General features: G+C 34.9%; 1 protein-coding gene across 1 annotated transcript; it reads left to right on the forward strand.

Annotated features, from left to right (window-relative positions):
* Positions 1-4954: 4954 nt before the first annotated feature.
* RNPC3 (RNA binding region (RNP1, RRM) containing 3) lies at positions 4955-32739 on the forward strand (the record flags this gene model as incomplete). The annotated part of the gene is made up of 14 exons (XM_080692962.1): positions 4955-5306; positions 5509-5556; positions 11372-11490; positions 12815-12898; positions 13747-13858; positions 14568-14636; positions 15870-16012; positions 20109-20234; positions 22959-23110; positions 27253-27414; positions 28553-28647; positions 28744-28802; positions 32043-32175; positions 32680-32739. The coding sequence occupies exons 1-14, from the start codon at positions 5115-5117 to the stop codon at positions 32737-32739; spliced, it is 1554 nt and encodes a 517-aa protein (XP_080549088.1). The 5' UTR covers positions 4955-5114.
* Positions 32740-72089: the final 39350 nt, after the last annotated feature.

The following is a 72089-nucleotide window of genomic DNA, read 5'->3' on the forward strand; positions in this document are numbered from 1 at the left end:
TTTTTTCCTAAGTTATAAATTATGCATTCATTTTTGGAGTGATCATCTTCTAGGAGCGAGATTCTATTCTCCATGTGGTCTAATCAACTGTTTATAGTTTGAATTGATGCCTTTAGTTCAATGATTGCATCCTTTACTTCTTTTAGACTCCCTCTGAATTCTTTTCGAAGGTCCTGCATTATTTCTACAGTTATATTCCTGATTTCATCTTCTGGAGATCTCTGAATTTCTGTGATATCAGGTTCTGATATTGTGGGATTGTGGGCATTCATTGCTCCATTGTTGTTCCTCTTTCCCATGATTTCAGAAGTTTGTGCTTTCTCTGGGTTCTTCCCTGAGTCATCATGACTTCACTTAGGGTGTTCTGGATCTTGAGTTTGGCATAATCTCAGCCGCCACTACTCCTTTACTGGGTTGTATTGCAAAGTCTCAGGCCCAGGGAGTTAATCGAGGCTGCGCGAGACTCTGGGGGTGCGGGGCTGGGCGTTTTACCATGAGAAGCTGAGACTAGGTTGTGGTATTTCTGCCACCGCTACTCCTTCACTGGGTTGGACTGCAAAATCTCAGACCCAGGAAGATTATCAAAGCTGCGCAAGTTCCTTGGGGTGCAGTGCTGGGATTTCTCCTTTATGGGCCGCAATTTCACTTACAGTTGTTGTGAACGCTGATCTTAAGCTGTCCCGGGTGTGCTGAACTCACAGCCACTGCTGGCAATATGGTGCCACTGCCATGCCTTTGGCTATGAGGCTGGCATATTTCTTTTCTGATTTTGACCTCCATCCTGAGTCCCTGGAGGGCGTGATGAGCTTGGCCACTGGGAGTTGTAGACATTCTTTGCACAGACAGAACTGCTGAATTACACCTGAATGACCCACAACTGCTCACTTCAGCTCCTTGTTTACGTTTCTTCTCTGGGGCCTGTTGCTGTGAGGCAAGATGGTGCCAGCGCGTATCCACATCTGCAATGTGGGCTGGTTTTTTTCTGGTCTTTTGTTGTTCTTCTAGTCTTCTTTTTCTTTGTCCCTGTATATACAGTTTTTATTTCTCTGCTTATAGTGTTTTCTGGCTATGAAAAGTGCTGATTTTGTGGCAATAGAGATCGAGTATTAGCAGGACTTGTAAACAGTGTTTATTTTTTTGGTTGCCATCTTCCCAGAAGTCGACAAAGCAATTTTGAGCAATAAGAATATCAGAGGCATTATAATTCCCATCTTCAAATTATAATTCAAAACTATTTTAACAAAAACTGCATGGATATGGCATAAAAACAAAAACATGGACCACTGGAACTGACTAGAAAACACAAAAACAAACCACCACATATACAGCCCTCCATTTTATTTTTGTTGTTGTTGTTTTTGTTTTTTGTGTGTGGTATGCAGAGAGTTGAATCCAGTGGCATGCTACCTTCAAGCTATACGTACAGTCCTATTTTTTCTTCTTTATTTTGAAACAGGGTCTCACTAAGTTGCAGAGGACCTCACTAAGTAGCTGAGGCTGGCCAAGAAACTGGATCCTCCTGTCTTAGCTGGCCAAGAACCTGGATCCTTCTGTCTCAGCCTCCCATGTACTGGGATTACAAGCCCAGCTTCGGCCATCTGTTTTTTTGACAAAAACATCAAAAAGATACACTGGAGCAGGGCGTGGTGTTGCACCCTTGTAATCCTCATTCTTGGGAGGCTGAGAGAGGTGGATTGCACACAGATTTGAAGCCACCCTTAGCTACATAGTAAGGCTCTCAGCAACTAAGACCCTGTTTTCAAATAAAATTTAAACTAGGTCTGGGAGTATAGACTGGAGGTAGAAAGCCCCTGGGTTCCACCCCCAAGTACCACCAAAACCAAAAATACACTGGAGGGAAAAAAAGCCCTTTTAACAAAGCTCTAGGAAAAATGAAAATCCATAGGTAAAAAAATGCAACTAGATCCCTTTCCCCTTGTACTAAACCAACTCAGAGTGTATAGAAGATCTAGGATTAGACCAGAAGCTGTAGAGTACAATTTTCAAACCCTGGCTTTGCCATGAGCAGGAACATGTCTGTCTTGAGAATGAATGGGAGAAAGAACAGAGAAACTTTGAGAGGGAAGTGGGGGACACACTGTCATTTGCTCAGCCCACTTGTAAGTCAGCACTAAAAGCTGTGTTTTCCTGGAAAGTAACTGACATATAGACCAGCAAATCACCAAAGCAGGCAGCTGGACCCACTCTTTGTAGATAGGGCCCTAGCAAAGAGGTTTATCTGCTGGGGTGAACGACCTCAAGTGGCTGGAAGCAGGTACTAAAACGGAATAATAAGTGCTCAGCCAGAAAGAACACTGCTGCTATCATGAAACTAATATGGTATAAATTTTTCATGGCCTTTAAAAATCACCAAAGTATCTTATGTATTTAGTTGCCAACAACAGCCAAGAGAGAATTCCTTCTTTTTCCAGATAATCTTGAAGCAGAAAGAGAAGGAGTTGAAGAAACAAGGAATCAAAGATTGTGCTGCCCACCAAACTAAACATACCCTGAGTTCAGAGAAGCATTTAGGCCTACAAGTGAAATTAGTAGTTGAGATTGGACTGAAAGTAAATTTAAAGTAGTGAATTGTTTTAAAAATGAAAATAAATAGGGAAACTAAAGGATATGGGATAAGACAAGGATCCATTAAAGTAGGTAAAAGAAAGGTTTTTTTTGGTTTTGTTTTTATAATTGATTTGTTGTTGTTGTTGTTAGCTCCATGAGGTTCAACAAATTCAGCCAGTCAGTAAATTAGTTACATATAGATACTTTAATTTCTATAAGATATAGTGGGAAAGAATTTTTTGCTGAACAAAAAACACATGTACGTTTTTATTTGAATTAAGAGCTACTTTTCCAATACTTGTGATACAAATTTGCTCTCACATGCACACCACATAAAATATTTGGGCTATATAAAATATTTTTCAGTCTGATAGGTGGAAACTAATATTTTCTTGTGGAATGATGGTTCATTCCTCTTACTACTAATGAGTTTAATCATCTCATTTTCTAAATTAAATTTAGAATTTGCTTTTGGAAATTTATCTGCTTATATTCTTTATCCTTTACATATTTTCCCAATTAGTTTTTAAATCAAATGTTTTGTTGCCATTAAATTTTTAGACACCTTAGCATTTATCTGTATTTTTTTACATATTATAAGAAAGGGCAGTCTATTTTTGTAATCCTATAGAAATAGATCTTTGACAACACCATTTATTGGCTAAAGAGTTTTCTTTGAAAATCAGAATGAAATAAAGACCAACAGTTTTAAGACCCAAGTTGACATATTAAGGCATCTTGGGCTTAGTACCTGGAAATGGCTAAGAATTTGTAAAATTTGCTTGAGATATGAACAATAAAGGAGATTTAATTCTGTAAAACTTAAAGCAATTAAGTGGGAAGAAAAATTCTGTTATGTTCCTATCTCATCCAGTTTTGATACCTTTATTATGATAGATAAGGATCATTCAACCCTACTTGGTTGGTCTATGTAGTAATGCCCAACTTTAGGAAACAGGAGTGAACATAAAGGTCTATCTTTTCATGCATTAATTCATTGAGGAGATATTTATAGTGTCTACTATATGCTGAACATTTACTAAACTTAAGGGATACAGGGAGGGTGTGAGAATGACTGGCTGTGATATCTATCACTGCATTGATTGCCAGGGTCCACTTGACTGATCTCTACCTACCAAATGTTTTAGGGGATTTTCTCTCTAACCAGTGTTCTATGAGAACATTGTATGCTGTATTGTTTACTGTTACATCTCTCACACTTACCCAAGTAGTAAATAGAAACAGTAAAGGCACCCTGGTTTTCTTCACTGTAGCAGCTGCACCTCCAGTTAGGGATAAATTTCTGACCCTATTGACATAAAATCTGCCTCAATGCATTCAGAATCTAGATTGATTAAGTAGATTAGAGTGCAGACCTTAGGTCAGAACACCAGGGATCAAAGCCTATCTCTTCCATTAACTAGCTGTGTGTCTTAATCTTTTTTTATATCAGTGTCCTGAAGTATGAAATGGAAAGAAGAGCACCTATATATATGAGAAGAGTGTGTCTGTGTGTGTGTGTGCTGTTTATTTATTAGGGTATCTCTTCCTACAGGCTGCCAATTCTGAGAAATGTAGACAGGCAGGGGCCTATAAGGCTGCTATATTCCTTCTGACTCAAGAAAACCAAACAGTCTCTACTTTTTATCCTTTACCCTGAGGAGTTCTGTCTACATGGATCCTACTGAGCTGGCTGCAAACCTTAGTGTGTGTGTGTGTTACTGGAGATTGAGCCCAGAGGCATTCTATCTCTGAGCTACATTCCCAGTCCTATCATTCCTTTTTTTTAAACCCCCCCCCCCAGGGTCTAAGTTGCTGAGAGGGTGTAGCAAAATTGCTGAACCCATGGGCATCCTACCTCCAATATACACCCCCAGCCCTATTTTTATTCTTTTTATTTTGAAACACGGTCTCACTGAGTTGCAAAGGGCCTCGTAAGTAGCTGAGGCTGTCCGCGAACCGCAATCCTAAGGTCTCAGCGTCGCAAAGGCTGCGATAACAAGCCTGCACCAGGAGCACCGCCTCCCTCCCCTGCCCTCCCGCAGCCCCGCCACTCCGCAGGGCGGGGGGGGGGGCGGAGCCCGGAGCGCAGCCGCCCAGCGCAGGCTTCCCGCACATGCGCAGTAGTGAGTGCTTCCGCCTCGTGAAAACAGCCTCTTTTCCTTCGGTCCTTTGGCTGCGGTTCCTGACTCCTTCTTTAATTACGACTTCGTTTTTTTTTTTTTAACCTTCGCACAACTCCGGGCCAATTTCCTATTTTTTAATACCTTCGGTGGCTTTTTTGAAGTTGAATCACTTCGCTTTACCTACTCGGCCGCAACCCCGCTGTACGTCCGTGGGAAGAATTACCGCCCAAGTGCCTCTGGTCTCGCGAGAATAAGACCTACTCTCGCGGTACTTCCCTGCTTTCCAGACTCCTTAGCGCGAGGCAGGAAAAAAAAAAAAAAAAAGGTATACTCATTTAGCTCAGCTTCTGCGGGTGCCGCAGCTTCGAGTGAGGCTTCAGAAGCCCTGGGGTTCTTTCTGTTACTTTTTCTCCAAGGAAAATGGCGGCCCCGGAGCAGGCGCTGCCGCTCTCGAGAGGATGCCCGAGTAGCTCTTCGCACTCCCCACCCCGGGGCGACCGGACCCTGCTGGTGAGGCACCTGCCCTCCGAGCTGACGGCCGAGGAGAAGGAGGACTTGCTCAAGTACTTCGGGGCGCAGTCCGTGCGCGTGCTGTCAGACAAGGGGCGGCTGGTAGGTGTGCGGGGAGCTTCCCACGCTCTTCTCCTTTGCATCGGACTCTCTTATTTAAAAATTTTTTATTAGTGCATTGTGGTCGTACATCTTGATGGAGTACACGATGGTAGAGGCATACATGCACAGCATCACCCAATTAGATTCTTTTTTTGAGCCCCTGAAATTGTATTGGAAGTAATTTGTATCTTAACTCTTTCAGAAACATACAGCTTTTGCTACTTTCCCTAATGAAAAAGCGGCTATAAAGGTATGACCTTTTTCTTTGCTGTTACCATTTTTAAAAATTATCTAATATTGGGAGATAATGCTAAGCTAGTTTTTAAGAGCAAAAGCGTTTGTATTTTGAGTTTGCGCAGTAGGCTGCATTTGGTTTGTCGTTTGGCAGAGCTTGCCCAATGCTAAGATATTGGGAAATAGGAATTGTAGAGTACTTTAAAACAAATTAAGATTCACTGCATATATAATTAGAAATAAATTCCAAGCCAGGCATGGTGTTGCGTACGTGTAATACCAGTATTCTGAAGGTTGAGACAGGAGATCACAGGTTCAAGATCAGCTTCAGCAATTTAGTGTAGCTGGAAGGTAGAATGCCTCTGGATTCAATCTCCAGTAGCACACACAAAAGAAAAAAAAAGTTCTAAAGGATATAAGATGGATAACTATCTTCTGTAAATGTTACAAGACAAAATGTTTAAGTATTAGAAAGGAATCACTGGCAAAGGAGGTGACCTTTCAACTAGACCTCTAATAATTACTTAAGTTTAAAAGAAAAACAAGGGAAAATGGACCTTGCAAGTTTAGAGAACACTAAGTTAAGATATAGGACCTAGAGAGTTTTAATTGTTGCAGGACCTAATAGTTGGGATAGAAATAGGACTTAAGAATTAAGTCTAAATTTGAATGGAAGAGAGGTATCAAATTTTGTTTACTAGGTGTTTTAAACGCATTTGATACTTTTGAGCTACCTAAAAATATGATCAGATGTATGAAAAGTATCTAAGAGAATTTATATCGTGTATTAGGTGTGGAGAAATATTAGAGCTAAGAAGACCAAATGGAAAGCCTTTTTTAAGGCCAAAGCAACAATAAGTATCTGAAGAAGGCAGTAAGAATGTAAAAGGTGAAGTACATAAACCCTCAGAGATTTGAGTGTGTAGGTCTTGTGACATAGTTATTTAGGGAGGATTATAGCGGAGGATTTTTGAACTGATAATGCTTGCATAAGGAATTGAAGTAGAAAGCAATATGTTTGCAAAGTATGCCATGAATTTATGTTTTCTGTTAACTTTGAGGAGTCATTGGGCTACTTCGATGGTAGTATTTAGTAAGCATTTAAAAACATGTATCAAGACCTGAGGCAAAGTCAGAAATGGAGAGCGTTTTCAACCATCTGAACAGATGATGGTCCCCCGGAAGATGATCCAGGAGAAAAACTGGGAGGGAGCAGCTAAATAAGCAAGAGAACTAGAAAATAAATTTTATAGATGGAAAGAATTTTAAGAAGATGAAATCCAAAATCCAGGCAGGCGTGGTGGCACATGGTTGTAATCTCAGCATTTGAGAGGCTGAGACAGGAGTATCACAGGTTCAAGGCCAGCCCCATCTACTTAGTGAGGCCCTCCACCACTTGTGGGACTCTGTTTCAACATAAAGACTTAAAAATAGGTCTAGGGGTATAGCTTGGAGGTAGAATGCCCCTGGGTTCCAACCCCAGTATTGGAAAAAAAAATAAAAAAGAACATGAAATCCTGTGATGACACATATTGAGGAATGAATGCAGTCTACTAAGGAGTTTTTAGCACGCAGCAGTGGAAATGATTAAAATTCTCATAAATGAAAGTAGAGGGGTACCTTAACTTCTATTATAGGTTGAGCATCCTCAGTCTGAAATCAAAATCTGAAATTTTGAACTCCAACATGTTTCCTCAAGTGGAAAATTTCACATCTAACGTTGAGTAACATGCCACAGTTGAGATTTGCAGGCACATAAAAATATTATAATATAAATATAAATAATATAGTACAAAATTAATTCCAGGCTATGTGCATGTGGTATATAAGAAACTTAAATGAGTTATCTAAAATCATATTATGTATATACATATATTTCAAAATACAAAAATATCTAAAGTATAAATTCTAGTCCCAGGCATTTCAGATAAGTATCAACCTGTATATCCACACAGTCGTCAGCAGTTTTCTGAGAATGATTTCAAATGGTATATATTAATAGGGGATGATAGAACAGGTAGAGTTCATGAATAAAGTTGTTAAGTAAAATGTGATAAAACCTTAGATTTTATGAAAATCAATAGTATACATATTCATATATACAGAGAAAAAAGTACAGCAGAACCATTCAAATTGTTCAAAAATGTCTGAGTGTGATTATAGAAGGTGCTTATGTATTTTTGTAATGTATAGGGAATATTATTTTCAGAAAAAGTATTTTTCAAAAATATGGCCTAAGTTATAAATAAAATATAGTACTGAAAAACCATAATTTTAGGATCAACATGAACTTGGAAGTCAAGTATAGGGCCAGTCATTGTCTTTGGAAATATTTATAGTGAAGGGAGAGGTGAGAGGTTAATGGCAGCTAGTGAGGCTTTAAGATTTTAACCTTATTGGCAACAAATAAAGTAAGATACCAAAGCAAGAAATGTTCATGAATAGAGTAGGAAGAAATGTCTGTGAATGGAGTATGTAACTTAGAGAGGAGGATTAGTTAACATTTACAATAAGAAACCGTACTTTTTAAAAAAAGAAAATGTGTGATGTTCATTATGAGAGAAAGTTGGATTATAAAAGGCTTTGACATATTTAAGCCTGGGGTCATATTTCAGCCTGGGTAACCTCCATTTTAGATGAGGGTTCACTGATAATAAAGAGATCTAGAATTAAGGCCTGGAAAATTATTGAAACATTTTTGAACTTGATTTGTATGATGAAGTTAGAAGGCAAACGAGGTTGCTTAATATGTTAGAATGAAATCATAGTCTCAGTTAAGGCCTTTAGGTCCATTTGTTAAAAAAATATTAAGTGGGCCAGGCGTGGTGGCACATGCTTGTAATCCCAGCATTTGGGAGGCAAAGCCTGGAGGATCCTGTTTCACACCTCAGCTACTTAGTGAGGCCCTCTGCAACTCAGTGAGACCCTATTTCAAAATAAAGACTAAAAATTTGGGCAGGGGATGTAGCTTGGAGACCAAATGCCCCTGGGTTCCATCTCCAGACCGGCAAAAAAAAAAAAAAAATTAAGTGTTTCATGCTGTTTTAGGTCTTGAGCTCTACCACTTAAAAAGTAAAATACACTCATTGGCACTCATTCTCAAAGGGGAAGATAGACATAAATAATGAATTTAATTGCTTAGTATATATGTGTGTGTGTATCATCTCTTAGGAGATGATACATGTTCTTGTTTAAAAAAAGTAAGAGCAGTAGATTAGGAGTGCCAGGTGGGGAGGGGCCAGGTTGCTGTTAAGGGGATTAGTTTCATATTTTAGCAATGATTTGAAGGGAATATTTGACACAAGTGCATTTCAGTCAGAAGGACAGCTGGAACAGAAAGGCCCTAGGGTATGAACATGCCTGATATATTCAAAGAAAGCACTGTGACTGGAACAGACAAAGTGAAGGAGATCATTGGATTTGATGTCAGGGAAGTAATACTGATCTTACCATGTAGGTTATAGTAAGGATTTTAGGTTTTACTCTGAGAAAAATGGGGAGCTACTAGACCATTTTGAGTAAGGTAGTGACATGATCTGACTTTTATTTAAAAGGATCACTTTGAAGCCGGGGAGGGGCGTGGTGGCACACCCTTGTAATCCCAGTATGAGGCTGAGACAGAAGGATAGCAGGTTTGAATCCAGCTTCCCATCTTAGGCTCTCAGCAACTTAGACGCCGTTTCCAAATAATAAAATAAAAAGGGCTGGAGGTGTATCTCAGAGGTAGAATGCACCTAAGTTCATTCCCCAGTACCACAAAAAAAAAATAAATTAATTAAAGGGTAACTTTGGTTATTAATGTTGAGAATAGACTAAAGAAGATGAAGAAAAAAAATGAGAGAATCTAATAAAATATTACAGCCGGGCGTGGTGGCGCACACTTATGTAATCCCTGCGCTTGGGAGGCAGAGACAGGAGGATCACTCAGTTTCGAAGCCAGCCTCGCTGGCTTAAGAGACCCTGTTTCCAAATAAAAAATAGGTCTGGGAGTGTAGCCCGGAGGTAGAAGGGTTTCCAGGAACCCCGGTACCACCAAAATATATATATTGTGATAATTTAGTCCATAGATTATTATTGGTTAAAGCCTAAAGCAGTAGTAGTTTTGGGAGTAGTAAGTAGTGATTAAATTCTGGGTATATTTTGGAGGTTGAAGTGAACAAGATTTCTTGATGACTTGGGTATGAAATGTGAAAAAGATGTTAAGGATGAGTCCAGTAATTTTTATCTAATTGACTGGAAGAATGAAATTATTATTGACTGAAAGAGAGCAGGCTCGAGATAAAGCACATTTAGGTTTAAGGGAAAGATAAGTCGTTCAGTTTCTGAAGTGTTGAATTTGAGATGCTTGACACCTGAAAGGAAGTATCACTTGGATTTGTATTTTGACTTTAGTACAGAGGTCTGGGCTTAAGTTATAAACTCCGGAATCATTAGCATAGAGGTATTTAAATTTAATACTAAACTAGACCACCAGGAAAATGTGCTTAAATAGAAAGATCAAGAATAGAGCTCTGGAGCATTCCAACATTCAGTGTAAAAAAGCACAAGCCAAAGTGATTGAGAATTAATAACTGTGAGCTGCTGGGTGTGGTGGTGAAAGCTTGTAAATCCCGCGCTTGGGAGGTGTAGACAGGAGGATCCTATCCCGCAGGTCCGAAGCCAGCCTCACTGGCTTTAAGAGACCCTGTTTCCAGATAAAAATATAAAAAATAGGTCTGGGAGTGTAGCTTGGAGGTAGAAGGGTTCCATCCCCAGTACCATCAAAAATAAATAAAAAATAGCAGTAAGCTAAGGAAGAATTAAAAGAATGATGGTTATAAAATAAGGAAGCAACCTGTATCAAGGAGGGAATGATCAATTACGTTAAATGTAGTATAGTGAATACTGAGTTGACCATTGGCTTAGCAATATAAAATTTGTAGTTTATAAGAGTCATTGACTTAAGTCATAAAACTAACTGGAATGAATTTAAGACTGAATAGGAAAAAAGGAATTATAGACAAAGGGTTTAGATAACTGCAAAAGTAAGAATGGGTAGTGGTAAGTAGGATCATAGAAGAATATTAGGATGAGAGAAAGAGGATCGTGTTTTTATTTTTACTGTGGTCCAGTAGAGGAGAGAAAATAATGTAGGTAAGAGCACCCCTTTGTACATGTCCAGAGAGTAGCAAAGGACAGATGAGTAGATGAAAGAGGATATGATTTAATATGCAAGACAAACAACTGGATTTAGATTTAAAAATGCATACTTAATTTGCAATAACATATGCAACATGAAATGTATGCATGTAGAAGCTGCTGAATAGGGAGTTATGGTAGGATCTGACATTCTCATCTGGTCTTTTCAGTTGTCCCAAAGTAGGAAGAAAAGTACTAGTCTATGAATGGGAGGTGAGATCTTCTGAGGTTATGGGTCAAGGAGAAAATGAAATATTCTCTTAGAATTTAGTAGGAAAAAATGGACCAAGATTGTGATATATAATTGTATGGTATTAAGGACCATTCTGAGATTTGTGGTTGTGAAAAGTGAGACCCAGAAGATTTGTTCCACTTGGGGTTTTTTTAGCCATTTTCAGCTGCTTAGGTATAAGTAGAGTTGCCAAAGAGTTGGAGTTAACTAGATTTGTGTTTTGCTAAATTATAGGAAGTAGTCCTTTGATAAGTAATAAAGACTTTATAGCTTGGCATTAGTAATGGATGAGAATAGCTGAATAAATGCTTATTCATTAACAGCATCAGTAAAGAAATGTACAAATTAGTTTTGTATATGATAACTAGGAAATAGTTTTTGGTACCATTACCAGATATTGTTCTTGTTCTTCTCACGGAAGGCATTGACAAGACTCCATCAACTGAAACTTTTAGGACATACTTTAGTTGTTGAATTTGCAAAGGAGCAAGATCGAGTTCATTCCCCATGTCCCAGTACAGGTGCTGATAAAAAGAAAAGGTATGTAGATTTATATTGGTCTTCCTATCATTTTAATCTGTATTTTTAAAAGTCATTTGTGTAGTTACTGGATTGTTCTCAGAATAGCAAGTAAATAATTTGAAGCAGTAATGATAAATTTCTCTATCAGGTCTAATATAGAAAAAAAAATCTATTTTTGCTTCTAATTGTGCATTAGGAATTTATGTGTTGATTTAATATGAGAGTTTAATAAATATAAGGTGGAAGGAGGTGTGAGAAGTGGGGAGAAGGTACTATAGTTGATTATTCCTATCCAGAATGCTTGGGATTAGAAATATTTCAGGATTTGGGGGTTTTGAAATATTTGCAGATATATATATATATATATATATATATATATATATATATATATATATATATATATCCCAAGTCTGAACATGAAATTTGTTTCATTTATATCTCATAGATATAGCCTAAAGGCAGTTTTATACGGTATTTATAGTGTGTCCTTATGCTTGCTGTGTCATGTTTCATAAGGGTATATGTGTAATTTTACACTTGTGGCTCAAAAAATTAAACTTCAGATTTTAAGAGCATTTTTAACTGCAATCTGTAGTATAGAGTTCTTTTATTAGGGGTATCAAAATGTCAAAATAGGCATGGGTTTGAAATCAAAGCCTAGTATTTCTTTCCTAGATCTGACGCTCTAGTTTTATAACTTTCATAAATTTTCTTTGCCTAGTGCTTCTCAGTGTATAATCTCTAGGCCAAGTAATTGGATCATCTAAGAACTTGATTGAAATACAAAATCCTGGGCCTCAACGCAGTCTTTCTGAATAGAAACTTAAGTAGGGAGGGAGAAGGAGGGAAGTCCCTAGATACTTATGAGTTTGGATAAAGATGCACAATAAATTTGAAAGCTGAGTGAAGTGGTTCTTGTAGTCCCAGTACTTGGGAGGCTGAGACAGGAGGATTGCTGTTCACTGACAGTTTCAGCTACTTAGTGAGGCTCTCTGCAAATTAGCGAGACCTTGTTCAAAATAAAGAATAAAAAGTATCAATATTGCGTACTATGTGAATTTTAGTTTTCTTTGTGGCCAATGAAATTTATCATACTAAACTCATAAACTTGTTGTAAAAGTAAATAGAATTGTGGAATGCCTAGTATTGTAACAACAAAAGGTACTCAGTGAAATTTAATTCTACTTCTCTCCCTTTATGTTGGTGTTTGCTTCAGAAATACTTGGAACTTTTTTTAACAGAACTGATTTCATGTCATGTTTGAAAAGATAAGTTGTCTTTTCTGTATGCAGTTTTTCAATCTTTCCAGAGATAAGATCAACTTTGATTCTATATATTTTAGACCTGAAGACATTGTGGAAGATGATAAAGACAAGAAAGAGCTTGGTTGTTTAACAATAGAAAATGGAATTGCACCAAACCATGGGTTAGCATATTTTTGTATGTTTTTTTCCATGAATGTGTAAGTGTAGTAAATAAGGTAATTTTGAAAAGAAGGAAATTTTAATATTCTATGTAGAATTCTAATATGTGGAATAAATATTTTGAGCTATGAATTTATCACTGAGTTCACAGAAAGCATCTGTGAAAATGTTCAGAGCTATAAACATGTTCTGATAAGCTGTTTGCTTATTTATTTATTTATTTATTTATTTATTGTGGTGCTGGAGTTCCTGGAAGCCCTTCTACCTCCGGGCTACACTCCCAGACCTATTTTTATACGTTTTTTTTATTTTTAGAAACAGGGTCTCTTAAGCCAGCACAGCTGGCTTAGAACCTGCATGATCCTCCTTTCTCCGCCTCCCAAGCGCGGGGATTACAAGCGTACGTCACCACGCCCGGCAACTGCTCCTTTATTTAATATAATACAAAGGTAAGTTTTTAAATTAAAAGTACTTGTTATGGCTGGATGTGGTGATGCACACTTGTAATTTGGAACAGCATTTGGAAGTCTGAGGCAGGATTGTGGTTCAAGGACAGCCTCAGCTACTACTTAGTGAGGCCCTGTGCAACTCAGTGAGACCCTGTTTCAAAATAAAGAATAAAAAATAGGATTAGCAGGAGTAGCTTGGAGGTAGAATGCCCCTGGGTTCCATCCCCAGTACCACACACAAAAAAATACTTGTTAAATCTCTAAAGAAAAAAGAAGTAGCTATTACAAGTACTCTATTAATCATATAATTAATGTGTTATCAACTTACCTAGAATGAATTATTGAAACAAAGTTATTAAAATTTAAAGACCTTAAATAAGGACTGTTTTTTTTTTTTTAAGGCTGACTTTTCCACTGAATTCATGCCTCAAGTATATGTACCCACCACCTTCAAGCACAATTCTAGCAAACATAGTAAATGCTTTGGCAAGTGTGCCTAAGTTCTATGTACAGGTACGTAGAATAAAACATTTTCCTCTAAATTCGTGTTTGTTTACCTTTAGCATGATGCTTTATTTTTCATTCTTATTCTTATATTTAATAAATGATACTAAGTAATAATACAAATAAATATTTCATTTTATAGCTATTTCATACTTATTCATCAGTCTAATTCCAGACTGGCAATAATATACAGTGTTTTAAAGTAATGAAAGTACACACTAGTTTCAAAGGCTTTCATGAGCCATAGTATAAATGTATACTAATAAAGAAAAGCTAACTTGGAAAATGTATTTTCTAGTCATTTGTATTACTTTTAAAATTAATCTAGAGTTTCTTAAAGGAAAAGACATAATAGACTCTTCAGCAAATGCTTGAAAATTTTGGCAGTAATGAGATATTTCTTTAAGTGGAAAATATAGATAATGTTTATTCTCTTTATTCTGTTTCATAATCTCATAGTAATCGGCAACATTGATAGGAAAAATTTCAGTAGGTTTTACTTTGTAAGAGTATCACATTCTTAGTGATGGAAATAATTGTATTTGTAGAACTGACAGTTTAGAAAGACTAACCTGAGATTAATCTGTGTTTTGTTTTCTCCTTTCTTGGGATTATAAAGACAAGTGTTATTATAAAGTGTTTTAGTAAATAAAATATAAAATGTGAGTTAAACCATTATTTTAGTGCTATGTGAATTTAAATCTTTTGCCACTTTAAGGTACTTCATCTTATGAATAAAATGAATTTACCCACACCTTTTGGACCAATTACTGCCCGGCCTCCCATGGTAAGAAAGTTTTTAGAATTGTCAAGAGTCAAAATTTCTCCTCCTGAGTGGAATTGTTGAGGGTACTATAGGAACCTCTGATGTACATTGTAAATAAGGGATACCTAGTGAGTAAATGTGGTACTAAAAATAAACCTGAAAATTGAAAGTGGAGGACAGCCAGATTATGAAAGAAATATTTTGGTATTAGAAACCAAAATTTCTCCCATTGTTTAGTTTCTTAACCCAGAACAAGGTGTCATCCTGTGGGATGATTATACTATCTTTCCTCCCTCTCTCTCTCTCTCTCTCTCTCTCTCTCTCTCTCTCTCTCTCTCTCTCTCTCTCCTTCCTTCCTTCCTTCCTTCCTTTTTTCTGTTTTTTCTTTTTTCAGTGCAATTGAACCCAGGAGCCTCACACATGCTAGGCAAATGTTCTACCACCAAGCCACACCCCTAAGCCCCTACACATAACTAAATTATCTAAAAATTCTGGTGCTTTGGTTTTATTGCAGATAGAACCTTAGTAGAGAAATAAAAAGGTTGCAGATATTTTTATAATTTAGTTAGTAGATTCTAGAAATTATTTTATTGACGTATACTTTGTATGTTTATAGGTAATAGCAATTCAAAATTATTTTGGGTGTTAACAAGTAAAATAAATTGTTTTGGAGCTGACTTTTTCTGCCATATGTAGTATTAGCTTCATAATGTTACCTTAATAGTCAATACTTGGTATATTGTAGGTTGTTAAGTTTATGCTAGTTGCTACTAGCCAACAAAACTTTAAAACTCTTTGTCTTTTAATAGAATAAGTCATTTCTTGGTCATGTTGATTCCATTCCAAAAGTAGGGCAGAAGCATATTCTACTGGGTCATTAAAACATCTGATTTGCCTCCACCATGTGCCTTCCCAGGTTAAGGAAATAATTACCAATAGTACACAGATCAGGCAGGGAGGATTATATATGGAAGCTTTTTATGCTCCTATGCCATTAGCTAAAACTCAGTTATGTGATGAAATATAACCTCAAGGGAGGTTTGCACATTTAATCCAGCCAAAAGAAGACAGAACAGATGTTTTCATCCACTAGTGGTCTGCTACCACAGGTGTTTCCTTACTGTTTCTTTAATGTTAAATGTATAGAAGAATATCATGGGGTAAAAGGAAATAATAACCAAGTTATTTGTATGGAAATTGATTTGTTTACTTGTAAACTTCACAGATTGTAACAGTGTTTTATTTTTTAACTAGTATGAAGACTATATGCTATTGTCTGCACCTCTTCCACCTACATCGCCCAGGCCACCTGAGGAGCCTCCTTTGCCAGAGGAGGATGAGGAATTATCTAGTAATGAATCAGAATATGAGAGCAGTGATGAGGAGGACCGACAGAGGTTTGTAGTGCGAAATAAATGTTTGGTTATAAGGAACATAGAATGTGACTTCCCGTATTTTGCATATATTTCTTCAGAAATTGGAGTCATTAGAATGTGTTTTTCTTAGCCACCAGCACTCAGCTCCTTGAGCATAAATAGTAGCTCTAGATTAAGACCTGAGAATGGATACTAAAACCTAGGGGAATATTTGGGAATTGTGTATACTTTTTTTAGATGGATGATGATGGCATTACAAAGTATAGTCAACCCTTATCATTCATGGATTTTGTATTTGTGAATTTGTTTGCTCAATGACATTTACTTGTATTCCCCAAATAAATATTCACTTTGCTTTAATTGTGTTGTGGATATGGGTATACACAGTATCACTTGGTCCATAGTTTTCCAAATAGAGTTTTATAAAGTGACTATGTTAATCACCATTTTACCATTATAATGAAAATGCTTGAGATAATTGACTTAAAAAGATAAAAGGGTTATTTTAGGTTCCAGCGTTAGAGATTCCAGTCTGCATTTGATTGACCCCATTGCTGTGGGCTTGTGCTGAAGCAGCACATCATGTTGGGGGCCCACACTGGAGCAAGCCTGCAAAAGAGAACAAGGAATGGGCCACAGTCTCGCTGTCTGTTTCAAGGACATGTCCTAGTGACCTAAGGATTTGCTCTAGTCCCTACTTCCTAAAGGCTCTGCAGCCTCTGATAGCACTACTCTGACAACCAAGCATTTTTAACACATATGCTTTTGAAGGACATTTAAGATCCAACCTCTAGCAGTGACCTTCTGCTTTCTTGTTTTCTCTCATTTACTGTATATACACAGGTGTTCTTTTCATGGTCTACTTAATATTATGTTTTTCACATTTTTTAATTTTTGTTGGTGATTTTGCTGCTCAGAGTAGCCTTCAGGCATAGTACTAAAGTGCTGCCTAGAGTTTCTAAACTGAAGAAGACTGCCTCATGGAGAACATGTATTATATAAGAATCCTTCAGCACAGAGTTGTAGTGATGAATTTTGGTTTAATGTTAATGAATTAAGGATTTATAGTACAGGTGTCAGTAAACATTAGCTCACACAAAACAAGGTTATGTAATGATCATTTGATGAGATGTTGCAAACAGAAGCTTATAGGAACATAATCCTGAATTTTGCCTAGGGGTAGTGATTAAGTATTCACTTTGTAGTGAGCTTATAGAACATAACTAATACAAATGATAAGCATTGATTTCATTCGTGTTTTTACAGCTAATTCTGGACTCTTCACCTCTGAATGATTCTAGAGCAATTCTTTAAGATGCAGAACCATTCATAGTAATTACTATGGATTATTCTAATTGTTTTTCCTTGACAGTACACATATATTTTATTTAAAGATTCTGGTTAAAAGTAGTAAATTTTAATAAGGCTTAAATATATAACTCATAACCTAGCTTAGAACAGAAATTGCTGAACATTTTCTGTGGAAGTGTAAGAGTAAATATATCTTACTTTATGAGTCAGATAGTCTTTGGCAGTTGTTACTCAGCTCTACTCTTGTAGGAAACTATCCTTAGAAAATGCCTAAATAAGAGGTGGTTTTGTTCCAGCAAAACTTTATAATAGCAGGCAGCTGTCTGGACTTGCTTGTTAGGCTAGAGTTTGACAATCCCTAGCCTATAAGACTGTTATGGGCAAATGATGGGAATCTTAGTAAATTTTGTACAGAAGTATTCAGATTTGAAAGGAATGGACGGTATGATCAAAACCCGAGCAGAGATTTTGGGGTATATACAGATAATCGGCAGCAATTTTACTAAGTCAGTGTCCACCTAAGTAGCAAAACAATACAAACTCTCTTTAAATGGAGAAAGTTAAAAGTTAAAGTGTAGATGAGGTAGAAACTACAATATGTGAGCAAATACAGTATCTGTCTTTAATAGAGACATTTATAAAAGCTAGTAGTTCTGATGGATGGTAACGAAATCATTGTTAAAGAATGCTATGAAGAGGTTAATTGAGGTTACTTGGTTAATTAACCTCATTGGACTTTCTTTATAAAAAGAGGGAAAATAATTAGGAATGTTATATGTAAACTAGCCCAAACCCATTTTATATTTGATATATGTATGTACATTTTCATTTAGGAATATAGTATAGATTTTGCTAATAATTCATTTTGAGTTGTAGGAAGAAGAAAGCTTTGCATGTACCAAATTATGCTTGCCTGCTGCTCTTTTTTTATTAATTTTTTTTTATATTTTGGTGGTACTGAGGTTCCTGGAAGCCCACCTTCTACCTTCTACCTTCGGGCTACACTCCCAGACCTATTTTTATATTTTTTAATTTGGAAACAGGGTCTCTTAAGCCAGCAAGGCTGGCTTCGAACCTGCGCGATCCTCTTGTCTCCACCTCCCAAGTGCGGGGATTACAAGCATGCGCCACCATGCCCAGCTGCTCTATTTTTGAAATGTAACAAAACCTAAAAAAAATCCAAAGTAATGTTCATTTCTTTAGCTGATATTTATTGACTATGTAATAGGTGATTGGCTTTGTTTTAGGGGCTTTTGATATAAGTTGGGTGAGCAATTTATGAATGTAGGCATAAATGATTTGGACAACTGAATTTTTAATAAAAGTTTGGGTAAGTTGTGGTTGTTAAGAGGCTTTAAAAATGCACAGCCTATATTTATATATTTAACTGCTTAGGAAAAAAACGGTTTTAAAAGTTACTTTTGCCACATTTTCCTCCCCCTCCTCTGTATTTTGTTGTGTGTATGTATTTATTGTGCTTTCAAATTTCAGAAATGATACCCTAAACGGTAAAGTTGTGACTATTAATTTTTTGAGTACCTGCCCTGTGAAAATGCAGATATGCCTAGACAAGATGTAAATATGAACTATTCAAGCTATGTACGATTCTTTTTGCTCATTGTTAACTTTTAAGCTACTTCAGAATATAGTATTTGTTAATTTTTTATTTTTATTTTTGGTGGTACTTGGGGTGGAACCCAGAGGCTTTCTACCTCCAGGCTATACTCCTAGACCTATTTTATATTTTATTTGGAAACAGTGTCTCACTACGTTGCTGAGAACCCCACTAAGTAGCTGAGGCTGGCTTTGAACCTGGGCGATCCTGCTGTGTCAGCCTCCCAAGCGCAGGGATTACAATTGTGTGCCACCATGCCTGGCCAGAGTATAGTATTTGAAAACTTTGTACTCCAGTAGTTTGTTACCTTGTTTATATAATGATTCATTTGCATACATTTACCACAAGATTTTTTTCAATGAAATACTTCAGTCCCATGATCTGTTCAGTAATTAGTAATAATCAAAATAATTTGACTATGTTGGTAAGGTCTTTTGAACATCCATGAAAAAAGAATAATAAAGTTGTGTGGATTGTATTAATATATTTTACTCAACTGCTTGGCATGAAGTCTAGCCATTTGTTTGGGCACATAGAATGTTTAGAATGAAAAATTGATAATTGTGGTTTAATTTTTAGATTTGAGGACATAGCATACAGTAATTTAGCAAGACTCTGTTTCAAAATAAAAAATGTTAAAAATGGGCTTGGGATCCTCGCATGATGGCGCACACTTGTAATCCCTGTGTTTGAGAGGCTGAGACAGGAGGATTGTGGTTTGTGGACAGCCTCAGCTACCTACTGAGGTATTTTGCAACTCAGTGAGACCCTTTTTCAAAAATAAAGAATAAAAAGTAGGGCTGGGAGTGTAGCTCGGAGGTAGAATGCCCCTAGGTTCCATCCCCAGTACCGGATAAAAGAAAAAATTGGGCTTGAGGTACAGATCAGTGTAGACTGTACCTAGGTTCAAGCCCAAGTACTGCAGAAAATTCTTTCAAGATGAGGTGCAAGTGCAGCAAGAGAATGTAGAGTTTAGAGAATTTAGAGAATTTAGAATTTAATCTTTATCCAAAATTGATTTTCTCTTTATTGATGGTTTAGGCATTGTAATTTTTTACCAACATATTCCATTTTAGATAAGTGTCATAATTTATTTTATATACTCAAATACAAATTGAAGTTTAACAGAAACTTTTAAATAACTGTGTCTCTAGATAAGGAAATCTTTATCTTCTCTGTTCCCAACATTAGAATGACCAAGCTAATGGAACTAGCAAACCTTCAGCCCAAGAGACCAAAAATGATAAAACAGCGGCAAGTGAGAAAAAAGCGAAAAATAAAGGATTTGTTGAATGCACCTGTATCTACTTCACATAGGTAATTTTGTTTTTAAGTATGAAATGAGCCGGGAAAAATTGAAGCATGTCCATAATCCCAGTACTAGGTAGGCCTAAACAAGAGGATTGCAGGTTAGAGGCCAAGCCTCAGGAACTTAGACCCTGTTTCAAAATAAAATGGGCTGGGGGTGTAGCTCAGAGTTAGATAAGCCCCTGGGTACAATCCCTAGTACCAAAAAATAAAAATTAATGTAATGTTATGAGGGTCATGTATATAAACTTTGTTTATTGGCTTAATTCCATCTATTTCTTAGTCTGGCTTTTATTTAATACCAGTTTATTTGGTCTACCATTAGCTTCCTGTTTCCAAATTCACAATTATTCATAAGCTTCTCATACTTTACCAACATTTATATGTTAATAAATGATAAATACAAAAGTATGATAAAGGTTCTCATACTTTACCAGCATTTATTTGATAATATTGAGTCCCCTGTGTCTCAAAATTTTCTACCCTTCATTTTACATTGTAGTTTACTCTTTTTTTCTTTCTTTTTTTTTTTTTACTCCATTTTCTACCTTTTCCCATCAGTTGCATTTTAACTTAATTTAGCTTTTCTACAAGGAGCATTGTTCCTGGAATTTATAAGTAACTTTATAAAATAAGGAAGGAGAGTTTTTAAAATTATGTGGTTTTTTTTTTTTTTTTTTTTTTTGGCAGTACTGGGAATGGAACCTAGGGGCATTTTACCTCTGAGCCATACCCCTAGCCCTAATTTTTATTCTTTATTTTTGAAACAGAGTCCCACTGAGTTGCAAAGGGCCTCCCTAAGTACCTGAGGCTGTCCATGAACCAAGTACTTGGGAGGCTGAGACAGGAGAATCCAGATTCACCGCCAGCCTCAGCTACTTAGTGAGGGACTCTGCAACTTAGTGAGGCCCTGTTTCAAAATTAAGAAAAAAAAATTAGGCCTGGCATGATGTGGCACGGTTGTAATCCCAGCATTTGGGAGGCAGAGACCGGAGGATCTTTGTTTGTGGATAATCCTTAGCTACTTAGCGAAGCCCTTCACAACTCATTTGAGTTGTTTCAAAAATAATTTGTTGACCCTGTTTCAAAAATAAAAAAAGATTGAAAAATAGGACTGGGGCTGTAGCTCAGAAGTACAATGCTCTGGTATGGAAAAAAAAAAAAAATCAGGCCAGAGGTATAGCTCGAAAATAGAATGCCCCTGGGTTCAATCCCCAGCACAACACATAAACCACACCACACCACCCCCCCCCACACACACACACACGAGAGAGAGAGAAATAATGTGAGCCACATTAAATTTTCTAATAGCTACATTCACCTGTATTAATATAATTTAAGTCATTATACCGAGTCTATTATTTTAGCACTCCCAGACCTGTTTTATATTTTTATTTGGAAACAGGGTCTCTTAAGCCAGAGAGGCTGGCTTTGAACCAGCGTCATCCTCCTGTCTTCGCCTCCCAAGCTCGGGGATTACAAGCGTGCACCACCACGCCAGGCTGTAATGCTTTATTTATGTTAGTATGAAGAGAGAATCTGTAGAATAGGAGATCTTTGCCAGCTACTCCTGATAGATGACTAATGTTTAGAATACATAAAAAATTCTAACCAACTTCCACTAAAAAAAATAAATAATGTAATCAATAAATTGAACTGAATAGGCATTTCTCAAAAGGTGAAATACAGGCTGGGCATGGTAGTACACACCTGGAATCCCAGTACTTGGGAAGCTGAGACAGGAGGATCCTAGTTTCAAGGACAGCCTCAGCAATGTAGTAAGACTTAGCAGCCTAGTGAAACCTGTTTCAAAAAATCAAAAATTTAAAAGCATCTGGGGGCACAACTCAGGTAGAATGCCCTTTGGTTCTCGTTCTCTCTCTCTCTCTCTCTCTCTCTCTCTCTCTCTCTCTCTCTCTCTCTCACACACACACACACACACACACACACGGAGAAATACAAATGGCCAATTTATATATGAGACAATGTTAAACATCATTAGTACAACCACTATGGAAGTCAGCATAGAGGTTCCTTAAAAAAAACTAGGAATGGAACTACCCTATACCCCTGCTATACACTCAAGTCAGAGTATTTGAGTGATACATGGATATCTTTTTTATAGCAGTATAATAGCTAATTAATGGTATAATATAATAGCTAATTAATGGAACCCACCTAGGTATCCATCAACAAATGAATAAAGAAAATGTGTTCATACACACACACACACACACACACACACGTACACGTACACGTACATACAAACACTTTATGGCTGAGTTTTACTCAGCCATAAAGAAGAATAAAATTATGCCATTTTTAGCAAAGTAGATGAACTGGAGAACATTATGTGAATTGAGATGAACCTGTCTCAGAAAGTCAAGGGTTGTTATATTTTCTCTCATGTGAAAGCTAGAGAGGAAATAGGGAAGGAAAGGGACTTTATGAAAATGAGGAGGGACCAGTAGAATAGTGGAAAGGGATTGAAGGAGAAAAAAGGAGACTTAGAGAACTAATGACAAATACAGAGCAAATAATGTATGTTCATAGATGAAGATAACATTGCCGTTTTCACTAGGAATTACAGGGGAGGGAGGAGTGGGGTTGATGGGTGAGATGTAGTGGGAAATATACCAAGAGTTATATACTTTGAATCTCACTATATTTTATAATGTATTAATAATATTGGATTTGTGATTAAAATTTTAAGCTGTGATTGTTTTTAAATAGCAATTTACATCCTGTGCTGTTACCTTCGGATGTATTTGATCAACCACAACCTGTCAGTAATAAAAAAATTGAATTCCATATATCTACTGATATGCCAGCTGCATTTAAGAAAGATTTAGAAAAGGAAGAAGATTGTGAGGAAAAAAATTGTGGTAAGAATATTTTAGTTTTTTCATATGCCGGAGTCTGTTCTTTTTTAATAGTGAAGTTTTTAATGTGATGTTTCTCTATTTAATACTTGTCAACTTTAGAATATTTGTCTATATCTTCCTGATTATCTTGGAATAATATTTCATTTTCAAACTTTTAATACAACGTACTTAGGTTAGAGGTGAGGTTGTCACTGGTACTTTTTGTAATAAATCTAGACTGAAATTTAGGTTTAAACATATGCTTGTTTAATGTGATGTTCTATGGGCTTATTAGCACAATTGAATTATTTATGAAACAAGTGATGTGACTGTTCTGTGAGTTGTTGATATTATATATGTATATGCATATATTTACCAAAGTGTATATATTTGTCTGTGTATGTATGTTTTTAAACCTGAAACTCATGGATGATTGTTTACCAAATATACTGTTCTTTAATTTTAATATGACATAATGAAATTACAGGTATTTTTCTGCTTGTTTTAACCATTATTTGTTTTTATTGTGGTATATACCACTGTTAAATTTGTATTTCAGAAATTAGAAATTTATTGACGACCAAAACATATAAAGTAAAATTTTTACAAAGACAACAAAGAGACTGGGGAGTCAGTCCTCACTATTTTCTGTCCAGAGATAGCTAATGTAGTGCATTTGTGGGTGTGTGTGTGTGTGTGTGTGTGTGTGGTTGTGTATCTTTTCAGATTATCCTGTATTTTACCATTGTGTTGCTGTAACAAAATACCTGAGAAAATCAGCATAGAAAGAGGAGGGGTTTGTTTTGGCTTATAGTTTTGGAGGTTTTAGTCTGTGGTGGGTTGAACTCATTGCTTTTGGAACTGTGGCAAGGCAGCACATCAGGGACAGTGCATGTGGCAGAGGAAACGGCTTACCTCCTAGTAGCTGGGAAGCAAAGAACAAGAGTAAGAGACTAACGTTGCATAATTCCACCTGAGAGCAAGCCTCCAGTGACCTGAAGACTTCCCTAAAGACCCCACCTTTTAAAGTCTAACCATCTCCCAGTGTTACCAGAGACCAATCTTTAATACATGAGACTTCGGGGCCTTTTTAAATGAAAATCATATTTTAAATAGTATCCACCATTCACTCAGTAAATTTGTTATATAGCAGGCTCTGTTAACAAGACAGACATTGTCTCTTAGGTTTAGAGTTTACAGCCTAGTAGAGGTAGCATATGGTCTCATTACATAAAAATACATATTTTTTATGGCTGCATGGTAGCCCATAATGTAGCTATATCAGTCTCTAATTATTCTGGTATGTTTTGAAGTTTTTCCAATTTTTTTATTCTTACAGATAATATATATATATATATATATATATATATATATATATATAGAGAGAGAGAGAGAGAGAGAGAGAGAGAGAGAGAGAGATGTGTGTGTGTGTGTGTGTGTGTGTGTGTGTGTGTGAGTTTTTGTTTTTGTTTTTTTTTTTGGTGGTACTGGGATTCCTGGAAGCCCGTCTACCTCCGGGCTACACTCCCAGACCTATTTTTAATATTTTATTTGGAAACAGGGTCTCTTAAGCCAGTGAGGCTGACTTCGAACCTGCATGATCCTCCTATCTCCGCCTCCCAAGTGCAGGGATTACAAGCGTGTGCCACCATACCCAGCTAAAATTTATATATCTTTGTACAGATAGCTTTAAGTGCTTATGTGAATATAGAATAGAATTCTTGTAGATGTTATATATGTAGTAATTGAAAATCAACTAGTTCATTCCTATTTCATGGTTTGTGAAAGGGTTTTGCTTTTTGGTGGGCTTATATGTTTGAATATATATTTCTTATTCTAAGTTTTTCTTATCTAATGGACAATCATCCCTTGACACAGTCACCCTTGACACAAACTTTTAGTTTATTATCTCTTTTTATCTTTAACTCGAACATAAAAATTGTACATATCTGTGGGGTACAATTTTTAATTTTCTCAAACATTTATACATGTATAAAAGGGGAATAGTCTTTCTATGTCAGTGTCAGCAAGAATCTTGATATAATAGTGAAAACATCTCACATTTTTGCTACTGATTTTTTTTAGGACACAGATAATTCTGTTTGTACCATGACTTTTTTAACATATGAAGAAAGTTTCATAATCTATTGCATTCTTTTTTCAATACTGGGGATGGAACCCAGGGACATTCTACCTCTAAGCTACACCCAGACCTATTTTCTTATTCTTTATTTTGAAACAGGGTCTCACTGAGTTGCAGAGGTCCTCACTAAGTACCTGAGGCTGCCTGCGAACTGCGAACCTCCTTCCTCAGTCTCCCAAATGCTGGGATTACAAGCTTGCGCCACCATGCCCGGATATATTGCATGTTTTTTTGCATCATTTTTCAGTTAGCATTTTAGAGATTTTTGCTTTTCTTTTTTAGGTCTTATAACTAGAATGTTTCTAGTGAATATTTAACCCTGCCCTTCTAAACATTTTCTCCCAAGCCTGTTCTGTTTAGTATTTATTTATTTATTTATTTATTTATTTATTTATTTATTTATTTATTTATGCTTTACTGAGGATGGAACCCAGGGGCATTCTTCCTTCGAGCTATATCCCCAGCCTTTTTTTTTTTTTAAACAGGGTCTGACTAAGTAGCTGAGGCTGTTCAAGAACCTCGATCCTCCCATCTCAGCCTCCCAAGCATGCGCCACTATGCCTGGATTCTCTTTAGTTTTTGATTATGGTAATATTCATATTTTATGAATTAAATCCAGTATGTTGGTATCTAAAGTGAAAAATTGGCAGTTTTTTTTTTTTTTTTTTTTTTTTTTTTGCTGGTACTCGGGGTGGAACCCAGGGGCTTTTTTCCTCCGGGCTTCACTCCCAGACCTATATTTTATATTTTATTTGGAAATAGGGTCTCATTATGTTGCTGAGAGCCTCACTAAATCGTTGAGGCTGGCTCGAACCTGTGATTCTTCTGCCTTATCCTCCAAAGCAAGGGGATTTATAAGCGTGCACCACCACGCCCGGTCTGGCAATGTCTTTTAATTTACTTAGTTTGAATGGGTAATTTCTTGAACGTGTATATATTTGGTTTTTTTTTTTTTTTTTTTTTTTAAGGTCTAACTGAGTTGTGAAGGGCCTCCTCACTAAGTAGCTGAGGCTGTCACAAACCGCAGTCCTCCAGTCTCTGCCTCCCTAATGCTGGGATTATAAGCATCTGCCACCACACTCTGATTATTTATTTGTTTTTATTCTTATAATATCAAGATTAGGATTGGCTCTTGAAGTGGGGAGGCTATTGGATTTTTTTTTTTAATATCACTAAATGGAGAGGTGTCTTATTTTACAGTATTTATTTCCACATAATCTCTTCTTTTTTTTTCAGTACTAAGGGTTGAACCCAGGGGTATTTTACCTCTGAGCTATACCACCGGCCCTGTTTTTATTCTTTATTTTGAAACAGGGTCTCACTTAGTTGTAGAGTGTCTCACTAAGTAGCTGAGGTTACCTATGAACCTACAATCCTCCTGTCTCAGCCTCCTGAGTACTGGGATGTGCCACTGTAATACCCAGTTGGCATAATTTCTTAGTCTTTTAATTGTTAAGAAGATTGAAAGTTATTTCACTATATTCTGGCATAGAAAAATAGAATATTAATAATCGCTGTATAAATTATCTTGAGCGATTATATCCCATTAGCAGAATAACATTGTTATGTAATTTAATAAGCTACAAATTTTTTTTTATACAGGTATTATTTACCAGAGCAAGTTGTTAAAATACTGATTATTACCCTCCAGAGCACATACACTGTCTACCTACTAAACAGATCCCTGGCAGTGCCTCAAACTTAATATGTTGAAACTGAATTAATTTTCTTTTCTCTTTGCACACAGTCTAAGCACCATAAGACAACCATTTAGCTATTCAGTTATGGTCTGTAGGTGCTTTCATGTTACATACAACTCAATAGTTATGCTCAAAAGTATGTGGTCTGCAAAGCCTACAATACTTACGTTTGGATCTTTGTAGAAAAGATGTGTCTATGCGTATTCTAAAATATTTGAGAAACACCAAAGAATATCAAAGCCAAAAGATAATAGGGGAAATAAACTTAAAAATGGTTTTAAAGAGATTTTTAATGGCTAATATTAATGTTGAACTCTTAGATTTACCTGCTACTGAAGTTGATGCATCCAGTATAGGATTTGGAAAAATCTTCCCAAAGCCAAATTTGAACATCACAGAAGATATTAAAGAAGACTCTGATGAAATGCCCTCAGAATGTATTTCTAGAAGGGAGTTGGAAAAGGGCAGGATTTCTAGAGAAGGTAATATTATGAAATATGCATGCCATTTTACTTTTTTTTTTAACTATATAGAAACCAATTAGTTCATGTTGCATAACTTAATTAATTGCAAACATTTCAAAATATCTCTCTAGTTAATGATTGTTGTCACCTCTTCTCTCTCTCTCTCTCTCTCTCTCTCTCTCTCTCTCTCTCTCTCTCTCTCTCTTTTTCCTTTATGTTGGCAGAGACTAACCTCAAATTTGTGATCCTCTGTCTCAAGCCTCCCAAGTACTGGGATTAGAGGCTTACAGTACCATGCCTGGCTTCTCTTTTGGTTTTTAAATCAGTACTTTATATGGGGGGGGGGGATCCTTCCACTATAGTCTTTCTTGGCTATTTTTGTTTGAAAAAAATTTATTTTCATTCCCAATACTTTTGTATTATGACACATAAAACAAATCAGTGTATCCATGAACCTGGCATTGTGTGTTTTAAATATAGTAGCGCTAGATAGTACCATCACAATACTTGATAGAAGTGATTATAAAATAATTACTAAATATGTATATTTTAGGATTCTAAGTTCTCATGATAGTTTTTATTTCTATAGGGTTTTTACTGTTAGTATGAAATTTAATGGGTTTTGACTGATATGTACCACATAATTTTTTTACAATAATGATCAATTGACTTCTCTAGCATTTTTGCATATAATATCTAGTTGTGAAGAATAGATTACTGACAATAAAATGAAGAGCTGTAAAAGGGAATTTGAAATATGTTTGAGATAGCTAATTGTTTTTGAGTGCTTCTGAATTACATGAGTGTGAAGATGGCTGATAATTTGAGAAATTCACTTAACAATTATAAATGTTTGATTCAAATGTGCTTTAGTCTTTTTAGTAAAGTAACTTATCTTAAATGACCTATAGTAGTAAATATTTTATTGGGTAAATCATAGATATAATATATGCATGAAACTTAAAACTTTTGTATAATCAATTCAAATTTTCATGATTATTTGTATGCCCATTAGTAATATTGCTACTAATATCTGTGTCTCAATATTTTTATAAAGCTTATTTTGTTTTTGTAAGTTACATTTGAATGTTATTTTTTCAAACCTTGCTTAAAATATATAATCTTATATTCTTGTTTTATCTTGTCTTTAAATAAGAAATGGAAACACTCTCAGTTTTCAGAAGTTATGAACCCGGTGAACCAAACTGTAGAATTTACGTAAAGAATTTAGCTAAACATGTTCAAGAAAAGGTAATTTGAAGTTTATAAAATGATTTTATTATTTTACATTAATTTTACATTTTTGCCCCTGCATTATTGTTTATCTTTTTCTTATTGAAATTGTAGGACCTTAAATTTATTTTTGGACGATATGTAGACTTTTCCTCAGAAACACAACGGATCATGTAAGTGTCAGTCATAATCTTAAATTATGTTTGGTTGTATCTGTTATGAATTTACTATTTTTGTTATGCCACACTTCTTTAAAGACAAAGATCACAGGAAGAAGTTGATATATTTTGTTTCCTAAGTATTATCATAAACATCTAGAAAAACGTTCACAAACTTCTGTAAAAGTGCAATAGAAAATATTTAGTACTTTTATTGTAAGCCATATTTTATCATTTGTAGCTATTTACTTTTGTATTTGTAGCATCAGAGTAACCATAGGTGGTCAACAAGTACTCATGGCTATATTCCAGCAAACCTTTTATTTATAGAACAGACCTTGGGATAAATTGTGGCCCTAAGTTTCTCTCAAAAGCATTGGTCCTCAAGCTGTAACACTGCGTAACAGTCGCATTGCAAAACAGTTTCTTAGGCCCATCTCCAGGGAGTCTGGTTTTCTAGGTTGTGGTAATGAATTTGTGTTTTAAAAAAGCTCTTGGATCACACTGAAGCTGCTAGTCCAAAAATTACACTTTTAAAAATGTCACTTTTGATGATCCAAGAATGTACAGTATTCAGGCAAATTTTTTAATTTTATTTCTTTTATGTGGTACTGAGGATGGAATCTCTGGCATTCTACCTGTGAGCTACACCCCCCAGCCCTTCTTTTTGTTCTTTATTTTGAAACAGGGTCTAAGTTGCGAAAGGCCTCACTAAGTAGCTGAGGCTGGCCACGAACCTGTGATCCTTCTCTCAGCCTCCCAAGTACTGGGATTATAAGTGTGAGCCACCATGCCCAGCTCAGGTAAATTTTTTTAGATTTGTACTCTGGTAAAAAATATTCTCATCTTTTAGTTTGGATTACATTATTTAGAGTTCTGAATTCTCAGAGAGGAATGCAATGAATGAATGCTGTAAAAACTGTTTGAAGTTAGAATTTCATTCTTTAAAATAGGCACAGGAAAGCCAGGTGTAGTGATGCATGCATGTAATCCCCGCGCTTGGGAGGCTGAGACAGGAGGATCACAGGTTTTGAAGCCAGCTTCAGCTACTTAGTGAGGCTCTCAGCAACTTAGTGAGACCCTGTTTCAAAAATAAAATATAATAAAATAAAATAGATGGGTGTCTTATCTCAGAGGTAGAATGCCCTTGGGTTCCATCTTGAGTCCCACAAAATAAAATAAATAAAATAAAATAGGCACAGAATAAACAAAAATTTTGTATTAGTAATTTGAATCTAAGATTTGATCATATAAATTAAAATAGAATGAAATAGAAGAAAAAAGATAAAACATTCAAATGGAGATAAAGAAGTGACTCTCAGTAATGACTAAATATAGTTTTAATTTCAATTGAAACCAGTACTTTTAAGATCTGTTTTATGTTTCCTTTTAGATAGGTAGATAGATATACACTGGCTTGTTCCTCTTTTTTTTTTTTTTTTTTTTTTTTGGTGCTGAAGGTGGAACCCAGAGGCATTCTCCCTCCGAGCTATGCCCTCAGCCTTATTTTATTTTATTTGGAAGCATGGTCTCACTAGGTTGCAAAGGGCCTCACTAAATAACTGAGGTGAGCAGTGACCTTTGAATCTTCGCTCCCTCCCAGGTACCGAGATTACAAGGTGCACCACTGCACCCTGTTTAGCACCATGCTTTAAAATTCTTCATTTATTTGCATCTGTGGCAGATACCTCTTCTTACCAAGATATCATCAGAAGTTTCTTTATCTGGCCATGCAAATGCTTGTTCTTTTTTGCCAGTTGCTCGTGATACTGGAAAAGTTTAGTGTTTTTGTTTTATTGCAGGACATACTATGTTGAAAAAATCAAAAGCATTAGTATATACATATATAGGTGTACATATATACATGTAGGTAACTATATTTTGTATTCCCAGTATTTTCTATAGTTAGAATTTTAAGTGGAAAATATTTGCATATAGAAAAAGCTATAAATAATGAAATGGCAAGTTTCCCAGAAGGCTAATTTTGAATATAAAAAAATTATCTTTATCAACACTTTTTTGTGTATATTCTTTTACTGTCTGATGGTAGGCCATAGCTAGCTTTGTTATAAATTATAATCTCATTTTCCTTAGTAACTTTTGAGTACAGTTGTGTAAAAAATGTTAAAAATTGACTATACCATGAAATGATGGGACACTTCTAGGAATAGTCTATATCTTTAACCATCTACTTTGAAGAGTCACTTGGTTTCTCTAGGCTTCACTCATGAAATACCAGTAGTTGGGTTGTTTGTTTGTTTGTTTGTTTGTTTTGTGGTACTGGGGTTCCTGGAAGCCCTTCTACCTCCGGGCTACACACCCAGACCTATTTTATATTTTTATTTGGAAACAGGGTCTCTTAAGCCAGTGCGGCTGGCTTAAAAAATGTGCGATCCTCCTGTCTCTGCCTCCCAAGCGCGGGGATTACAACCGTGTGCCACCACGCCCGGCATAAAAATAGCAGTTTTAACTAGATGATAAATAATGTCTCTTTCCTAACCTGACATTCTATAATTTCTTATAATAATGAAATAAATTTAAAATTGCTTCCCATCAGCCTTCTTTCTTGGTTGTATTTTTTTGTTGTTGTTTTTTTTTTTTTTTTTTTTTTTTGTCACTGAGCAAATAGTATTTAATTGACTATAAGAAACTTTTTTTTTTTTTGGTGGTGGTGGTACTGGGGTTCCTGGAAGCCCTTCTACCTCTGGGCTACACTCCCAGACCTATTTTATATTTTTATTTGGAAACAGGGTATCTCTCTTAAGCCAGCATGGCTGGCTTCGAACCTGCGCGATCCTCCTGTCTCCGCCTCCCAAGCCTCCCAAGCTCAGGGATTACAAGCGTTCGCCACCACGCCTGGCTTATAAGAAACTTTTAATGAAATAAAAAGTAAGAAATTGGCTGAGCTGAGGGTATGGCTAAGTGGTAGAGGGCCTGTGTAGGCCCTGTGTTTGATTTCCAGAACAGCAACAACCAAGAAAGAAAGACATTTGCTTTTATCTTTACCAGTAATGCAGTTTTTAAGTCACATAAAGACATTCATAATAGTTTTTAAAAAATAGATAAAAGGAATTTGTAAAATCCATATTACCTACTCATAGAAAGAATACAGAAGAGAATTTTAGAAAACCTGACTAATAATCACTGTATAGTCATTTTTCTTTTGAACTTCAAAATTTTAAATTGCTCAAAATGTTTTCATTTCATTGTTTTATATTCTTATAATGAAACTTCTTTTTCCATCTTGACTTGTAGGTTTGATATACGCTTGATGAAGGAAGGTCGCATGAAAGGACAAGCCTTCATTGGACTTCCAAATGAAAAGGCAGCAGCAAAAGCTTTAAAAGAAGCTAATGGATATGTTCTTTATGGGAAACCCATGGTGGTTGTATCCTTTAATTCTGGTGGTTCCAAACCTGTAATTTTTAGAAGAGTATAACTGAAACTAAATCTTATGTTATTCTTTAGAAATCTAAAATAACATTTTAGCCTGAACTATTCATTTACCGTTAAACATAACTTAGCAAAATCAGGTGGCAATCTTTAATGCGAAATAAGAGACTTGAGCAACATGAGGTTACTAAATTTCAGCCAAGTCTGTACATTTCACTTAAGCAGCTCAAAAGTATATCTTCATGCTAAGCCTCAGAGATTATAGTATCTAGAAATATATTCAGCCTCACTAAATATAATTCATTATAGTTTTAATTCTTATTTCTGCCTGAAGATTTTAATAACTAAGATATATCATTGATTAACCATGTTATTAACATCAGGCAGTCAAGGTAAATTCGAAAACTATACTGTTACTCTTCATTTCAAAGTTCTTGACAGTTGTTTAGAAAATATTACTTTCATATATTTGAAGGAAACCTTAATTTACAAACACTAGCAGTTTGCTCGATCTGCTAGACCTAAACAAGATACTAAAGAAGGAAAAAGGAAGTGTTAAAACATTTGTAAAGGTAAGTGTGGATAGTTAAAAAACAACTTTTTAATGCAATAAAATTAAGAAAGAATAAAAGCCTTATATAGTATTAATCCAGGTATCACTTAAGACTTTTTAAGGAAATACTTATGTATGCAGGTTATTCCCATTGGATTTCAAAATTAAAACTGTAGAATAAAGTCCATTTATGTATAAAAAATAAGGTTAGAGAAAATTATTTAAGAGGAATGTGTCTATTCTTTATGTTTTGGAATAGAAGTGGTTTTCAAACTTTAACATATATTATTATCCTCTGGATAGCTTGATAAACCAGATTGCTAAGCTTCTTCCTTCCACCAAGTATTTTTAAGTCAGGTGGTCTGAGGTTAGTGACCAGTATTCTCAGTTCCCCGGTGACTAAGGGGTGCTCAGTGTGTAGTACATTCAGTGCTAAAGGATCAGTTAAAGATTATCCAACTCTTAGCCACATGCATTGGCACACGATTCTAATCCCAGTATTTGGAAGGCTGAGACAGGTGGATCACAGCCTATAGGACTGCCGCAGAAATTTATCTATAACCTGTTTCAAAATAAAAGTAACTGGGAATATGGCTTAGAGGTGAATGTCCCTGGGTTCAATCCCTAGTACCAAAAAAAAAAAAAAAAAAAAAAAATTCAGCTCTTAAAATTCAATAGTGCTAAGGAATAGAAAGTAAGTACACTTTGTAAAAATATATTTTTATGGAGTTGATTTAATGATTAGAAATGGTATATTTAATCATTTTTAAATTCTAAAATGTATCTTTAAGCGTAATTGGAAGTATATGCCTTTTTGTATATCTTTCTCCCTTTGTAACCTAGAAGAACATGAACATTGTCAAAATGAACGTTGTGTAGCTGAGAAGAACATTGAAGAAAAAATTTTGTGCAATGTTTAATCTCTCTGTGAGATGTCATGAATATTTGAATTTTGTTTCAAAATATCTATACTATTAGAGTTGCAAGTCTTATAAATACCTTAGAGGAAAAAATGGGTAATTTCAGTATGTATTTAAGAAAATCATTTATTTGTAAATCTAATGCTAAAAATAAGAAGAAATTTAAATTACATTTTGCTGTTCTTCTTTAGAAGCATTCCTGCGTAAATACTGCTGTAATACTGTCATGCAAAGTGTATCCTTTCTTGTCGTATCCTTTTTGGGGCAGTTTTTTTTTTTTGTTGGTTTTTTTTCCCCTAGAAATGTTTTTTTCCATTTCCTACCCACATTAATCCAGATCAAGCAATACATTTTTATGCTTTATTTAAATGAAATACTTCTAAAATAATTTGTGTAGCTTGAACAGATCTTATATATGTTTTTACAATTTGTTGAATTTTCAACTGTTTAGGTTATATACTTTTTCTAGGGAAAGTTAGTGAATCAGGTCAACCTCAGAGAATATATTTATTTAACACGAAATGTGGACTTGTTTCTTCTTTTTTGTGTATTTCCTAAACCTAATTCAGTTACACATGATTCTCTGTTTTATGATATTTCTGGTATAGATGTTCTGTATTAACATGTTATAAAATTTGGAGAAAAAGCCATGTGTGGTACTGCATACCTGTAATCCCAGGACTTGGAAAGCAGAGACAGAAGGATCACATGTTCACGGCCCACTGCAGAAATTTAGTGTGAGGCTCTCAGTAACTTAGGGAGACCCCGTTTCAAAATAAAATAAGGCTGGGGCTGTAGCTCAGAAGTAGAATGCTCTAGGTTCAAGCCTCAGTAACACAAAAATAAATAAAATAAATAAATAATTGGGGAAAGGAAGTTTTTTCTTTTAAATAGTATATATGTTAAAAATTAGGGTGTATTCATTTCAAGTCACCCCTCCAAGCCAGTCTGGTATGGAGCTGTATTTCTATTTTTTGTATTTCTATCTTTTTAATAAACTTCTTTAAATCTTCAAGAAAAAAAATTAAAATACCTGTATTTCTATGTAGATACAGTTAGTAGCTGATCTCACATCTGAGATCTTACTGAAATTTCCTTTGACAAAGATAGTAAAATATTTTTCTTTTCTCTTTCTAAACAATAAATAGAAATGTAACAGGGCAGAAGACATAATGTTGACTTAGGGTAGTTCAATAAGTAAAAAGAAATGATCATGGTAAAAATATAAGAACAGTCATTTCTAGATTAGTTGGTGACGAGAATGACCTAAAACAGTGGTTCTCAAACTTGGCTGCACTTTGGAATGACCTGGGAACTAAAAAAAAAAAAAAATAAAGATTAAAAAAGTCTTTAAAAATATATGTATATATTGATACCTGGCTCCCTCTTTCAGAGTTTGATTGGGGGTGTAGTATGTATATTAAGACTTTTTCAAGCCTTCGAAGGTGATTCTAATGTGTAGTCAAGTTGGGGAACCTCGCCAAAGTATTCTTATGTAGAAAGATTTCTAGGCTCTGTTCTAAAACTGATGAATCAGAATCTCTGGGAATGAGGTCTGTGAATTTAATGAAAAAGTTCCCCTAGCAATTTTAAAGACTGACCAGTTGCGATACTACTTTGTTAGTGTAAAACGGTTGTACCCCTAATAATAGCTAGACCTCTAAATTTCTTTGTGGGAAATTTTGCTATTATAAGTAGTATGAAAACTACTCAAATTCTGTTAGTCATCATCAACCTAAAAATAACAAAACTTTTAGATATTAAAGTTCTAATTTTCCACATGCACAATTAAAATATCGTATTTTTAATGTTATAAATCAGTTTCTGTACAAAGTATTTATTTACATATCTTAATTTTATCATATTTGACATGATTCACTAATTTTCAGAATATAAATATTTTAGGTGTTTTTAAACTAACAAACTGTCATGATTATTTTTAATAAGCTTTTACGATTTCTTTAGGTTCCTTTCGAATTCCAAATTTTTCAAGTGCTTTCCATGTCTAAGGAAAAGAAGTTGATCATCTGGACTATGGAACTGTGCGTAGCAGCTTTGAAAGTATATTTAAAATTAAGTCTATATGCATTTAAATCATTTTATTGTGTTTTAGTCTTACATCATATATAATAAATTATTTTCTTCCCAATAAAAGTGTTTGTAATTTTTCATTGTATTGGTTTATATATCTAGAATGTGTTACTTAGTTACATGAATTTTTATTAAGATAGTACTATAAATTTTATGATAATAAGTATTGCCATTTTTATTCTTACCTTGTTGCATTTTTACAATTTACTTTTACAATAACTTCTCATAATTATTTTTGGAAGCTTTTTTTTAAGGCTTAGAGTTTTATTTCAAGCTTTTGGTCCCCCTGCCCTGTGGGGAATTTTTTTAGGGAATTTATATCCTTTTCTTAATTTCAATTTTCATTCTCATACCTCTAATTCTTTTCTCTCTCAGAAAATCACTCAAAGGTGAAATGTTTCCTCTATGAAATTATTCTGTTCTCTTAATGAATTGAGTTTCAGTTATGAATAATTAGCAAATCTTTGGTTTTTTTTTTTTTTTAGTTTACTTTTTCTTATCTATAGTCTCCTATGAGTCTGTAGTAACCATTTTATTTTAGAGTAACTGCCCACAAGTCTCTGTAAACATACTTTTGTAAATTATAGCTTTTTCTTTTCACTTACAGTATTGTAAAGTGGGGAGAATAAGACCATTAAATTGGAATTAGAAGTATAGAGAAGTGAATAGTAGAAAATGCTAATTATGTTCAGATTTTAAGTTAGACAAGGAACCATTAAAAAATACTGAGAAGGAAGGAAAATATCTCAAACATTCAGGGTGATCAAGTATATTAGCCTTTTGATGAGCCAAAAAATGATTTAACATTGGATTTAGCAACATATGTGACCTTGACTTTGACTAACTTTTAAAAAGGGTTACCTTTTTAAGTACTGAGTACGGAGTAGTACTCAGTCTCTCCCAAGGATGATATACCTCAGGACTCATTCACTTGGCCCTAGACTACACTACATAAAGATCCTGCCACCTGCTTCTCTGAGAAGCCATCAACATATAAACCCTTGGAAAAAAAATTGAAAGGATATCCAGACTACAACATCAACCCACCTCAATCCTGAGTTATGTAAAAGTGCCAAGTCTTTAACAAAAACTCAGTCATTCTTTTATCTTAGTTCTCACTGAGATGCTCATCATTCCCATTACTGCCTGGCTTCACCTGGAGAATGAGAGTATTTGACAAGTGTAGGAATTTAAGTGTCAAGGATTTAGGACCATTATAAATATTACACATACCCAACTTTATGTTTACTTCATATATATATATAGTCTTTGGCCTAAGTGTCTAATTAGAAGAAATTCTTGAACTTGAACAATGTTTTTATTTTATTTTATTTTTTTCTTACTGGATAGGTCTAGGCCTGAAGCTACTAATTATCCTGACAATTCTGATGATACCTCAAATTCTAATTCATGGAATTGGTGACGTACTGGTGACATTTGAGCCTATAAGAGAAACCCTGTTATCTAGTCAAAATTTTAGTTACTTTATACACTAAATTCCTTTTTTCTTCACACTGGAGAAATTTGGTATTGTAGTAAACCAAAAATGGTTCAAATACATCACTGAGGTGAAGTGTGATATTTTCTCTAAAATGCGCTTTTCCTACAAAGGAAAAGTACAGTACTGTAAAATCAAGAGAAAAGTAGGTGTTAGGCAGGTGAAAAGCTTTTTTTTTTTTTTTTTTTTTTTTTTTTTGTCTATATACATATAATCTTACTGCCATGTGGTTGTCTTACATTTATATCTACTTCTAGGGCTGGACTAGGGTGAGCTGAGTGAAGTAACAAAGTTATGAAATATAAGGAGGAAATCATTTTCATAATAATGCAAGCATTTCTCATCTTGTCCTAGTAATAGCTCTGTTTCCTACTATCAGTAACATGAGTTAACATAATCTTGATTAAGAAATCATCAAACAGTGCAGTAGCATTCAAATTGCTGGGTTTTTTTTTTTTAATAATATGTGGAAGTATTTGCTATGCAAGTGAGAATCCTTCAAACCAAAATCAGGAGCTACTAAGATTTTCAAAAGAAGGAAGGAAAAGGAGGCAATACCTAATATGTTAAGCACCTTAAACTAGAAGGCATTGCACTAAATGATAATAGCAGTTACTTTATCTTTTCCCCATCATAAGAATACTCCTATGTGCAATGGAAAGTTCTTTAGTGTGTCATCTGTTAAGAATAACATGTTCATTATATTTAATTCCTTTTATTAGTGGGTATGAAAATAAAGATCTCAGTAGTATTGTTCAGTAGAAATGAAAGTTAATCACATGTGCCAATAGTATAAAAGGTAAAAAAAAAAAAAAATTAAGAAGAATAGGGAATTCCCCAGTATTTAAAGTGATATATATTCTATCCTGACATTTCATGACAACAAACTATAGCAGAGGTATAACATTCACATTAAAGCGAGTAGGGAATATTTAAAACAACAAAAGGCAAGAAAACTCACCAAACATTGAAAAAGCACCATAAAAGAGAAACCCTGGTATCAGCTGTGCTGGAGCATATTTGTTTTCCTAGTACTTGGGAGGCTGATACAAAAGAGGAATAATCAAGTGTCAAGTGTGTACCTTATGAATAATGGCAATCAGTGAACAAAACCCCTATAATTGCAAATATAATTGCAGGTTTGAGATTATTCTCTGCAGCTAAGCCAGACCCTCAGCAACCTAGTGTGTTTCTTTCACAAATAAAAACTTAAAAGGGACGAGGGGAAGGGTTTAGCTCAGAGATAAAAATGCCCCTGGATTCAATCCCCAATACTACCAAAAATAAATAAAAAAGTAGAGACCCTGTTTTAAACAAACATAAGCTTTAATGCAATAGGTAAAAGAGTAGGAGATCTAAGCCAGGCATGGTGGCACATGCTTGTAATCTCAGCGCTTGGTTAGGCTGAGACAGATCACATAGGCTCAGAACCAGCCTCGGTTACTTAGTGAGGCTCTCAGCAGCCATTAGTGAGACCCTGTTTCCAAATAAAGTACAAAATAGGTCTGGGAGCATAGCCCGAGGTAGAAAAGTTCCTGGGTTCCACTCTCAGTAACACACACACACACACACACACACACACACACACACACACACACACAGTAGGAGATCTATAAGAATTTAGAATAACTGATTGGTATCCAAAGACCTGTGAGATGGTTACAGCTGTTATTAAAAGTACCAATTAGAAAAGGGGTATTTGGTTTATAAAGAAAATATATATTTTATTTTATTTTTAATTATGAGGTCATACTATAATACTTATATACCAGGATCTCGGAAAACCTAACAGTTCAAGAAGGAAATTTGAGCAATTATATAAAATTTGCCAGAGCTTACAAAAAGATTGATATGCAAAATGCCATTTTACATTGCTTATAGAAATATAAGATGGAGTAACATCACAAAAACATGCATGTAAATAGTCATGCCAACTATGAGACACTGGTCTTTTCTGTGGAAGGAAATGATAGAGGGAAGATATACTGAGGTTGAATGGGCAAGTCTGTATATAGTCTACTTTTTCATCCAACATAATTGAAGAAATTTTGGCCAAATGTTAACCTCTCTTAACAATTGTCAAATTCTGTTAAATCTGGGTCTTGGCTCATGGGGCTGATCGTGTGTGTGTGTGTGTGTGTGTGTGTGTGTGTGTGTGTGTGTGTATGTGTGTGTGTGTGTGTACACACCATTCTGTATAACCATTCTTTCACAACTTAAAAATAAAATAATTGAACAATTAATCCACTGTTTCTCAACCATTTAGAGGAGAAGGGCTTTTCCCCAAGATATATTTCTAGACTTTTCCCCAAGCACTCTACATGAAATTTAAAAATTTTAAACCACAATGTAGTGTATATCTGTTTATGTGCATTATGTGTGCCTGTCCTTATGGATATAAAGAGTAAAATTTTCTCCCTCCACAATCCCCAAAACCAAACTGTGTCACTAGAAATTCACATGCTTCTATACAATAAAATAGTAAAATGTTTGAAACTAACAAATTGTATGAAGTGTGTTCTCTGACTTTAACTTAATCTAGATTTCAGTAGCAGAAAAATTTGAAGACTTCACATTCATTGATACTGAATAATGCATTGCTAAATAACATTGATCAAAGCAGGATGCTAAGGGAAATTAGAAAATACTTAAACTCAAGTCGGGTGTGGTGGCGTATGCTTGTAATCCCAGCATTTGGGAGACTGAAACCGGAGGATCGCGGTTCACGGACAGCCTCAGTTACTTGGTGAGGTCCTCCTCAACTTAGTGAGACCCTGTTTCAAAATAAAGAATAAAAATAGAGCAGGGGGTGTGGAATGGAGGTCAAATGCCCCTGGGTTCCAGACCCCCTCACACACACACACAAAAGTGAAGAAAATACTTAAATTCAGTGAAAATGAAAAAGTATCAAAAAAATCTGTGAGATACAACTAAAGTATTAAAAGGAATTTTACTTTAAGAGAAAAAATGCAAATTGAACATTTAACTTTCCACTATAAAAAACTATTTAGAAAGTAAGGTAAATCCAGAGCAAATAAGGGGAAATCAAGCAGAATTAAATATAAAATCAATCTTCTTATAAAACATAAAACAGGAAAAATAATCTGTAAAAATAAAAGCTACTTTCAAGAACTAATCAATGCAATTGAAAAAATTCTAGCCAGACTTAAGAAAAGTGACCAATATCAAGAGTGAACGGCATTAAATGAAAGTATCATCATATACTCCCTAAAGTGTAAGACGATGACCGTGAAATATTTTGAAGATTATCTCTATAAACCTGATAAAGTAGACCAATTTCTTGAAAATTTACAAACTACTGCTTATGTAAGTAGATAATTTGAATAAACCTATAAGAATTTACTTTGTAGTTAAGTCTTCACAATAGGAATACTCAGTAGTGTTCTCACATAGGTTTACTGGTGAATTCTAAAAAAAAAAGTCCATTAATTCTGAACTTCCACATTCATTTTATAAGCCATGCATATTAAAGACAGAGTTCAAGAAAACTACAAATCACTATTTCTTATAAAATAAAAAATCCTTAATAATAGTGAATTATATCAGCAATATCTAAAAAGGATATGTGGGTAGTATAGGTTAGTTCATATCAATATAATAAAGAATAAAAAGTGGGACAGTGTAATTAAGAGGAATTTGATTAAATTAAATGTCAGTAATAAGCTAGTCTGCATAGTGTCTCATACATGTAATCCCATTACTTGGGACGCTAAGGTGGGAATATCAGGCTAAGCAACTTAGGCTATCAGCAACTTAGTGAGACCTTGTTTCCAAATAAATTTTTTTTTTAAAATGGGACTGGATGCAGTTTCCACCATTAAGAAATAATAATTACAGAATGAAAGAGAATTTTATTTGACAATGTCTACCAAATCTAAAAATCAAGGTAAAATCCTTGATGAAAGGCTTTTTCCTGAGTTTGAGGACAAGGTGAGGAGGTACAAATTCACCATTGTTACTCAGCATCTCGGAGTACAGCCACTACAATGAATTAAGAAATACAGCTTACACAAATTAGGAATGAAGAAATAAAATTGCCTTATTCACTTGGTGTGATTATTGATGTAGAAAATAGCAGAGTTAGCAAAATGTTTTCTGCCACTAATCAGTGAGTGATGCAGAGTTCCTAGGACCTTAACACATTTTCCTCACCACCCAAAAGTGTCTTCAAATGAGTCAGAGCTGGGTGTGGTGGATTCATGCCTGTATCCCAATACTTGGGAGGATAAGATGGGAGCGTTGGTGCAAGGACAGCCTCAGCAACTTGGTGAAACTCTCAGCCAACCTAAGAAAATCCTGTTTGCTAACAAAGAATTTAAAAGGTTGAGATATAGCTTAGAGGCAGAATACCTCTGGGTTCAATCCCCAGTATCATATATACACACACGGGATCTTAGAACAGAATGTAAAATGTAAAACTTATAGAAGAAACCTAGGATAAAATTTCTGTGACCATTGTTAGGCAAGGAATTCTTAAAACACTACTCCAAACATTGGATCCTTTAGGAAACTGTAAAGTGGACTTCATTAGATTAAAAAAAAAAAATTGCTTTTCAAAAGACAATAAATTAATGGAAAGATTAAGCCACCATCTTGTTGTAAATGGAGTTGATGTTTGATTGATTAAACGTCTTGCATGAATGACAATGGAGTGAGAATAATTATATGGAAATTACTATTATTAGACAAGCAAGACAGCTGAGGGGGCTGAGGAGAAGAGATTGCTGTCTTACCCATCCTACCGGCATGGTGCTTTTATTGAGAGTTTTAACCAAAACATTGTAATCACAGAAGACAACAAAGCAGTCCTGAAGTGAATCTGAGAAAAACATCAAGGTAGAGGTGGATGAAATAGGGAATGAAGTAGTAAAATTCTGGGGGAAAATTTTTTTGTTAGAGTCCCTGCTTATAGGTCTTATTTGTTCCTGGGAGTTTTGTCCTCATGCAGAAATATCCACTTGGGTGGGCAGTATGTGCCCCTCCCAAGCCAGACCAAGGTGACTTCAGAGCTGATGACTAACAACGCTCCCAGCACACACCGGGAGAAAATCTTTGCAAAGATTTTCTCAAAATCTCAAAGCATGTATTTGATGATTGTATCCAGAATATTTAAAGAACTGTCAAAAACTCAATGCTGAAAGGAAAAGAAAACATACAAAATGGACAGTAAATATTGACACTTAGCCCATGATTTAATCACAGAAGCAAATATTCATGAAAAAAAAGCTCACCATCATTTCATTAGCCATGCAAAATATAATAGGCACAGGAAGATAGAACCACACACTTGTTAGGATGATGTGACAAATTTGATGGTAGCAAGTTACCAAGAATGCAGAGGAAATATATCTCATACATTGCACGTAGTAAGGCAAAATAGTACAGCCACATTGCAAAGTTTTTCATGCAATAAGAAGTTAAACAGGTAAATGTCACTCAGTCATCTCAAGTATCCAAGAGAAATAAGGAACTTTATGCAAAAAAACCTTTTATTCATCCTTCAAAATATGAATGCTACAGGAAACTGAGATTATTTCAAATATATTTATCTCAAATACATCACGTTAGGCAAAAGATTCTAAAAGTTACACAGAATATTTTCAGCAAATTATTTGAAGGCAATCTATTTATTTACTTATTTTTTGGTGGTAATGGGGATGGAACCCAGGGGCCTTCTACCTCCAGGCTACACTCCCAGGCCTATTTTATATTTTATTTGGAAACAGGGTCTCTTAAGCCTGCAGAGGCTGGCTTTGAACCTGTGTGATCCTCCTGTCTCAGCCTCCCAAGCGTGGGGATTACAAGCGTGCTCCACCACACCTGGCTGAAGGCAATCTATAGGACAGAAGACATAACTGCTTGCCAGGCACCAGCGTGGATAAATGAGCTAACTAGAAAAAGTCATGAGAATTTGGGGGTATGAAAAAATATTTTGTGTTGTGGTCATGGATGTACATTATGCATTTGTCCAACGTGTAGATCTATATATTACACAAAAATAATTTTACTCTGTATAAAAAGTTACCTAATAAAAAGGATTTTTTCCTTCTATCTCATTTATGATTTGTGTACCCGCTTGGTGCTCCAATCAGGATAGAACATTGATAAATCTAAGCTCATCCATTTTAGATATCTTTGTTAAGAGCATGTTATTTAGCATTAAACATACTAATTTATTCTTTAATTATGTAAAGGAATTTCTTTTTAGGTTCTTGAACATTCAAGGATTTTTCCTCTTAATGTATAATCTATTTCAAATATAAACATAGCGTTTTCAACTTAGCTAAAGGGCTTGTCACTCACTGATTTTTCTGAAAACCTACTATTGTTTAAGGGCACTAAATAGTGCTATTATATCTAAGTAGAAAGGAACCTTTCTGTCTGTGGAGGGTATACTGTAATTTTGAAGAAATCTTAATTCTTTAACAAGCCAGCTTATCTTTATGAATCTTGGCTATCATATTTATAATTTGGATATAAGAGTACCAATGTAGCACTGTTGTTTAGGAGACATACATACAAATATATTAAACATCTGCTACATTCGCTGTTACATATTAGGTGATGTCTATATGTTAACTGTGTGTTCATGATATAATTTACAAAGTGTTTTCATATTGTACATATAGACATGTATTATATAAAGTCATATAATTCCTAAGAGAATTAAATACCCATGTTATTGAGACTCAAGGAAAATAAGTTGTATAATACCAAGGAAAGGATTTAATAAAAAATCATTTATTATTGTGATGTTGTTCTTTAAAAAAAAGCCTTTAAGAAGACTGTGCCTGTGTTTTTTTTTTTATAAGGAACTGGTCATTTGGGGGATTGCCTTGCAAAATAACCCTATCGTGAGGTAGAACCAGTAGAACTTGCTTTAGGTAGAACTTTACTATTAAAGGAGACCAAATGGGTAAGAGATGACAGAACACAGAAGTAATCTTTACATTCTCTAAGTTATATAACCACTGCCCCAAATTATAATAGGAGACATATTGTGTGTAACAACCACAATTATAAATACAGCAATCAATCTAAAAGAAGCAAGACATTTGAATGACATTAAGTTTCCTTGAGTTAGTATGGATTTTGTAGTATGCAATAATTAAAAACTGATAAGTACAATTAAAAGTTACTGACACTTTGTTTTTAAGCAAATATTTTTAGCATCTTTTTTTTTTTTTTTTTTTTTTTTTTTTTTGGTGGTACTGCAGTTCCTGGAAACCCTTCTACCTCCGGGCTACTCTCTCAGACCTATTTTATATTTTTATTTGGAAACAGGGTCTCTTAAGCCAGCAAGGCTGGCTTTGAACCTGCATGATCCTCCTGTCTCCGCCTGCCAAGCACGGGGATTACAACGTGCGCCACCACGCCCGGCTTAATTTTGTGTTTTTAATGTTGATTTAATAAATTTGATACTGAGATTCTAATGATTGCAAAGAATATAAACTTTATAGCAGTATATTAACATCAAATCATAATAGTCATATTTATTGCGATAATGAATTTGTCAAGCATTTTTGTAATGAATGTATGAATACTTCTGACATCCTCGTTTTTCAAAAGTCTGAAACTAGACAAATAGGTACTACTGTAATCAGTTTAGACAGTTTCAGTTTTACTTTTTAATTTGTTGACATTTTAAGATAAATAATTTCTAATTATTATGTATTTATTATTTATTTTCTTTTGGTGGTACTGGGGTTCCTGGAAACCTTTCTACTTCCGGGCTGCACTCCCAGACCTATTTTTAAATATTTTTATTTGGAAACAGGGTCTCTTATGTCAGCGAGAACTTATGGCGTGATCCTCCTGTCTCCGCCTCCCAAGCACGGGGATTACAAGCATGTGCCACCACGCCCGGCAAATAATTTCTAATTTTTATATGGACTTATTAAAAATTATTGCATGGATCAGAACTTTGGAAACTGAATAAAGGCAACAACAAATTGCGTAGCATGTAGCAAAACAAAACAGCTATGGCAACATGTAAGTTTGTCTCTGGTCTACAGCTGCTCCCAATCCCATACTCTGACCTGGTTGCCATGGGGCTGTTTATGTTTACCTGCAGCCTTTCTGCCACACACACAGTGAAATAGATTTCATGTGGACACTGAAAACTCGGGAGCAATGCCAGTGAATGTAGCCAATGCTTTAGGAAACATTTTTAAAACTGTGTGTGTTTTGTTTTGCAAGGTTGGGACAAGCCAGCAATGTTCTACCACTGAACCACACCCCCAGCATATTTCACTGTTTTAATGGCCTCTAATCTTCAATCCTTCTGACTCAGCTTCTCAAATACTGGGAGTATAGGCATGCCCTACTGTACCTGGCTGAATACATGGCTCTACTTGTACATGTTGTCATCTAAGTTGGGAATAGTGGAACATCTATAAGTTTATTAGGAAGATTATGGAAATTCGCCAGAATTAATGTTTATTGCATAGTTGCTATTGCTGAGGAAGGAAACAGTTAACATGATGTTATGTTCACATATAAAGGTATCAGTACCAGTATCACTAATGAGTACAAAGAGCAAAGAGGATAGATCTGAGTGGGATGTGTGCTTGTATGTTTGTATCATTTCAAATCTCACTTTGATGTATAATTGCAGTGTACAGATTTTTTTTTTTTTTAAGAGCAAGCCAGAGGTGGTAGTGCACGCTTGCAATCCCAGAACTTGGGAGGCTGAGACAGGAGGATTGCAGATTTGTGGCCAGCCTCAGCAACTTAGGAGGCCTTCCACAACTTAGACCCTGTTTCAAAATAAAGAATAAAAAATGAGGCTTAGAGTGTTGCTCGGAGGTAGAATGCCCCTCGGTTCAATCCCCATTACAAAAAAAAAAAAAAAAAAAAGCAAGTCAAAGATAAGACCTATAAGGCCTATATACATTCCTAGCTGACAAGGAAGCAACTCATGTTCCAGCAAAACTGAGAAGGGATCATTGGAAAGTAATTGCTAAGACAGATTTGAGGCCATTTAGAACTTTGTGCTCTCATTCCAAACATAGGATGTTCAGCTATAAAAAATATATAATTAACTGACAGCTGTGTTCAGGTAGAAATGATAAGTATGTTCTAAAAGTTAAACACTGATTAAACAATCAGTGAATATGATAATAACAGTATAGCAAGCAAATCTCAGGATTAAAAAAAAGTAAAATAATGAAAAAGAACCAAAAGAGATGCAAAGTAAGCCCAGACCCTTCCCTCACTAATGCTGATTTAATAAAAAAAAATCAACAGAATGCTTCTGTGGGATACTTAGATACAAGTTAAAATTTTCTTCACCCCCAGGTTCGCAAACGTAAATGGTATAGAATGCGATTAGAAAATCTGGGGTTCTGTCCACTCTTAAAATCAATCATACTACCCTTCCAACCCACAAGGCATGTTTAGGGGAACATTTCCAAATCCCATCTCTATATGGAGAAAACGAAGTAGAAAATAGATCCAGAAGACTTTCAGGGAGACTTCCTGAAGGAAGTCTTACCTGTATCCTTTACTGGCAGGGACCAGTTACAAATTGGAGGCACTGAAGAATAAAGACTTCAGTCAGTAGATGGAGCTCCAGATCCTTAAGTTAAGACAACATCAGGCCGACTACCTCATAGCAAATTCCAATGGAAGCTCCTAAATGGAAACCAGAAAATTTCTTCAAATATGACATTACATGAAAGTCCACAACCCAGAAAAAGTTAGTGAGGTCTCTACGAACTCTAACCAGATTGTATAAAGTCTTCTAAGTGAAATTAAATTAATAAATATGGGAGTCAGCTGATGCTTTAAGAACTGAAGTGACAACTAAAAGAAGAATAATAAGAAGAAAATGAAGGTAAAGAGACATATGACCAAGAAACATGAAAAGGAACAAATTAAAATACAGAAACTGAACCTAAAAAAATGGAGATAAGAAATAGACAAAGAATGCAAACTTACTGTAATATGGATGCACAATGAATTAAGAGAGCACCCTCTGTCAACTAAATAAAACCAGGAAAATGATGTATGAACAAAATAAGAAATGAAGAGAAAGAGCCAAATATATTATGTAGATGAAAATACAATAAATTCATTGTTCTGTAGAAGGCTTCAACAGCAGACCTTACCATGCAGAAGAAAGAATCAACAAAACACACGTATTTCAGTCAGTATTCTCACTATAGTGATCTATGTACCTGAGACACAATACTTACGGTATAACTTTAAATTTTTTTATATAATTGCAGCAGTAACTATAAAATATGTATAGAATATGTAAAATGATAAATGAGAAGAAAATCAAATATGTCATAAAAATGAAGCACAGTGGAAGAGAGGAAAAGAAGAAAAAAATTTCTAAGAAAGTAATTTGAAAATAGCGATAGTAAATCCTTTTAAATCAGTAATTATTTGAAATAAAAGTAGATTAACTGTAACAATTAAAAGAAATACACCAAATGGGTAAAAAATAGGTCCAATGATAGCAACTTCAGATCTAAGCACAGATAGGCTCAAAGTGAAAGGGCAGGTGTTGGAACCTAAAGGTAACAAGGATGACCATTCTTATATCTGAAAATTTGTTACAAAAGAAAAGCATAATGACACAAGGAAGATATATAATTGTAAACATATGTGCACCTAATGTCAGCACCTAAATATATTGAGCACAACATTCTCAGAAGTGATGGGGAAAATAAGAAAAAAGCACAATAGTAGAAGATCTCAATACTCCACTTTCAGAAATGGATAGAACAACCAGACAGAATATCAAAAAGGAAACAGACCTTAACACTGTAGAAAAAAATGGGCCTACTAGGACTATATAGAATATTTCCCCAAACAACAGTATATATATTATTATTCTCAAGCACTAGTGGAATACTCTCCAAGTTAAGCCACATTTTAAGCCAAAAATGCATGTTAACAAATTTAAAATTAAAAGATTCAGGATGTAACTTAGTGGTAGAGTTCTTGTCTAGTATGCATGAGGACGTAGTTTAATATCCAACACCACAAAAGAAAGAGAAATTGAAAGTATACAAAATACCTTCCATGTCCATAATATAGAGGAATTAAAATTAACAATGCACTCTTAAATATTAAGTGAGTTGGAGAAGAAATGACTAGGCAAAATAGAAAATGTCTGGAGACAAAAGCAAAGACATGATTTAATATAACTTATAGCAAAAATCAATTCAAAAAGGAAGTATATAAAAGTAAATATCTACATCAAAAAATAAGAAAGCAGCCAAGGGTGGTGGTGTAAGCATTTGGGAGGCTGAAATAGGAGGATCACAGTTTGAGGACAGTCTCAGCTACTAAGTGAGGCCCTTTTCAAAATAAAAGAATAAAAAATAGGGTTGGGGGTGTAGCTCAGATGTAGAATGACCTTGGGTTCCATCCCCAGTACAGCAGAAACAAACAAACAAACAAAGACACCTAAATTTATTCCTCAAAGAATTTAAAGAAGCAAACTAAATACAAAATTTGCAGAAGAAAGAAAATAAAATGTATTCTCTAAAATTAGAGCATAATCAATGAAATAGACAAATATTAGATAAATTAATAAAATTAAGAGCTGTCATTTTTTAAAGATCAACATTGAAAAATCCTTAGCTAGACTAACATTTTAAAAAAAGCTTCAATTATTTAAACTTGAAAATGAAAGAGAAGACTTACAACTGATGTCACGGAAATAAAAATAACTATTATACTCTTATGAAATTATATGTTAACAAAGTTGATGACCTAGAATAGATGAATTACTAGAAAAGTATGACTTACTGAGACCGAATTGTGAAAAATACAAAATCTGAACAGATGTATAATTAGTGAGGATTACTGAAGCCAAGATCACATGGAGAATTCTACTGAATATCTAAAAAACAATGAACACCAATGTTTTCTCAAACTTTTTCAAAAAATGGAACAGGACATGGGGCACTCCCCAATTCATTCTCTGAGGATGTTCTTTTCTCCCTTACTATGAGCATCTCAGTATTCCATTCCTACTTTGACATCTATGTCTCCGCTGTGCCTAACACTACTTCTTGCCATTCTCCTTGTCCCTTTCCAATATTTGATGATTCTGTTTTTCTTAGTAAAAAGAAATTTCACGTTATCTCTTTTCAATAAAGTCAAACTCATTCTTCAAATCAATTTTATTTTCTCCTGTTCTCATGTATCAGAAGTTATTTTGAGATGCCAAAGAAACACCAAAGCACTTTATTCATGACTCTCATATATTTCACAATATTATTGTTTGTTTCTGTGTGTCAGTGTGACTCATCTCAGACAACAGAATTTCAAAACATCTCTAACAGAATATAATATATATCACACATGTAATTTAATATAATTGCCACTTGTTAAGAGGTAAAAATCAACTGAGCATATTAATATTAATATAACAAATATTATTTAATCTATCATAAAATATCATTTTAACATGCAAACATTATAAAAATGATCAACATCTTATATTCTATTTTCATGTTAACTTTAAAAGCCAGAGTGTATTTTGGATTTACAGCATATCTCTGTTCAGATTAGCAACATTTCAAAAACTCATTAGCCAATTTTTGCTAGTGGCAACCATACTGGATATCACAAGTTTAGAATAATAAAAAACTTCAGTGTAACACATAAAAGCTATATTTATAGTCCTACATATTAACGACTTCTGCCACTGTTATGTACTAAATAAGGCTGGGAAAATTACTCAGTCTCTCTGAGTTTTAGTTTCTTTACTCATAAAGTAGTTTTTATGAAGATTAAAGTTGAATGTATCTCACAATTACTAACACAGTGTTTTCTTATATTTTTTAAATGATGACATTATTCAGATTGTGTAATACCTGAACTTAGAGTTTGTACGTTACAGCTATTTACTGAACACATAAGAAATGCAAATAATTTCACAGATATTAGAAATATTATATGTAAAGCTTTATCTTTAAGAAGTATGACCCAAAATGAAGAACATGTAAATATTTGATTATTGACCACATACTTACAATGTAAATCATATCTTCTTTAATAAGTTGAAAAGCTGTCAAACAACAGAGGAATTATTAACTATGCCTTCAAATATAATAATAGGTTTTATAAGACTGTTGCTTCAAACCAGTGGGTACCAGGTAAACAAGATGCTGGGGAAGATCATTGGAAGAAGTAAAGCACTTGGAATGCCATCGAGGTATAAAATTTCATTTAAAACATTAGGAACTTTTAGTTTTACAGTGGATGGTATTTATATAGTAGACTCTGTGAAGGACTGAGTGAGATCATTGTGACTGAAGCAGAATAATTAAGGTTCTAAGCACTTTTTCTCCCATTTATAAAATGATTTTATATTTTACCTTTCTTAAAGTACACAGATAGTTCTTTAGAGTCCTTGTTTGCTGTTAAAATCACACTATTATATCACATTAGAAATTTTTATGTACAAAGGTAAACCAGGCCCAAATTTTGTGAATGTGAATTCACCTAAGATAGTGCAGTAATATTTTTGTCTTTGCAAAGAAATGTGCATTTCAGCTTGCCACTAGCACTGAAGGAGGTGCATTTGGGGATGCTCCTGACTGTGTAATACATAGCTTTATCATAGTCTTGGATCAGCAAATTTCTTCCCATTCATGTGTTCTAGTTACAAAAGACTTTGTCTTCTTTTGTGTCATCTATGTATGACTGAGAATCCTTAGCACTTTTGATACTCTTCCCCAGATTTGGTACTTCCTTATTTTTCCTCATCTTAGTAAATGATATCACCACCAAATTCTTTTTTTTTCATTCTTTTCTCTTTTTTGTATGAAATATTTTTATTGGTGCATTGAATTCATTCATATTAATGGGATAAAAAGTTTGTGTAGCTCTACATGCACACATCTCCCCATAAAATCCTACACCTTCCCCAGACCATTCCCTTTCCTTCCCTCCCTCCCATTCTTGGCTTAGTGGTTGACATCGATATGTTTGTTTTTTTTTTAATGTATATCATGTGCTTTAGATAGTTTCCCTTTTCCCTCCCTCCCATCCCCTCAGTTGGGTTGCCTTGTTTGCTCCTCTATAGGATTTCCTTTTTCACCTGGAGGTCCTCTTATGACCCATTTCACCTTAGCTTTCACATATTAGTGAAAGTATCTGTTTTCTTACTTTTTGTGACTGACTAACCTCGCTTATGATAATGTCTTCTAGTTCCATCCATTTCCCTGAAAATGATGTAATTTTGTTATCTTATTTTATTTATATTTTTATTTTTATTGGTACATTGTAGTCATATGTCTTAATGGGATACAAGATGGTAGAGGCATACATGCATACATCACCCATTTAGCCCTTTCCCAATTCCCACTGCATTCCTTCCCCTCTCCCTCCTTCTTATGACTGGCTTAGTGATTGACTTTGATATGTTTGTGAATGTACATCATGTACATTAGGAAATTTTCCTCTCCCCCCCTTACAAACTTCCTCAGTTAGGTTACCTTATTTGTCTAATATGTGGAAGCTCGGAAGAAAATGGATCATAAGGGAGAAAATGTGTCATAAGAGGAACTCTAGACAAAGAAGAAAATACAATTGTTATTTAATGACTGTTTATTAAATTTTATTTCTAAAGCTTAATTTGTGATATTTATATCCTATTCTTATGATTTCCTTGTATGCAGAACTATAGCTTAAGTTGCAAGCTGTTGAAATGTTTCAATTTAAGGCCAACTTCTACTCACAATTGGCTCATTTTAGCTTAAATTATTTTTAACTGCCCCACAAATTAGTGAAGTTTATCTCTTTTTTACAAAAAGAGCTCAAAGTTCTTTTATTTCTTTCTTTTTCTGAATGGAAGACTCAAAATAATTTCATGACAGTTTTGTATTCCAAACTATTTTACTTCTTCATACCATTGCTAGATTATTTTTTTTTTACCTCTGACTGACATTCATTATTAGCTCTTGAAAACAAAACATTTTTGAAAAATGATTTCATGTATATTCTTAAAAGGAATCAATATTTTCTTAAGGTCAAAAGAGGATAAATTTTAAATATTTATGTTTATTGCAGGATAGCACTTTTCTCTAAGGGTGGCAATTCCCAAGAATCTTTTCCAGTATTCTTGAACCTTCACCACTAACTAGGGGATTGCAAGGTCTTCTGTAAGATTGCCTGTGGTCCTGAGAATGCTATTCATATGCACTGGAGTGGCCTGTGTTTGGATTTTCTTACTGAGACTCTGACTGCCTTAGAGTTCTACAGCACAAAGTTAGTTAGGTTTTTTTTTTTTTTTTTTTTTTTGGTGAATCTAAATAATTGTATTTGACTGTGTTGAGTTCAAGTTAAATATTAAATTTTTTATAGGCCATTGTCATCAACTTTGCAAACTAATCTTCCTGCTGTTACATGCTGTGATGAGATAAAATTTATGAGAATTACTCAGGAATTAAAATTTATATTTCCAATGACAGCAATGCTCATTTTTCTGTTAACAATACTGCTGAGGACCTATTTATATAAATTCATTCTAAATCCAAGTTATAAAATTCAAATTAAATACATATAGAGAACAATAACCAAGTGTTCCATATATATATATTCTTTTGTGTATGTGTGGTACTAAGGATGGAATCCAAGGGCATTCTAACTCTGAGCTACACCCTTAGCCCTATTTTTTTATTCTTTATTTTGAAACAGGGTCTCACTGAGTCTCTAGGGACTTCACTAAGTAGCTGAGGCTGTCCACAAACAGATTCTCCTGTCTCAGTCTCCTGAATGCTGGGATTACAAGCCACCACGCCTGGCTTACAATAATTCTTATAACTCTCTAACTTACAGTAAAAAGCATAAGTAATCAACTTGAAAAAGTGTATTTGATGTTTTATGCAATTTTTACTTTTTAAAGTTGATTATAGCCAAGATATTATTATGTTTCAGAAGACTCATTTTAACCTCTTTGTCAAAGGACTTTATAAGACTTCAGAAAGACATCATGACAAATATGTTTTTGTCACTAACATAATTTATTCACTATGTATATTTAATTTCTGTTTATGTGTAATTCTGTAATTCTTGTGTACAGTATTTCTATCAATGAAAGATAGATGGTTTAATGATATTTCCCATACAAAATATCTCATTTGTATGATTTTCAAAATATGAAAGCACTTCTGTAATTAATGGAATAAAAATTAGATTTGGATAAGGGCTATTTGGATAATAGAACCCAAGGGCACTCTACCTCTGAGATACAGCCTTAGCCCTATTTTTTATTCTTTGTGATATATGCATGTATGCCTCTATCATCTTGTACTTCATTAAGATATACTACTATAATGCACCAATAAAAAATTAAAAAAATAAAAAACTTAAAGAGTTTGTTGTGGCTCTCACCTAAGTATTTTTATAACCCTCACTCTGTCTTATTGTTTATGCTTGAATGAGAAAATAGAAGCCATAATGTGAACGCTCTCTTTTTCTCACCTATCACCTGCCTCTGGTATGAATCAGATTCACAATGTACTGGTTGACACTTCAGTCCAATGCATCTTGGGCTGCAATTTCTACTGTTTACATAAGTCTTATGATAAAGAAAATACAAGCATATGTATATGAAGTGTCATAAAGTAGGTTAATTATGTAGAAATAGACAGCAAGGACAATAAAATTATAGCATTTGTATAGAGCCAGGTTCCTAAGGCTCAGGAAAGCTGCCCAGGGCAGATGGAGTCTCATCTGAATTTACCCTATTTGCTCCATTCCAGAGAGACCCCCAGAAGAAGCCTTCACTAGGTTTGTGACTCACAGGTAATAGGATTCACTGGGCTAAAGTATGGAAGAACATCTTGTTCTTGTAGGGATAGAAACAGAGTTGAATTTTTACTGTCAATTTTTTTTTAAAATCTCAGTATGTTTCTAACATACTCTACAGTTATTGAGAATTACAAATGTGAAAGGGAGAACAAGTAATTTGGTTCATGACTATTAGAGAATTGTCATACACTCTCTCCTAGAATTATCCCCTTTTCTCTGGCATGAGAAAAATAATTGTTTACCTAATTTTACCAAAGGTATTACTCTAATCATATGAATGATGGCACACCATTGCTATGCTTTTGTTGTAGCTGTGTTTTCCTTCCTCCTACATCAGTCTCCTCAGGTTCCAGCACTACGGTCTTCGAACTAAAGAAATCATGCTTTGAGGCAGGCACAGTAGTACATACAAGTATTTCCAGTTACTTGGGAGGCTAAGGCAAAGGGAATGCAAGTTTGAGGCTAGTCTGAGCCACATAGTGAGACTTTGTAGCAATATAAGATAAAAAGGGCTGGTATTGTAGTTCAGTGGTAGAATACTTACCACCATGCACTAGGCCCTGGGTTTAATCCCCAAGACCACTAAAAATAAGTAAGTAAGTAAGTTTTTTTATTTGGTTGTATTTCCCCCCCAAGTTTTCATAGAGTATTTATCTCCCATTGGGTTATGTGAGAAGTAGTGGAACCCATATGGTATAGGGCATAGTGGGAGGCGGTTAGGTCTTTGATGGTGCTATTCTAATGGATTAAGGCACTTTTCAAAGTCATTGGTTAGTTCCTAAGAGGGAAATTTTTACAGAAGAGAATAAGCCCGACCCCTGAATATTTCATGGCTGCTTGTGTCACAAAGTGATCCCTCTTTTCTGTATCCCCACTATGTTGCCATTTTTCACAAGATTTTCATGGGAAGCAAAACAAAAGGGCTCACCCAGCCTTGTTCTTTCAGCCTCCCAAACTAAGATTCAAGAAACTCCTTTTATTTTATATTATGCAGCCTCAGATATTTTGCCATAGCAATTGAAAGTGGAATAATTCTGCCCGGCGTGGTGGCGCACGCTTGTAATCCTGGTGCTTGGGAGGTGGAAACAGGAGGTTTCAAACCCAGGTTCAAAGCCAGCCACACTGGCTTAAGAGACCCTGTTTCCAAATAAAAATATAAAAATAGGTCTGGGAGTGTAGCCCTGAGGTAGAAGGACTTCCAGGAACCCCAGTACCACCACCAAAAAAACAAAAAAAAAGAAAGTGGAATAATTAAATCCATGACCCCACACTTAGGTTTTTTTCTAGGTGTAGCTCATCTCTTGTAGTCAAAGATATAAAGACACACTCTCAACATGATCCTTACAACATTTTTCATCTCTTCTCTGACTGGTTCCCATAATCAACATATCACTTAATCTGCTTGTTTCAGCATTATCAATGACATTTATGTTATGAATGCAATGCACTTCTCTATCCTCGTCGTACTCTACTTCACTGCCATACTCAAAATGGTGAGCTACTCTCTCCTTCTCTTTGACTTTCAATGTTGTGATTCTACACTTTCCTGGTTTCATTTGGTCTCACTGATTATTCTTTTTACTGAACTTTCTTCTTCTGTATAACCTGAGGCCTCATTTGTGTCTAATTCTTTCCTTAATCCTTTCTTCTCCAAACGATTACAATCATTTCCAAGGATTTAAATACAAATCACTTTGCATCAAAACCTGTATCTCCAATTCACATTTTTTGGATTTCAGCCACACAGTTACAACAGATGCTTCTTAAACTATTTCAATGCCTTATAGACACATCATACTCAATGTATCTAAAGTAAAAGCATCAATTTTTTTCTTTTTTTTCTTTTATTTTTTTATTGGTGCACTGTATTCATACATCATAGTGGGATAGAAACTTTTGTAGACATACATGCACACATCGCCCAGTCAGCCCCCACCTGATCCCCACCCCATTCCCTCCCCATCCCTCCTTCCCATGCTTGGCTTAGTGGTTGACATCTAGTATTATAGCAATTTATCCAAAATTAAAAATGATAATCTCACATAACAGTTTCATTTGTCTGATACCAAGCTTTTGATGACTTAAAGATAACATTTCAATATTTCTTTTTGCTTTCTTTCTTACCAGAGAATATTTTTTTCTATTTTTTTTAGGTGAAACTATCATATATTTATATATTTATTTTTCAGAAAAAAATCTATCCTAATATGGAATATGGATTCTAGATACCCAAAATGATCTTGAAAAAGAACAAAGCTAGAAGATATATATTTTCTGATTTCAAACCATATAAAGCTACAATAGATATTTTCTTTCTTTTGATATTTTACATTTTTATAAGACTGACTGTGTGTGAAATTACTGCGTTGTTTCTTCTGTAATAGAAGGAAGAGAAACTGTCTTTAATATTACCCTTATTCATGATTAGACTTTAATTTATGAGTTAAAACTGAGCCAGTGTACTTATGATTGTCAACTTACAAGGCAAGTTCAGCTACATAGAGGTCATGAAAACCACTTATTTCAGTTAAAGTGAGGCTGGCCACCCAAAGAAAACTTGAATTTTGGTTACTCAGAATTAGTGCACCAAAATGGCATCATAAGCATCTAGTTTTCTAAATGAAAAAAAAAAAAGGTTAAAAAAAAAAAGAGAAAGAAGTTACAACAAACTGGTTGTTACCATTGTATTGTTCATAAGAAGAGCACAGATTTTGCTTGTAGCTCACTTTATGTTATAGGTTCCAGGCAATAATTGCAATAAGTAGAAATAAGGCATATTTTAATTTCTTTATTATTCTATGGCAACTACAAGAACTATGTTGAATTCGTTAAGATTAACCTGGTCATAAGACTAGAATACAGAAGGCCATTACTGTTGTCCCACAACTCATGTCTCGCAGACCTTATAGGATCTGGCCTAGATTCCTAGGTCCTTCCTAGATCCTTCTTAGTTTGTTAATGTCTTCATAATCACAGATTGTGACTATCTACAGAAGGGAGTTGGGGATATAGCTCAGCTTCTGTCCAAAGTAAAGTTAACATTATGATGATTAGAATTGCTGTTACTATCATTCATCTTCCACATGAAGTTCATGTCAATATTAAAGTTATATATGATAAAATCTTCCAAAAAGATGTCACTGGAACGAAGCATCCAGTCTGCCCACTGCTAGAAGGCCAACATTGAGGAGATGAGAATTGGTAGTAAGGAATTAGGTTTACTCAAGTGACAGCAATCTTGAGAAGACAGAGAGGCTGCTGCCTAAGAGCTCCACCTTGTGTTCCTCAGAGTGCAAAGGGCTTCTATATGAAGGGAAAGAGAACAAGAGGCTGTGTTTTGAGTGGAGACTTCATAAAACAGCGCAAGTCTCTCAGCCTCTCTCTCTCTCTCCCTCTCTCTCTCTCTCTCTCTCTCTCTCTCTCTCTCTCTCTCTCTCTCTCTCTCTCTCTCTCTCCTTCTCCCCCCCCCATCTCTCTTGGGCAATAGCTACTGCACCTGTTTTTTAACTTATTTTTTATTTATATGCTTTATGTTACTGATGTATAGAAAACAGGAAGGATTGCAAAGGCCATCAGATGCTCTGAATCCAAAATGACTTAGCAATTAATGTCTGAATCATATTAGATAGGTGGAGACCTTCTCTGGCAAAAATATTAGGGGGGGGACATAAAAACCAAAGGGAAATCAAAGACAACTCCAAAGGAGTTTTGTATTACAAAGACACTTAGGTTTAATTAGCCACATTTCTAAAGAGATCATTTCCTCTGTTTTAAAGAGAAAGGCGGGACAGTTTTTTTTTTTTTTTTTTTTTGCAGAAAATAAAAAGAATTCCTGAAGATTTAAACCAGATTTTAGCACATTTGTGTTTTGTTCTTATAGATTTATTAAAGTAAAGTTTTTTTCAATAATTTTTCTTAAAGTTACTGGAAAAAAATTCAGTGTCTTATAGTGCTGTGTAAATGAGTTTCATTTTTTTCTTTTGTTTTGTTTGTCCTTGTGAATTTTTTAAGACAAAAGTAGATATAAAAATAGATATAACAGATGTAGTGTATAATTTGCTGGAGAAAATGATACAATTTTCAGATAAATCATTTAAGAGCAACAATGAAAACAATACTTTAAAAAAGGAGAAGTGAAAGCGGTATATTAAAAGAACTTTAAAGGTCTTTCACAAGAAATTGAACAGATGGGCAAACACACAGTGTTTGCTGTCTTTGTCCTTGAACATAAAGTCTGAAGAATTATAGCACTCTGATCCACTAACAAAATCTGTTTTTAGGTAGAATTAGTTGTGTTGAAAGGGTTTGGATATAAATGCATCACTTAGACTTGAATAAAAAGTAATATTTATGATTTCCCTATAATTGGAAATTTGCCAAGTGCAACTCACTGTTTAATGTTTTTCACATTTTAAATATTAGTTTTATTTTAAAATAGTATTTTAAATTACATTAAATCAGCCGAATTAAAACACCACTCCTATGTACAATTAGATACCTTTATGCAAGTGGTTATTTGTAAAATAGTAAACTATGTAGTACTTTTTTTTTTCATTGTAGTACTTTAGTGACCTAAAGCTCCAGGCTAATATTCCAAAACTTTATATGACTGTGTTGACTGCTTCTAAGTAAGCATTTCATATGCTATCTATGTGAAATTTCAGCATCTTATTCTTGAGACCAAAATTATTTGTTAATAAAGCTTCATTTCTTCTAAAAAATCTTATTTTTAAAAAGAATTATTATTTTCTAAAAAAGTTCTACATATGCATTTCTCAAGTTGTTCCAAACAGTTATCTCGTGATAATTTAAAATATTTAATACATTAATTAAATATATTATATAAACATTTTTAAAGATTTTTGAGTCACGAAAGATTATATTTCATGGTTAATTCAATGAATGGACTTTGTGTGTGTGTGTGTGTGTGTGTGTGTGTGTGTGTGTTTATGTGTGTGGTTCTGAGGATTCAACCAGGGACATTCTACCTCAAAGCTATACCCCAGACCTATTTTATTTTTATTTTGAAACAGGGTCTTGCTAGGTTAATGAGAGTCTCACTGTTTGCTGAGGCTATCCTTAAACCTGCAATCCCTTTTATCTCAGCCTCCCAAATACTGGGATTACAATTGTGCACAATCTTGCCTGGCCATGAATGGATTTATGTGTGGATATGGATTATATATATATATATATATATATATATATATATGCATTATAGTCTCAAATCACAAGGTAGATCATGTTGACAATGCCATACATTCACACAGTACTTGGTGTCCCCCCACCTCCCATTTTCCTCCCTCCTGATAACAAGTGTCCAGGTTAACAATTTTATATTAATATGTATACACATATTCGCATGTCGCTTTTCCATTAATGAACCTCAGCCTTCTTCTTCCCCTACCCTTCCTTTCTGGCTTCGCTGAGATTTCCCCTCCATTATCTGGAGTCCCTCTTGTATCTCTAATACTCCCTAGCTTGAGCATATTAGAAAAAAAATATATGTCCCTTCTCTTTTTGTGCTTGGCTAATGTCACTTAACATAATGTTCTCCAGGTCTTTCCATCTCCTTATGAATGAAATTATTTTGTTCTTCTTTTTTTCTGAGTAGAATTTCATTGTATGTATTTCCCATAATTTTGTAATCCATTCATCTCTTGGTGAACACATAGGTTATTTCCATATTTTGGCTATTACATATTGTGCTGCTATGAAAATGGGTATGCATATGTTACTGTAGTTCTCTGATTTCACCCCCTTTGGAAAGATACTCCGTAGTGGAATAGCCAGATCATATGGTGGATCCATTCCCAGTTTTCTAAGTAATCTCAATACTGATCTCCATAGCAGCTGAACTAGTTTGCCCTCCCACCAACAGTGTAGAAGAGTTTCTATTTCCCCACATCCTCACCAACATTTGTTGTTATTTGACTTCTTTATACTCGACACTCTGATTTGGGTTATTTGAAATCTTAGTGTAGTTTTGGTTTTCATCTCTGTTTGCTAATGATGTTGAACATTTTTTCATGTATATATTGGCCATTTGTATCTCTTCTTTGTAAAGTGTCCATTCAATTAATTGCCCTTGTCTTGATCATTTTATTTGTTTTGCTAGTGTAGAGTGTTTTGCTCTTTGTATATTCTGGATATTATCCCTTTATCAGAGTGGTGGCTGGTAAAGAGCTTCTCCCATTATATATGCTTTCTCTTTAGGTTCTTAATGGTTTCTTTTGATGAGCAGAGTTTTTAGTTTGATGCCATCTCACTTTTTAATTATTTTTTAATTTCCTGTTCTTCAGAAGTCTTGTTGAAGAAGTTACCACCTGTGCCTATATGTTGGAGTGTTGAACCTATGTCCTCTCTAAGCTTCATAGTCTTTGGTCTGATTTCCAGGTCTTTGATCCATCTTGAGTTGATTATTTTATATGGTGAGAGGTAAATATTTAGGTCAATGTTTCTACAAATGGATAGCTAGTTCTCCCAGCACCATTTATTGAAAAAGCTGTCTTTTCTCCAGCATATGAATTTGGTCCCTTTGTCAAATATCAATTGACTATAAGTGTGTGAGTTTGTTTCTGTATCTTCTATTCTGTTTCACTGGTTTGTGTTACTGTTTTGGGGACAATACCATGCTGTTTTATCTACTATTGCTCTGTAGTATAAATTGAAGTCAGAAATAGTGATGCCTCCTGCATGGTTCTTATTGCTGAGAATTGCTTTGTCCATTCTGGGTCTTTTTTTTTTCTCCATTTAAAATTATTGACTGATTTTCCTAGGTCTATGAAGAATGTCATTGGTATTTTGATAGGAATTGCACTGAGTCTGTAGGTCAATTTTGGTAGATCTATGAAGAATGTCATTGGTATTTTGATAGGAATTGCACTGAGTCTGTAGGTCAATTTTGGTAGATAACTGAGGGCATTCTAACTCCAAGCTACACCTCCAGCCCTATTTTTTATGCTTTATTTTGAAACAGGGTTCCACTGACTTACTAAGGGCCTCACTAAGTAGCTTAGGCTGGCTACGAACCATGGTCCTTCTCTTTCAGCCTTCCGAATGCTGGTTTTACAAGCATGCACCACCATGCTTGGCTCCAATTTCTTTCTTTAATATTTATAATTTTATTGTAAAGGTCTTTTAAATCTTTGGTTTTGTTCATTCCTAGGTATTTTATTGGTTTTGAAGTTATTGTGAATGGAATTTTTTCTTTATTTCTTTCTTTGTGGATTCATTGTTGGCATATAGAAAAGCTACTGATTTCTTTAGGTTGAGTTTGCATTCCACCACTTTGCTGAATTGATTATTCTTTTGGTTGAGTTTTTTGGGTCTTCAGATATATAATCATGTCTTCTGCAAACAAGAATAATTTTAATTCTTTTTCTATTTGAATTCCTTTGATATCCTCTTGTCTTATTGCTGTGGCAAGATTCTCAAGGACTATATTGAAAAGGAAGGGTGATAGTGGAAATCCTTTTCTTGTTCCTGATTTTAGAGGGGATTCTTGCAGTTTTTTCCCTATTCAATATGATTTTTACTTTGGTTTTATTGTCTATTGCCTCAGTGATGTTGAGATACATTTCTTCTAGTCTAATTTTCTGTAGTGCTTTTAACATGAATAGGTGTCGGATTTTGTCAAATGCTTTTTCAACATCTATTAATATAATCTTGTGATTTTTGTTCTCAGTTCTATTTATGTGGTGAATAACATGTATTTTTTTTTTTTTGTATGTTGTACCGGTCTTGCTTTACTGGGATGAAACCAACTTGGTCATGATATATAATTCTCTTGATTATGGTTTTGAATGAGTATAGCTAGTATTTTGTTTATAACTTTTGTATCTATGTTCATCAAATATATTGGTCTGTAATTTTATTTTCTTGAGGTAATTTGTTTGGTTTTGGTATCAGTGTGGTACTGACCTCATAGAATGAGCTTAGCAGAATTACATCTCTTTCAATTTCATAAAACTTTTTGTGGAGTATTGGGTTTAGTTCTTCTCTGAAAGTTTTGTAGAATTCAGTTTTACACTCATCTAGGTCTAGGCTTTTCTTTTATGGCAGATTTTTTTTATTGCTGTTTCAACTTCTTTGCTTGCTATTGGTTGTTTTAGGATTGCAATGTCATCTTGGTTTAATTTATGTAGGTTACATGAGCTTAGAAAGAAATCTGTCAATTTCTTTTATGTTTTTCAGTCTTTTGGAGTATAATAGTTTCTGATAATCTTTTAGATTTCCCTGCTGTCTGTAGTGATGTCTCCTTTTTCATTTCTGATTTTAAAGATTTTAGTTGATCATCTCTTTCTTTTGGTTAAGTTGGCCAGGAGTTTGTCAGTTATTATTATTATTATTATTATTATTATTATTATTATTATTATTTGGTGGTACTGCAGATGGAACTCAGGGGACTTCTACCTCCAGACTACACTCCCAGACCTATTTTCTATTTTCTATTTATTTGGAAATAGGGTCTCGCTAAGTTGCTGAGAGCCTCACTGAGTAGCTGAGGCTGGCTTTGAACCTGCACAATCCTCCTGTCTCAGCCTTCCAAGTGCAGAGATTACAAGCATATGCCACCACACCCGACTTGTCAATCTTATTAATCTTTTTAAAGAAACAGCTTTTTGTTTTGTTGTTTTATTCTCTTTTTCATTTATTTCTGCTCTGATTTTAATTATTTCCGGCCTTCTGTTCCATTTAGAATTAGACTGTTGCTGTTCTACATTCTTGAGATGTGTCATTAGGTTGTTTATTTGACAACTTTCTGTTCTTTTTATGTGGGCACTTAATGCTACAAACTTTCCTTTTAAAACTGCCTTCAAAGTGTCCAATAGATTTTGGTGTATTGTGTCTCTATTTTTGTTTAATTCCAAAATTTTTTTAAATTTCTCCCCTTATTTCTGATCTCATCCATTCCTTATTCAAGAGTGTATCATTCAACCTTCATGCATTTATATAATTTATTTTGGTCTTTTTGTTGTTGATTTCTACTTTCATTCTGTTGTGAGCTGAAAAGATGCAAGGAATTATATTACATCTTTTGACTTTGCTGGTGCTTGCTTTATGCCACAGGATGTGATCTATTCTGAAGAAGGTTTCATGGGCATCTGAGAAGACTATATTCAGTTGTTGCTTGTTAGAATATTCTGGATATGCCTATTAGGTCCATTTGATTTATAGTTTTATTTAGTTCTGAGGACTCTTTACTAATATTTTGTCTTCAGGTTGATCTAGTAGCATGAGTGGTGTGTTGAAATCTCCCAGTATAATTGTATTTGGGTCTATTTGAGACCTGATATCCTGAAGAGTTTGTTTTGCAAAATGTAGGATTGCACCCAGCAAAATACTCAAAAGGGGACAAGATTATGCTATCAGGGCATGATGGGTTCATTCCTCACTTCAGAAACTAAGGATTGGTGGGGCCCTTGGTTTCTGTGGCAGAAAGAAATTTCAGCCTTTGCAGCCAGAGACAAAGACAGAGGTTTATTTAGGAAAGTGTGTGGTACATATTCAAGGGAGAATGCAGGCCATCTCAAGAAGAAGAAAACAACTCTGGGGTCTTTACAGTTCTTTTTAAAATAGAAAATTCCATGAGGGGAAGAGTCACACCACAGGAGTGAAAGTCTGAACTTCCTTTGAATCCTAGGGCTTCCAGCATGGATAGGTGGCCCCTAAGCTTAACCTTCTTTGTGGATCCTTTGTTTATTAAGCATCTAGGGAACCTCAGGTGGGGATAGGGGCCATTGTGATTACTGGGTGTAGGCCTACTGAGAATATTTTGCCTAAGAAGCATGTCCTGAAGGGTGAAGATAAAGATTATCAAATTTCTAAATTTTAAAATTATAATCCCTGCTTTCTTTCTAGCTTGTCTCTTTTTTATCTATTATTTTTTATTTTTTCTGTCATACCTCAATGCTATTCCAGAACATATCACTTTGCCATAAGAGTTGTTTTGAGATAAAGATAATTAGGATGTCCTATTTTTCTTTCTATCTAAATTCAGGACATGAATTTTCATTTGTAAATGTGTCCCTCTCAAAAACTCTGAAGGAAACACTCGAGAGGAAACTCTTAGAACCTGATGATCAGATGATTCTTACTTGCATAACCTTATAAACAAACTGCTTCACAATATATTCCTTCTGTCCACCTTCCCATAACTTGCCTTTCCCCACCCCAAATCACCAACATGTTTTCTTTGTTTATTCTAAATGTCTTATTCTTTAAGTCCCAAATTCCGACTGTCCTTCTTAGCCACAGTTTTTATTTTATGATGAACTTTTATGTTTTATTTATCTAGTTAAATCTATTTTGTTAATCTATTCTTTGTTAGTTTAATTTATAGAGATCTAGGTGCAAAATTTAGGAAAGTAGAGAAAAAAAAATTTTTTTTTGGTGGTATTGGGGGTGGAACCCAGGGGCTTTTCTACCTCTGGGCTATACTCCCAGCCCTATTTTATATTTTATTTGGAAGCAGGATCTCGCTAAGTTGCTGAGAGCCTCACCCAGTAGCTGAAGCTGGCTTCGAACCTGTGCGATCCTCCTGTCTCAGCCTCCCAGGCGTAGGGATTACAAGTGTGCGCCACCACTTCCGGCTGAGAAAAAATATTTTTCCTCTCTTACTATTTGGACAAACATGAGGGGATGGCTAATGCACCCTACTCTCTCCAGAGGCTATTGCTCAGTTCTTGGGATAGCTGATAAAGCCAGTAAATACAAAAACAGTTTTGCCAACACAGCCTCCAATATTTTTGCCTGCGGTGTCTTGTGGCATAAATATTGTTATAAGAGTCTATGTCTTCCCTTTCCAAATTTAGATTATCAGGAAGATATTTTGTAAGGACTATTTCTTTGGATTGTGACTAAAGTGAATTCATTGGTTATTGATTCTCAGCTACACCACTGCTTTTCATGCTAAGAAGTGGGCTTGGCTTCCTGCCTGGTGAAAGGTGCTGGCTGTTGGGCTTGCTTTGCAGGCAGACAGTCCTACCACATTGAAAGAAAATGTGTAGATGACTGACGGGATGACCCTTATTGTTACTGAATTTCTACCAACTGCTGTCAGTTCTCAGAGTATTTGTCTAAGCCTCTCTCTCATTAAAAAAAAGGACTAATGTATCAGTGGAACTTTTTCTGACATTGCTTTCTTGCAAATTGCAGCTTCATTTTTTAGAGGTATAGAGGTATATTTTCTTTTCTTTTCTTTTCTTTTTCTTTTTCTTTTTCTTTCTTTCTTTTTTTTTTTTTTTTTTTGTCCCCAGGGACATTCTTACCTCTGAGATAGACCCCCAGACCAATTTTATTTTTATTTGAAAAACAGGTCTCACTAGGTCAATGAGAGTCTCACTATTTGCTAAAGTTGTCCTCAAGCCTATTAATATGTTTTACTGATTTGCTAGCAAATGGGTATATAGTGAACTAGTATTTTGATATTACATCTTTTCATTCACATAAAAATATTTTTAAAGGAGACTCCATTAAGATGTATGACTATAATGCACTAGTAAAAAAATTTAAAAGCGGGGGGCATTTAAGGAATGAGCCCCAGGTGTGTTTATCAGGAGAAATGATTCATATATAAATTGTATCCTCCAAGTAGCATTCCTCAGACCACTGATACTAGTTCTTATTCCTATAGTCAGTGAACTGAAGGGCACAATAAAAAGTTAATCTTACTTGTGCTTTTAGGAAAGGTGAAAAGGGACTGAGGAAGCAAAAATAAAAGGAAGGAAAGGAAAAAAGAGAAAAGAAGAGAAAAGGAAATAAAAGAAAAAAAAATTTTAAACAAGGTTTATACTCAAAGAATGAAATGGATTTCCATTATATTTTCTGTTCTATCAATGTCTGTATCTCCAAAAAGTTTCCTGCTGAAAATGGGTGACAAACAGGGTTCTTAGAATGGACTAATTATGACTGTTGTCATTTTTCTTTCTAGGCTTCTATGGCTTTGGTCATGAATTACAAGTGGAAGAAGTGCAAAAAGGGAGTAAACCTAAAGGCACACATTTAAGGGCAATTATAACTAGAGTAGTTATAGCTAAGTACAGTTGTCCTAATAAAACAGACTTTACCTCATTTTGTACACTAAGGAAGAGATTAGAGAACCAGTTATTTATACCTGTTCACATCCTGTCCAAAAGTGTTTCATGGTGGTAGAGGGTTTGTTGTCGCCAAGTGGCCTGCTGTCTGATCTTTATGATACTAGTCTGTATTTGTGAAGAACATCTGCTGCATGGATGCAGCAAAGCGTATCAGCAACAGTACAACTTTTTCACCCTTGCTCTGCTAACAGAATCTAAAGTCATTTGGCTATCTTGGGTTATCTTGACCTAGGAAAAGATATTTAAAATGTATTTTAAAGGAGTCCAGAGACCAAATTTGATAAACAAAGCTATCTGGCTGGGTATGGTGGTGCATGCTTGTAATCTCAGTACATAGGAAGCTGAGACAGGAGAAGTGCAGGTTTGAAGCCAGCTGTAGCAATATAGTGAGGCTTTTGGCAACTTAGCTAGAACCTGTTTTCAAAAAAGAAACAAAATAGGTTTGGGGGTAACAGCCTCAGAGGTAGGAGGCCCCTGGGTTTGATCCCCAGTAACACACACACACACAAACACACACACACACACACACACACACACACACCCCTATCTGATTGGCTAAGCTAATTAACGTTTTAGATTTTGGAGGATTCATTAATGTGCTCCAATTCCCCACTAAAGTAGTGAAGTACAGAAAATATGCATCACCATCACCATCAAAAATTCCTCTTTGGAGGTCCTGGGATAAAACCTTCAATGAGCTTGTCCTATAGGCGGATTCATTTAAAGAGTAAATTTAAAAAATGGGGTCACTAAGGTCCTTAAAAAGCATTGGATAGAAATTTAAAAAAAATTTAGACATTCTATAGCGCAAGTAAAATTATTTATCTCACAGATACATACCCTGAGGAGGCACAGAAGACCATTGTTTTGGTTTCTTCTTTTTAAAGGTTTATTTATTTATTTTTATTTTATTTTATTTTATTGCCGTACTGGGAATGGAACCCACAGGCATTCTGACTTTGAGCTGTACCCCAGCCCTATTTTTTATTCTTTACTTTGAAACAGGGTCTAAATAAGTTGTGGAGGGCCTCACTAAGTAGCTGAGGCTGGCTGCAAACCATAATCCTCCTGTTTCAGCCTCCCCAGTACTGGGATTACAAGCCTGTGCTACCACACATGACTATACCATTGTTTTTCTTTGGAGTTATTTTCTAGGTTTTCAAAATATATGTGATGTTCAACTTTAAATGTTATATGTTGCATCCAATGATGACTTTAGAAGGAATAATCAATTCCTGCTTCAGCATCTTCTACAGGGTATCAGTTTTTGTTTTTTTTTTACATATACATAGGCAGTTTTCCTGACCCAGAAGGGTATCATTTCTAAATTTTCTTGAATACATGTTCCCTTGAAGATCATATGAGTGGGATTATCTGCAATAAGAACAAGACAAAGAATATCAGAAGACTGTTCAGCTGGATAGCTGGATAGGATATACTTGGCCCCAACACATACATGTAGGCTCTGAGATCCTGTGGTGGTATCCAGTCTTCATCTGGAATTTGAGTAAAGTTGGTGACCAGATGCACAAAGGAGTTCACAGTGAATCGAACTTATAGAAGGCACAGTCAGAAATTAACTTCATGAATTGAAGAGGCCAAGATTTATACTATTTTAAACTGATCTTGTCTCTCTAGTCTTGGGAGTGAATAGGAAAAACAACACAAGACCCCCCCCCCCCGAAAAAAAACAAAACAAACTTAGTAAAATAGTAAGATCTCTAAATTTATCCTTTTAAACAAGTAATTTATATCCCCTATAGTCTGAGTTATCTATGCAGGTGAGATCGCTTCCAGCATATCTTTAGAAATTCTTCACTCTAGTGTGATGGACCCAGGTTTTTCTTTTTCTTTTTCTTTTTTTTTGGTGTGTGTGTGTGTGTGTGTGTGTGTGTGTGTGTGTGTGTGTGTGTCTGGGATGGAACCCAGGGCATTTGACCCCCCCCCCCAGCTATACCCCAGCCTTATTTTTTATTATTTTATTATGAAACAGGGTCTCGCTAAGTTGCAGATGGCCTCACTAAGTAGCTGAGGCTGTCCATGAACCACGATCCTCCAGTCTCAGCCTCCCAAATGCTGGAATTACAAGCATGCGCCACCGCGCCCGGCTTGGACCCAGGGTTTTACTCTAGTTTAATGGATGAGTACATAAAAGGATAACTGTAGGGTACTTCATATTTTTATCCCAGTTGCTGTTTAGTACCTTATTTTTCTACTTCCTGAGGAGGACCTGGACTCTGAATTAGAAGAGATACAGAGGTAATTCCAACCTTGGTGGGGGCTAGAAGAAGCATACTCATGCACAGTAGTTAATATTTGACTATTTTGTTGTACAAACTGTTTTAATTTAGTTTCTTTTGCTATAGCTAGATTTTCTCTTCTCCCTTGGGTACCAGAAAGGGTCTCCTATATGCTGTTTCAGAGGTAGTAGTTTAAGTTAATTTCTGGGAACCATACATAGCCAGAGTAGGGTAGTTGGGAACACCATATCTCACTGCAGATGAATTTCTTGGCATAATTTAGTCATCATTTTCTTTAAGTTACAATTCATCTTTTCCATTTTCTCTGTAAATTTGGTTCTTCAGGATGCAAATAATTTTCATTGGATGTTTAATGCTTTGCCTACTTGTTAAATCACTTCTGCAATGAAAGTCCACTGTCACTCTTCATTGAGAAAGGGAGCCCATATTTTGGTATCAGCTTCTGCAAGAGAATTTTAGCATAAAGAGTTTTGTTTTGTTCTAATTCAAGCTGAGGCATTAGGACCGAAAAAAAAAAAAATTGCCCTTTGCAACGCTTTTTTTCTGCCATATTGGCAGCCTGATTTTCCTTAGTTACATAAGTGTCAGTCTCCTCGTGGTTAGGAAAGGGAATGATTGCCACCTGTTTTGGCTTGACCACAGCCTGTATCAAAGCCAGTATCTCAAGGGCATGTTTAATGTTCTTGTTTTTAATGTGAGAAACCTCCTCTTTAATGTCAGTCTAAATGTTTGCCTTCTTTTGTTTGGACAAATGAAGTCTCTTGTTAGAGGAATTATCTCAGTGTTTTTGGACTGATGTTCCAGGCCACAAAGCTTCAGCTTTCGGTCTTTGGTTGTGTGATCGTGAAGTGTCTGGGTATTTTCTGGCTATTCGTAATGTTGCTCTGATCAATGAAGAGGTGCCAATCTGTCTCTGCAATAAGCTAATCAGACAACTTCAATCTGCTAAACAGTCTCTAAGATCTCTAGGCAGTCACGTTTTATTGGCCCATTGTCATTTGCTGGCAAAAAAGTGTTGCTGGATTTGAGGGGACATGGTTTTAAGGTTGACATTTGGCTCATCTACTAGGATGGCCTGGCACCTACCCATCCTCTTAGTAGTTAGCCTGTAGCCTCTCCTCTGTTCTAGTAAAACCAGAACTGGGTGAGAAACAAACACAGTAATGGTTTGCTCTAGAGAAGCTTCTCAGCTTCCACTAGTGAATCACAAGTGGCAACTACTGCTCAAAAGGCAACTAGACCAATTGTTTGCCACATGGTTAAGCTATTTTGACCAACAGGCTATAATATGACTCCAAAAGTCAATGGGAATACTCCATTTGTGTTTATATACTATAGTTTAAATTCCTTCCTTAGCCAGACAGGTCTGGGGGTGTGGCTATCATGAGCCTTTGTTTTCATTTCTTGAATGGAGTTTGGCATTCTGAATCCAAGTTAGGGGCTCCAATTCTATTTCTTTCAAGGCCTTATACAGTGGTTTTGCTACTGACCCAACATTTAGCATATAAATTTGGTAGAACCTGACATTCCTAGGAACACACTGCCTCAAGTTTCTGAGTTTGCTAATGATCAATATGGCTCGCTTGTGATCTGACATAAGATTTTGGGTACCTTGTCTGATCTGTAATCCTAGATTGGTAATTTAGTTGTAAGTCTGCATCTTTTTAGGAAACAAATTATACACTTGTTTAAAATAAGTGTTTGTGGTTTGGACCAGCAGGCCCCAAAGAGTACTTGATCCAACAGTAACCCTCACATGTTGTTCACTAGATTTTTATTAAACAAGGGGCGTATTTTAATCCTGAGGTTCTTTTGATTATTTTGAAACAGGGTCTCACTGAGTTTCAAAGGGCCCCACTAAGTACCTGAGGCTGTCTGCAAATGGTGATCCTCCTGTCTCAGCCTCCTAAATGGTGAGATTGCAAGTGTGCACAACCACCCCGGCTAGGCTACTCTGATTTTAAGATTTTGACTGGGTTGGCATTGACCATTATACTTAGGATGTCATTGGCCAATAGACGATCATTGCTTTCATGAAGGTGAAATGGAATTATTTTTCTGGTTTTGGTTGACCAAAGAAGGAACTAGGGCGTATTTTCCAGTGTTACTTGCAAATGAGATAATTTCTTTTTAGGTGAGAATTTATTTGGATATTTATAAAACAAGTCTTGTCTTAAGAAAGGGATCAGATGATCTGACATGTTTAAAAAACTGTGCCTAATTTTTGTTAACTTAGAGCCTAAATTATAATACCTATTATATTGAATAGTTGAATAAGAAATCCATCAATTGGGACCCCGCTGTCAAGTGTGTGTGTGTGTGTGTGTGTGTGTGTGTGTGTGTGTGTGTCTATTGGGAAGAAAGTTTGCAGTAAGTCCTGGAGCCCTGGGCCCTGTCACTTGTCTTCTGAATTGTGAATTTGGAAGATAATTTGTTTTTCAATAAAGTGACCTGGTCCTAGGAAACTTTATTTTTTTAGACCGTTCTTTTTTCATTGTTCTTCATACAGTAGACATACTAACTTTCTTTTAATGGGTATTGGTATCTTTCCTCCTTTCATGAGACTTCCTTGAAGATTCTTTTGAAAGGACTGTAAAGAAAACACAAGTTAGCTTTAGTTTCTGCTCTTCTCAGGCATTATATACCCTAAAAGCAATGCACGCTAGCTGGGAATCATTAACACCCATTACCCTCTCAACCCACTGAGGCTTCCTCCTAATGCCTGGGGTGCTCTGCCGAGTGAAGGTCATATTAACCATACAGAGTTTTCAGAGAGGTTTTTTTTTCCCAGAGTTTTCACTAGTGTTTCCTTTTGAGATTTGCCTGTTTCTCGTTCTGTTTATCTTTATTTTTAAGTTGTTTTCTTCTTATTGAGTATTTGGAATACATGCATTCTTACTATTTTTTCTTGTATTACAAATGTATTGTTCTAGTCTATTACTTATTTTTTATTTTTTTCAAAGAAAACAGGGCAATTTTAATTTAAATTTTGAAAAATAGAAAAAAATAAGTATCATCTTGTAAAACAGAAGTGCAATATATTAAGCAAATAAGTGTATTAAAAATACCAAATGAATATTTTAATGCTTTTATTTATTACTTATTTTTAATTATTGTTAGTGTAAATGTAAGTAATTGTGATGTTGGTAATAACTAGGGTGGTGCCAAAGGTGTGCCAGCATCATTTTTTTTGGTTATTTACCCTATAAAACATTTTATTTTTAAGTGATTATGTGTTATATAGTACCTAAGACTTGTTTCATTCTTAGATCTTATTTTTCACATCAAAAAAATAACATTAGATTTAGATAAGTGGGTCTATATGAACAAAATAAATTGATCTTTAATAATAAAATATCTTTTTATATAATTTTTTGAAATTTCACCAGCTACTTAAAACTGAAAGTCTATAAACCACTGAATTAACTTATTTCAGTAGATTTTTTATTGGTAAAAATTTTAAAATTATTTATCTATTTATTTTAAAAAGAATAATCATAATTTTGTCTTTTAGGATATGTATTTGTGTGTAGTATATTTAATTAAAATGATAAAACTTGGATATTTTAGAAAACAACACATTTTTAATATAGTTTAGAATATTTTTATCATATTTATAAAAAATACTATCATCCTCAGGTAGATTTTGTGGTGCACACCTGTAATCCCAGTGCTTGTG

Source organism: Muscardinus avellanarius (genome assembly GCF_963383645.1).
Source record: "Muscardinus avellanarius genome assembly, chromosome: 3".
NCBI classification, from domain to species: domain Eukaryota; kingdom Metazoa; phylum Chordata; class Mammalia; order Rodentia; family Gliridae; genus Muscardinus; species Muscardinus avellanarius.